Source organism: Neovison vison, chromosome 6 (assembly GCF_020171115.1).
Source record: "Neovison vison isolate M4711 chromosome 6, ASM_NN_V1, whole genome shotgun sequence".
Taxonomy (NCBI): domain Eukaryota; kingdom Metazoa; phylum Chordata; class Mammalia; order Carnivora; family Mustelidae; genus Neogale; species Neogale vison.
Genome location: NC_058096.1, coordinates 214371917 through 214444005, shown reverse-complemented (window position 1 = coordinate 214444005; position 72089 = coordinate 214371917). Strand labels below are relative to the sequence as shown.

At 44.0% G+C, this 72089-nt stretch overlaps 5 protein-coding genes and 3 pseudogenes across 5 annotated transcripts; 2 read left to right on the top strand and 6 right to left on the bottom strand.

The window, feature by feature from the left end:
- Window positions 1-216: 216 nt before the first annotated feature.
- Window positions 217-1155, bottom strand: LOC122910746 (olfactory receptor 10H4-like). The gene has a single exon (XM_044255368.1). The coding sequence runs from the start codon at window positions 1144-1146 to the stop codon at window positions 217-219; it is 930 nt and encodes a 309-aa protein (XP_044111303.1). The 5' UTR covers window positions 1147-1155.
- Window positions 1156-9167: 8012 nt separating this feature from the next.
- LOC122910745 (olfactory receptor 10H4-like) lies at window positions 9168-10118 on the bottom strand. Its single transcript, XM_044255367.1, has one exon. The coding sequence runs from the start codon at window positions 10095-10097 to the stop codon at window positions 9168-9170; it is 930 nt and encodes a 309-aa protein (XP_044111302.1). The 5' UTR covers window positions 10098-10118.
- A 13121-nt stretch (window positions 10119-23239) lies between these two features.
- LOC122910239 lies at window positions 23240-24044 on the bottom strand (annotated as a pseudogene).
- A 7856-nt stretch (window positions 24045-31900) lies between these two features.
- Window positions 31901-32854, top strand: LOC122910744 (olfactory receptor 10H3-like). Its single transcript, XM_044255366.1, has one exon. The coding sequence runs from the start codon at window positions 31925-31927 to the stop codon at window positions 32852-32854; it is 930 nt and encodes a 309-aa protein (XP_044111301.1). The 5' UTR covers window positions 31901-31924.
- Window positions 32855-40971: 8117 nt separating this feature from the next.
- LOC122910743 (olfactory receptor 10H2-like) lies at window positions 40972-42185 on the bottom strand. Its single transcript, XM_044255365.1, is given in 2 exon segments — window positions 40972-41995; window positions 41997-42185. Coding segments are annotated over 2 exon segments (1170 nt in total). The 5' UTR covers window positions 42143-42185.
- A 13063-nt stretch (window positions 42186-55248) lies between these two features.
- Window positions 55249-55894, bottom strand: LOC122910237 (annotated as a pseudogene).
- A 7279-nt stretch (window positions 55895-63173) lies between these two features.
- Window positions 63174-64338, top strand: LOC122910742 (annotated as a pseudogene).
- A 6525-nt stretch (window positions 64339-70863) lies between these two features.
- On the bottom strand, window positions 70864-71838 carry LOC122910741 (olfactory receptor 10H2-like). The gene has a single exon (XM_044255364.1). The coding sequence runs from the start codon at window positions 71821-71823 to the stop codon at window positions 70864-70866; it is 960 nt and encodes a 319-aa protein (XP_044111299.1). The 5' UTR covers window positions 71824-71838.
- Between the last annotated feature and the right edge of the window lie 251 nt (window positions 71839-72089).

Here is a 72089-nt window from a genome sequence, read left to right as displayed (position 1 = left end):
AGAGATGGTAATCACTAGAGGCTATGCAAGAGGGAACAAATTGAAAACAAATTGAAGGGGGAAAAAAGAACACCTACCGTGCATCCAGCATCTATGGATGCATCCCACAATACCTATTTAGTATTCTCAAATACTAAATCTCTACGACAGTCCTATGGAGATAGTCATTACTATTCCCAGCTCTGCTATCATATTTCCTCTTGACCAAACTGGCCATCAGGAGCTTAGGGGACTGAATTTTCTCTGGAAGCTTTTCTTTATGGCATTCTTGAGCTCCTTATTCCTGAGGCTGAAAATGATTGGGCTGAGAAAGGGGGTGAAGACTGTATAGGTGGTGGCCATCAGAGTATTACTGTCCATAGAATGGGATCCCTTGGGCTTGAGGTAGATTATGGAGGCAAAACCATAGTGCACAATGACCACAGTGAGGTGGGACACACATGTGGAGAAGGTCTTGTGCCTGCCTTCAGCTGAAGGGATCCTCAATATGGCAGCCACAATGAAGACATAGGAGAGCATGATGAGGAATAAACATCCCATCAGAGCTGTGACACACACCAGGATCACACCCAGGGTGACAGAAGATGTCTCCTTCCCACAGGCCAACTTTAGGAGGGAAAACACGTGGCAGCCAAAATGATGGATCACATTAGACCCACAGAAGGTGAGGTGAAAAACTATCAGGGTCACCATCATCCCCATGACTGAGCCACCAGCCCAGGTCCAGGACACCAGACGGGCACAGGTGCGGGTGCTCATGAGCACGTTGTAGCGCAGGGGGTGGCAGATGGCCACGTAGCGGTCATAGCCCATGATCATAAGCAGGAAGGAGTGGGTGAAGCCAAATGTGAAAGAGAAGAACATCTGACTGGCACAGGCCACAAAGCTAATGGAATGGTGGCTGGAGAGCATGTCAACCAGCATGCGAGGTGTGACAGCAACAGTGAACAGAATCTCGGAGGTAGACAGGGCACATAAGAAGAGGTACATGGGTGTGTGCAGGCTCTGCTCATTCCAGACAGTGACCATGATGAGCATGTTCCCCAACAGGGTGAACAGGTACATCAGCAGGTACAGCAAGAAGAGGACGGGCAGGAGATGCTGTGGGAGGTTGGAGAAACCCAGAAGGATGAATTCAGACACCATGCTATAGTTCTGACCAGCCTCGGATGCTGCATCTGCTCAGATCATGGAGGAAATGAAGGCGACCAGAATAAAAATCATAAAGATAATGAATCTGTATAACAATAACCTTAAAAAAATCTACAAAATGGAGGAACTTTAGATACGGTGTGTTAGGATTGGGAAAATGACAAGGATACTCACTGTTTCTGCTGTTCTTTAGCATGGAACTGAAAGCCGTGAGTGGTGCTCTAAGGAAGGAAAAGAAAGAAGATATGTAAGAATTGGAAAAGAAGAGACCTGCTTGTCTGACAGAAAAAGCAAAAGAATGAAATCAGAACATACCCAGTGTGAGAGAGCACTGAGCTGTAGAAGACAAGATTTGCTTCTAAAAACCAGTATTTCTCATAGAATTACACCAGTAGTCATCATTAAAAGTATGAATTTGAAGTAAAAAGTAAGATACCATTCCCACGAGTGACACGAAGTATAAAGAAACATCTCTCTAGCATTTTGGTCTGGCAATTCGATTTCTTTACACTTAAGAAAAGTTGAGCCTCTAATGGGCTTTTGTTTGGGGGCATTATCACTCTCCATGTTCACCAGATTAGAAAGAAACACAGATTTTCTGACAATATCCAATTATGGATACATTCTAAGGAAGAATCAACCTGTTCAATGTCAATGTAAGTAACAATTATTTAGGAAAGTAGCTACTTTTACAAAATTAACATTTAGTGACAAGAGGGGTTTCTCCTTCTTCTTCCTCCTCCTCCTCCTGCTCTTCTTTTTCTTCTCCTTCTCCTTCTCCTCCTATTCCTCCTCCTCCTCCTCCTCCTCCTCCTCCTCCCCCTCTTCCTCCTTCTTTTGCTCCTCCTCCTCCTCATTCTTCTTCTCACATTTTAGCAAATTTGTCCCAGGCTGGCTGGGTGGGAGACAAGATGATGCTTGTATCTACTTCTTCATTCAGGTTGTGGTAATATGTGGCTGTAGTTGAAGCATATGATGAAAATACATCCTCACCTTCATTGGAAAACTGAGAACCTGATGGTCCCCCCAAAATGGTCTCTGGGACCCCAGGGTCCTCATATCACACTTTGGAAGCCTCTGTTGTAAAATATCTAGGAATCAATCAAGCACATGAATGCCTCCAAATTCAGAAATTTTTAACATTAATAAAATGCAGGTGATTTGAATACATAGAGAAAGATCTACACTCTCAGATGAGGTCAGCGAGTACAGAAATGATAACACTTCTTCCTCAAATCAGAGCACCAGAGCAACTACACTTTCAGTGAGTCAGCTGTACATCTCATAACAGTTTCCTCAAATCCCTTCTGAAAACTAAGGTCAGTGCAAAACCATACTAATCTTCTAAAAGTGGAGTCAATAGGAAAGAAATACTCTGGCAGGTGTGAAGACTCATCATAGACATTATACACATCATAGTCATTTTTAAGTGTGAACCTGGAACAGACACAGACACTGATCAAATTGATCGGATACCTCAGAAAATATCCCCACATGAGTCCCAGCTTAACATGTGCTAAAGGTGGGAGCACAAGTCAAAGGGAAAAGCTGGATTGTTTAGGAGTTTGTGGTGGGAAAACTGGTCCTTTCATGAAGCAAATCAATCTGAATTTCTGCCCAAGACCATATGCAAAGGTGGATTCCAGGATTCAAGACATAAATATGAAATATGACCATAAGAAGTTAATAGGAGAAGGTATAGGAGAAGAATTTTGTTGATCTAGGGTTGGAGAAGGACTTCTTAAACAAACTTCAGAAACACAAACATTAGGTGTTTTTGAAAGAAGGAAAACATCAACAGGAAGAGTATTTGTTCAACAAATGATGTTCTGGATCCAGCTAAGAGTAGACGGAAAGGTGAGGAAAGATCACTGTCATTGTCCACAGCTGACCAGGGAACATGATGTAGAATAAACAAAAAACCAGTTCCAGCTACAAGAAGTAGAAATCTGAACACAGAAATGAGCAAAGGTGTGAGGAGAGAGCTCACATTGGGTATAGCACAAGCATATGAAAACATGCTAAAAAGAAAGAGAGAGAGAGAGGAAGGGAGAGAAAGGAAGAGAAATGCAATGGAAATTCAGTGTCTACGTATTTAAGGTCCCGAACTAGAAAGTGCCCAGTGCTATCAGGTATGGGGAGAAAGCAATATTAGTGCACTGCCTGTGAGAACTAGAGGGTTAAAATTAATAGTTCCTGTGCTCTGTGCACTAGCACATGTGCTCCTGAGTATCTATCTCCATTGCTGACAGGTATTTGTAAGGGAACATGTCAGGGAATGTTTTGTAGCATTGCTTGTAGTGGGGAATGTGGAAAGTGCTTGTCCATAAGTGGAAAGAGGGCAGGTCACATGGGCTGGATGCAACTACTAGAGCTCCAGACAAGAGTTTGATGCATACACAGCAGCATAAATGAACCTGTAAAATGATCTTGAGTGAATGAAGCATAAGCACATGAACACTCTAGCATAATTCCATTTGGGTACATGAAATTTAAAGCACCTGAAATATTCTGGATGATGCCATAATGGTGTGTACAAATCACTGTACATTTGCCCAAACCCAAGAATGTGAAATGTAGACAGTGAACCCTAATGTAACCTGTGGGTTGAGTTAATAATAATTTATCCATATTGGTTCACCAACTGGAACAATTGCACCACAAGAATACCAGATTGTACAATCTTTATCAGCAAACCTGGCCTCCACTCACCAGATGCCAGTAGCATCCCTTACCTCCTCCGGAGCAGGGACAACCAAAAGGTCCTTCATGCATGTACAAACATTTGAGGGGGGGGGTAGGAGCCCCAAACAAGAATGCAGACTTACAAGCTGCAATGGGCCCTAGGCTGAGAAAGAACTTAAGACCCAGAATGGGCAACCTAAGAAGACCCCTAGCAGTTGCCCAAGGCTAAGAGCCTATTTTATGACCCTTCTCCCAGACCCTGTTCCCATCACCAGTCTGGGCCTTGCTTCCCACAACTGTATGAGTATTGCCACCTACCTGTCCCTCCTGGTCTTTCTCAGCCTGGGCTGCCTCTTCCAGGAAGTAGGAAGTTCTGCCTGAGGCTATCAGCAGCACACAGGGGCAGGTGTGGGGCCAGACCTCAGGGCTCCTGGAACTGATGCTGTGTGCTTTACCCCTACTGTAGCTTCCCAGCTGGCTGCTCCCCAGGACTTCCCTAGGATACCAACCTGCAAGTTCTGCTCTCAGGTTCTTGAGAGGCTAGGAGGATCATCAGGGGACCTCCAGGGACTAGCAGCTACTATTCCTTCCTCCAACACTCCAAGATGATCAAGGCTCCCTTCTGTCTCTCTCTGCCCAGAGAGACCCAGTCCCTGCTGAGGACTAGGAGCTACCATTGTTGATGGAGACGGGGCAAGAATAGATGCCTTCAACCACTTGGGGTCAGGACAGGGGCAGAGGGAATGCAGGAGCTGAAGCAGCCCAGAGTGGGAATCCAGGGCTCTTTCCCAGGGCCAAGGCTTTCCAGAATAAGGGTAATTTAGAGGTTGGTCTTGGAGACTGTTTTCCCTTGGTCTTTGGAAGTGTTCAGAGTCTTCTGACCAAATGGGATAGCTCCACTTCTTCCTTGGTTGACTTACCTTTTCTCTGTTGTCACGGTGATCCAAGCCAGTGAATCTATTTAGCATGTGTATTCTTGGGCTCTAATAACACATTTGCTTTTTGTCCAGTTCCTGAGATAGGCCCCCTATGCTCTTGTCTCAAGAGTAATATAGTGGCTTCTGTATGCTACTGAGATGAGTGGTGGCTGAGGGCACCTGGATAGTTTTAGGAAGGGGGCTGCTCACCAGAACAACCAAGGGATGATTAGTGAATTGGAACCTCCAGGGAGGGGAGGGGATACAGATTGGTATTCAATACTGATGATGAATGATTTAATCAATCGTGTCTTTGTCATCAAACCCCCATAAAGCTCACTAAACCCTGGGATTCAGGGTGTTCCCTGTGTTCCCAGCTCATGAACACATAGCAGTGCTAGAGGGGGGCGTGTGCAGCGAGGGCATGGAAGTTCCTCGCTCTTTCCTCCATACATCTCTTTTATTTTTCTGTTCTTGAGTTGTTTATTCATAATAAAGTGGGAAGAGTAAGTGTTGCATTTTCCTGATTTCTGAGAGCCATTCTAGCAAAGTATTCTAACTGAGGAGTGTGGAAACCCCCACCTTTGTAGCCACATCAGAAAGAAGTGCAGGTTCCCTGGGCAGTAAATATGTGTGACTGACATCTCCAGGTTGTTAGTGTCTGAACTGAACACAATTATCAGACAACAAGGTGGTGTCTGGGTAGTTGGAGAATTAGTCATTAGTGTGGAAAGAATTTACACATTTGATGTCTTGAGTATTAGAAGCAGAAATAGTTCACTTTCTCTCCCCTTGTCCTGTCAGAAACATTGTCCCTTCTACATCTGAAATCAGCCTCAATTTGCCACCCCACCCCATCCAAGATGCCCGCATGCACCTCTCCTCATCTTTTCCTGCATCTGCTCACTCTGCCTGCCCTCAGCAGGCTGCTTCCCTCACACCAGCCAGAAGAGGGCTCTACAAACAGGAATCTGATCACTTTGGAAAACTGTTTCACAGCATCTATTCAAGCTGAACATAGGTATTCCCTATGAGTCAGTATTTACACACCTAACTCTAGACCCAACACAACATATAAGTATTAATCTGCCAAAGGACATGTACTAGATGTCATAAGAACACCCTCATAGGAAGCCCCAACTGGAAATATCCATGAGAATGTTCACATAATGGAATATAGCTCTTCCCTTTATGAATTTAAAAGACATTTATTAGTCCCCATTCCCCTTAAAACAAACTCCTCAATTGGACACCATTGTCTTGCATGCCCATGACCTTCCCACCTGCATGCCTTCAATTCCAGAAACACACTAGCGACCTCCAGCTCTCTCTGGTGCACTGAACATACCACTGTCCCAAATGCACTATGCCTTTTTCACCCTGAGACTTTGTACTTGCTGACCTCTCTGTCTGGAAACCCCTCTTCCACCTGTCTGGTCAGCTGAATCATACCTACTCACCCTTCAGGTTTCCCTGTAGACATCACCAATTTCAAAGCCTCTAAATCCCAGGTTGGGTCTGAGACCCACACTTAGCTTCTCCAGATCCCTAGGCTGTCTCGAACACTCCTCTGATTACTCTGTGCTGTCTTCTTTGGTTATATGACAGCTTCCCTTGGTGGACCATGAAAAGGACAGAGAAGAGCCCTCGCCCTTGGTTATTGCTGGATTTGAGCACCTAGAATATTTCCATATAGAATAAGCCTTCAATAATATTTCTTGACTATATGAATGAATAAATGAGGGCAAAGAGCTGTGAGAACATACAGCACTCTTTTCTGTTCATGAACATGGGCAATGACAGCTATGTGGCCATCTGCCACTCCCTGAGGTACAATGTGTTCATGAGTCCACATGGCTATGCCATGTCATGTCCCGGTCCTGGGCTGGTCTCTTGGTCATAGGGATGATGGTGACCCTGATAGTTTTTCACCTCACCTTCTGTGGGTCTAAAGTAATCCATGATTTTTTCTACAACATGCTTTCCCTCCTAAAGTTGACTGTGGGAATAAGACATCCTCTGTTACCTTGGTTGTGGTCCTAATAAGTCCATACAGCATGGACTACTGAATGTTATATGCAAACAATGAATCATGGAACACTACATCAAAACCTAAGGATGTACCGTATGGTGACTTGCAAAGCATGATCATTGCCATAGTCGTCGTCGTCATCATCATCATCATCATCATCATCAAAGAATGCCATAAAGAAAAACTTCCAGAGAAAATTTATTCCCCTAAGCTCTTGATGGCCAGTTTGATAGTAAGGAGAGACTTTCATCAGATGGTCAGTAAACAAAGACACACAAGAGACCAAATATTAGTTTGATTATATCACAGAGAGGCAGATGTTAATGTGGATTCTTTGGCTTGGACCACCAAGAGGGCTGGGAATAATAACATCTGTCTCTACATGACTGTTGTAGGGTTTCAAGGATATGAAAATACAACATCCATAGGTGATGGATGCATGCTTGGTATTGTATTTTGGTTATTGTGCACTATGGTTTCTCTCTGGCTGTGTGAAAGGGATGTGTGCCTAGGGCTGCACCTGCTCTCTTCCCTGAAAGCTGTCTATTCCTTCTAAAGACAGCTTTGCCCTCACAGTCATGACCACACTTCTTTCTGCAGGCACCTGAGAGAGATGCATTCCTGATCACCAACAGCACACACATGCAGATTGTAATGGATTCCTGCCTCACCACTTCAGGGCAGTGTGGCTGGGGAGAAATCATCTCTCAGATTTGCATTTTCTGCATTTCTTTTTTTCTTTTTAAATTTAGTTTTATTTTGTTTAAAGATTTTATTTATTTATTTGACAGAGAAAGAGATCACAAGTAGGCAAAGAGGCAGGCAGAACAAGAGGAGGAAGCAGATTCCTTGCTGAGCAGAGAGCCCCAGACAATGCAGAGCTCTCTGCTCAGCGGGGAGCCTGCTTTGATCCCAGTACCCTGAGATCATGACCTGATCCGAAGGAAGAGGCTTAACCCACTGAGCCACCCAGTGGGTCCCCTTCTTAAATTTTTTTGTTGTGTTTTGTTAGTCACCTTAAAATACACTGTTAGGTTTTTTTTTTCCAATTTATTTATTTTCAGAAAAACAGTATTCATTATTTTTTCACCACACCCAGTGCTCCATGCAAGCTGTGCCCTCTATAATACCCATCACCTGGTACCCCAACCTCCCACCACCCCCCGCCACTTCAAACCCCTCAGATTGTTTTTCAGAGTCCATAGTCTTTTGATGCCGTGTTCCAAGTTCATTGTTTATGTACAACACCCAGTGCTCCATGCAATGCATTTTCTGCATTTCAAAAATGTGAATAGTAACGAATGTGGGTCATACAAACCATAAGAGTCTCTGTCTCTTTCTCTCCCCTCTGCTGCTTGCAGCTCATATATCTGGCCATAGCTTTGAGTAAGAATTTAAACAAACAGAAGGCCCCCTTTCTGGATGCTGAGATATATGGTTTCCCAAACCCAACATGGGAGTCTGATAAACTTTCATGTGACTCTTTCATTCAGGTTTTGGTATAACCTCCACCTACATTTCTCCTCTGCACTCAGGGTATGACCTCTCTCTGTGCCATTTTGACACAGCACTGTGCCTTCCAACATATCCAACCATAGAGGTTCAAGTAAAACACAGGAAGGAGAAATTAATGTTTTACTGAAAGTAATGTGGGCAAATAGGGACAAGAATTTCCATGAGATATCAGAATACAACACCTTTTTAACATTGTATATGCTTTTACTTAAGCACTGAACCTTCTCCCCCTCACCTCTCTCTGTCTGTCTGTCTCTCTCTACTTTGCCTTTGGACATCAGCCACTCAACTGTTATCCACATTGAAACCTCCTTAGGATTGATCGTCTTCATAGACAGTGAGGAACTATGAACAGTCAACTATTTCCTTGAAGACAAACATTTTATGGTCTTTCGTGCATTTGTTATAATTAAAAGATAATAATTATACAACACTGGACACAGTACCTGATAAGAAAAGACGCAGTGCTCGTGGTATTTATTATTATGCTTATTTTGTTTATCTTTATGGTGGGGGAGGGAAGGTCCTCCTTTGCTTTTTCATTCAAGAAGAACCGTTGGCATCAGTGCCCAGACACATCCACGGGATGCCCCCACCAGCCCATAGGTACATAATGTGTTCTTAGACAGTGGTAATGGGTTGGAGTTTATCACATGGGGTCAAAAACAAGAGATGATGATTGCTAGAGCTTATGTAAAATTGGAGAAAAACAAATACATAGCATGCATCCAACACATATTGATGCATCCAGCAATAGCTATTCAGTATTTTCATATACTGAATACTTACAAAAGTTCAATGGAAAGAGTCCTAATTCTTCCCAGCCCTTCTGTCATATTTCATTACCACCATATTTCCTCTAGCCATCAGGAATGTAGGGAACTGAATTTTCTCTGGAAACTTTTCTTTATGGCATTCTTGAGATCCTTATTCCTGAGGCTGAAAATAATTGGGCTGAGAAAGGGAGTGAAGACTATATAGGTGGTGGCCATCAGAGTATTACTGTCCAAAGAATGGGAACCCTTGGGCTTGAGGTAGATAGTAGAGGCAAAACCATAGTGTACAATGACAACAGTGAGGTGGGACACACATGTGGAGAAGGTCTTGTGCCTGCCTTCAGCTGAGGGGATCCTCAATATGGTGGCCACAATGAAGACATAGGAGAGAACAATGAGGAATAAACATCCCATCAGAGCTGTGACACACACCAGGATCACACCCAGGGTAACAGAAGATATCTCCTTCCCACAGGCCAGCTTTAGGAGGGAAAGCACATGGCAGGCAAAATGGTGTATCACATTAGACCCACAGAAGGTGAGATGAAAAACTATCAGGGTCACCATCATCCCCATGACTGAGCCACCAGCCCAGGTCCAGGACACCAGACGGGCACAGGTGCGGGTGCTCATGAGCACGTTGTAGTGCAGGGGATGGCAGATGGCCACATAGCGGTCATAGCCCATGATCATGAGCAGGAAGGAGTGGGTGAAGCCAAATGTGAAAGAGAAGAACATCTGGCTGGCACAGGCCACAAAGGAGATGGTGTGGCGGGTTGAGAGCATGTCAATCAGCATGCGAGGGGTAAGAGTAACAGTGAACAGAATCTCTGAGGTGGACAGGGCACACAGAAAGAGGTACATGGGTGTGTGCAGGCTGTGATCACTCCAGACAGTGGCCATGATGATCAGGTTCCCCAGCAAGGTGAATAGGTACATCAGCAGGTACAGCAGGAAGAAGGCAGGCAGAAGATGCAGTGGGAAGGTGGAGAAGCCCACAAGGATGAATTCATACACCATGCTATGGTTCTGACCAACCACAGATGCTGCATCTGGTGAGACCAAAAAGATATGAAGTTATATGGTTTATCCCATGAAGAACAAGGAGGAATCAGCATCAGAAAACCCTAACGAATTGTTGAACACTACATCAAAATCTAATGATAATATGTTGGCTAACTGAACATAAAAAGAAAAAAAAAGAAAACCTACCATGTGATTAGTCACATGAATATACTGAAAAGGAAATGTCATATAATTTTATCAATGGGCAGCAATACTGGCTTACTAAATTTAAGTTCCTATTTATGATTTTAAAAATTGATATACAATTGACATATAATTGTATTATTTTGGATATACAGCATAATGATTAACATATGCACATATCATAAAGATTTTTTAGGAGAAGGGAGTTGGGGGAAATTGGAAGGGGAGGTGAACCATGGGAGACTATGGACTCTGAAAAACAATCTGGGGGTTTTGAAGGGGCAGGGAGTGGGAGGTTGGGGTACCAGGTGGTGGGTATTATAGAGGGCACGGATTGCATGGAGCACTGGATGTAGTGCAAAAATAATGAATACTGTTATGCTGGGAAAAAAAAGCATACTTAGTAATAAAAGTACGATGGAAGTTTCTCTGAAACTCAAAAAGTGAAATAAATTGCTGAATGAAACAAACAAAAAAAGTTATTTCTCCTGAAAAGTTATTTCCTGAAACCAAAAGAGTCTTTTTTAAGTAACCAGGAATATATACTGCAAAACTAGCAAATAGTACATGAAGTAGGAAACTACTAATTCATTATTTTAGAATCAGAAAAAAGCCATGGTTACTCACTGCTTCTGCTGGTCATTAGCTGGGCACGGAAAGTCTGGAGTGGTACTTTGAAGAAAGATACAAAAAGAAGGAATATCAAGATTGGAAGGGAGGAGATATGATCATCTACCTAGAAATGTAAAAGAATGAAGGCAGAATATATTAGAGCAAAGAAAGAACACATGCTGTGCAGGATTAGATAAACGTTCCAAATTCACAGCATTTCCCATAGAATTACTCCCATAATAATCATGCAAAACATAGACTATAACAAAAAAGGAAGATAACATTACCATTAGTGACAGAAACTATAATGAGACAGCCTCAAACATTTTGGTTTCAGCATTACTTTTTTTTCTCTTAAGATTTTATTTATTTACTTGAGAGAGAGCAAGAAAGACAGCATGAGTGGTGGAAGGACAGAGGGGCAGAGGGAGAAGCAGACTCCCCACTGAGCAGGGAGCTTGATGTGGGGCTCAATCCTGGGACTCTGGGATCATGACCTGAGCCAAAGGCAGACACTTATTCAACTGAGCCACCCAGATGTCCCTGGCCTCTAGATTTCTTTATGCCTAAAAACTATTGAGTCCCCTGAGGGCTTTTGTTTGGTGGAGTTATAGCTTTCCATTATTACCATATTAATAATTAAAACTGAGATTCTTTGAAAATATTTAGTTATTAACACATTAAAAGAACAGTAATGAACCTTTGATTCAGCCTAAAGGAACAATCAATATTATGTTATTATAAGTAATGTTTTAGGAAAGTAACTGCATTTTAAAAACTCATTTAGTGATAAGTTTGGCTTTGTTTTACAATTTAGCAAATTTGTCCAGTTTTGGCTGGATGGAAGGCAAAATGATGCTTGTATCTGCTTCTTCATTCAGCTTGTGGCTATATACAGTTTTAGGTGAAGGATTTGACAGAAATACATCCTCTTCTTCATTGAAAAAGTGAGGACATCATGGCCCCCCAGGACTCTAGGACTCCAGGGTCCTCATATCACACACTATGGTAGCCTCTGTTACAAAACTTCTAGGAACAAAAATGAACTCTTGGGACTTCATCAAGATAAGAAGCTTCTACACAGCAAAGGAAACAGTCAACAAAACAAAAAGGCAACCCATGGAGTGGGAGAAGATATTTGCAAATGATACTGCAGACAAAGGGCTGATATCCAAGATCTATAAAGAACTCCTCAAACTCAACACCCAAAAACATATGACCAAGTCAAAATATAGGCAGAAGACATGAACAGACACTTCTCTGGTGAAGACATACGAATGGCTAAGAGACAAGTGAAAAAATGTTTATCATAATTAACCATCAGTGAAATTCAAATCAAGGCCACATTGAGATACCACCACACACAAGTTAGAATGGTGGTAGGTATCAAGGAGGGCACATATTGCATGGAACACTGAGCATGGTGTATGAACAATGAATCTTGGAATACTGAAAAAAAAATGAATGGCAAAGATTAACAAGGCAAGAAACAACAAATGTTGGAGAGGTTGTGGAGAAAGGGGAACCCTCATAAACTATTGGTGAGAATGCAAGTTCGTGCAACCACTTTGGAAAACAGTGTAAAGATTCCTCAAAAAATTAAAGATAGAGCTACCTTATGACCCAGCAATTGCACTACTGGGTATTTACCCCAAAGATACAAATGAAGGGCCATACGTACCCCAATGTTCATAGCAATATCCACAATAAATAAACTGTCGAAAGAGCTGAGATCCTCTTCAACAGACTAATGGATAAGGAAGATGTATTCTATATATACAGTGGAACTCAGCCATCAGAAAGGGTGAATACCCAACTTTTGCAGCACTGTGGATGGGAATGGAGCAGATTATGCTGAGTGAAATAAGTCAAGCAGAGAAAGCCAATTATATGGTTTCTTTTACTTGTGGAACATAAGGGTTAATAGCATGGGAGACATTAGGAGAAGGAAGGGGAAAATGAAGTGGGGAAACTGGAGGGGGAGATGAACCATGAGAGACTATGGACTCTGAGAAACAAACTGAGGGTTCTAGAGAGGAGGCGGGTGAGGGGGATGGGTTGGCCTGGTGATGGGTATTAAGGAAAGCATATATTGCAGGGAGCGCTGGGTGATATACATAAACAATGAAACTTGGAACACTACATCAAAAAGTAATGATGTACTGTACTGTATGGTGACTAACATAACATAAAAAATAAAAAAGAAAACATCTAGGAATTAAGTAAACACCAGCAATATCTTCAAGGGAAGACTTTTTAACCACTGATAGATATGAAGACGACGATCAGGATACAGGAAGACATAGAAACCAATGTGCTCTCTTGGATGGGATGAGTTAATATAGCAGTTATGTCAGTTCTTTCTCAAATTACACTCAGTGCAACTGCATTTACAACTTAAGAAGTTAAATTTAAGTACTATCTTAAACCTCCTTCTGAAAAACAAAGTCACTGAAAAGCTACGCAGGTATTCTAAAAATGGAGTATATGTAGGGCGCCTGGATGACTCAGTTGGTTGAGCATCAGACTCTTGATTTCAGCTCAGTCATGATGCCGGGGTTCTGGGATCAAGCCCCAGTCCATCTCCCTGCTCCATGATCATTGGGGGGTGTGCTCTCTCTCTCTTAAATAAGTAAATAAATATAAAATTTTTTGAAGAATATAAAGTAAATAAAAATGGAATACATAAGAGAGATAGATATCTCTCCTGGTATTGAGACTTACATTAGACTTGTAATCATTTACAAAATTGTCAGCCTGGAACAGATATATATCACAGGTATGATACACAGATCACACTGGTTGGATACCTCAGAAATATCCCTGCTCAATTCAAAACCCAATAGGTGTTTAAGGTGGGAGCACAAAATCAAATGGAAAAAATGGGTTGCTTGCTGGTTTGTGGTGGGAAAATTGTGATTTTATGAAGCGGTGCACATCTGAATTCCTGCCGAACACTGCAGGCAAAGGTGGGTTCAGATGGATTTCACCCATCGAAGGAAATACGAAGTCAGCAAGAGAAGGTGCAGGAGAATGACTTTGTGATCTAAGAGTGAAGAAGGAGTTATTAAACAAACCTCAGAAGCACAAATGTTAAAGTGATTTTAGAAAGACAAGAAATGTTTAGATCCATGTTTTCTATATAAGGGAGCATTTGAATTTTATAAGCATATCTTCTGTAAAGTGTTGATGCCATTCTCAGGAAATAAATGTTAACTGCTTAGAAAAAGAAACAGACATGAAAGCTTCCCCAAGGAATTTGTTCAACAAAAGATATCCGGGATCCATGAACAGGCAGGTGGAAATTGGGAAAAGAATCTTTACATTATTGAAAATTGACCAGGAAATGCTATCTAGAATAAATAAGAAACCAGTGACATTCAGAAGGAGAGAACTCATTGCAGAATGAGTCAAGGATATGAGCAGAGAACTCACAGGAGTTTCACAGACACAGGAAAAGATGGTTTTAAAGATTTTCTTTATTTATTTGTCAGAGAGAGAGGGAGAGAGAGCGAGCACAGGCAGACAGAGAGGCAGGCAGAGGCAGAGGGAGAAGCAGGCTCCCTGCCGAGCAAGGAGCCCAATGTGGGACTCGATCCCAGGACGCTGAGATCATGACCTGAGCCGAAGGCAGCTGCTTAACCAACTGAGCCACCCAGGTGTCCCCAGGAAAAGATGGTTTTAAGACAAGAAAAGGACAGAGGAAAGTGACCATGGACATTCACTGTATATCTATTCATTTGCTCAGATTAGAAAGTACCCAATGTCAATCGATATTGATTATTTTAAATTTATGGGGAGAAAGCAGTCTTCATGGCTTGCTGGTGAGAACTGAGAATTGAGAAGCACAGACTTGCTCTGTGTACCAGCACATGTATCCCTGAGAATCTATCTCAATTGTCACACCTGTTCTGAAGGAGGCATGTCAGAAGATGTTTCAGTAGCATTGCTTGAAGTTGGGAAATGGACCAGGCTGCTTGGGAACCATAAAGTGGAAGAGGGAAGGTCGCTTGGGCTAGATGCAACAACTGGAGGCCCAGGTAGAAGTTCAATGCACACACAGCAGTGTAAAGGATCCTGTGAAATGATCCTGAGTAAATGAAGCTAAAGCAGATGAACATTCAAGCATAATTCCATCAGGCACATGAAAATTAGAGCACCTGAAACTATTCTGGATGATGTTGTAATGGTGTGTACAAGTCACTATACATTTGCCAAAACACAAGAATTGTGTAACACAGACAGTGAACCCTAATGATCTGTGGGCTGAGTTAATAATGTAACCATATTTGTTCACCAACTGGAACAAATGGACCACAAGAATACCAGATTGTACAAGGCTTAGCAAAAACCCTGACCTCCACTCACCATGCCAGTAGCATCCCTTTCCTCCCCATGAACTCTGACAACTAAAGGGGCCTCCAGACATGTACAAACATTTCCTGTGTGTGTGTACGCATGCACGTGTGCAGAATATCCCCCAAACAAGACTGCAGAGCCAGAAGCTGCAGAGGTCACTATGTTGGGTAAGGAACACAGGATCCAGAATGGGTAGCCCAAGAGGACTCCTAGCAGCTACCCAAGGCTAAGAGTCTGTCTTATGTGATATAAGACCCTTCTCCCAGGCCCTGTCCCCATCCAGAGTCTGGGCCTTACTTCCCACAACTGTATGAGTATTGTCACCTACCCTGTCCCTCCTAGTTCCCCTCAGCCTGGGCTGCCTCTTCCAGGAAGCAGCCAGCCAGGGAGGATAGAAGAATCTCTCCTGCCTTCTGTCTGCAGCACACACGGGTAAGTGTGGTGCCAGACCTCGGGGTTCCTGGAACCGATGCTGTGTGCTTTACCCCTGCTGCAGCTTCCCAGGAGGCTGCTCCCCAGGGCCTGCCTGGGACACCAACCTGTAAGGCTTCCCTCAGGGTATGGAGTGGCCAGGAGGATCATCAGAAGGCCTCCAGGGACTTGTGTCCTCTACTTCTTCCTCCAACAACTTGACATAATCAAGGCTCACTGCTGTCTTTATCTGTCTAGTCAGCCCCAACCCCTGCTGAGGACTAGGAGCTCCAAGTTTTGGGAGAGACAGGACTGGATTAGATGCCCTCAACCATTTGGGGTCAGGGCAGGGTCAGAGGGAAGGCAGGAGCTGGAGTAGCCCAGAGTGGGAATCCAGGGCTCTGCCCTGGGGTTGAGGCAGCTGGAAGACTTCTGAGAATAAGGGTAATTTAGAGCTGGGTCTTGGAAAGTCACTTCTCTTGGTCAGTAGAAATGTTTAGTATCTTCTGGCCAAACTGGATAGCCCCACTTCATCTTGTGGTCAAGTTCTTCCCTATCCTTGTTTTCCTGGTGGTCCAAGTCAAAGAGGCTACATTAACATCAGCCTCTCTGTGATATACTCAAACTAATATTTGATCTCTTGTGTGTCTTTGTTCACTGACCCTCTGATGAGAGTCTTTGTATGCTCATAAGATGACTGGAGGCTGTGGGTTTAATGTTACAACACACCTTCTGCCTCCAACTCTAATATCTGGCCTCACCTTTGAGTAATAGTTTAGATTCACAGAAGGCCCCTTTCCTTGATCTTCAGACATATGCTTTCCTAAACCCCAGCATGGGAGTCAGACGGACTTAAACTTCCATGGGACCCCTTCACTCATGTGTTGTGTGACCTCCACCAACATTTCTCATCCACATAAAAGGGGTACATACATCCTTGATCTCGTTTTGCACCATCTTGAGATATCATCATGACTACAGCACATCCCCCAGATAGATTCAAATAAAACACAGGAATGAGAAATTGATTTTTTTTAAAGTAATGTGGGGAAAGGGAAAAGAATTTCCCTTTATGGTAATAACATTGCCATCCTTTATGTTCTAACCCAGGCATGAATGCTCTCCCCCTTCTAGTCCTCATTTCTCTCTGTCTCCATCCTTCTACCTCTGGTCCCTTCCTTTATCATTCTTCCCTCTCCCTCTCTGATGAACATTGCTCTGTTACAAACCTCCTCCTTCTTCTTCATTCCTTTCCCAGATTCTGTACCATATCCAATTTTTTGCAAATTTCTGTTCAGATTAGTTTAAAGGACTCCCATCCCACTAGTTCATCTGTTTTTTTTTTTTTTTTTAATCTCTCACTCTTTCTCTCCCCCCCGCCGCTTCTTCACATAAGATAGAAAATCTTCCTTAGGGTCTATCCTTTCTAAAGAAGGGAGCAATTATAAATAGTAAACCATCTTCCAGGAGACAAATAGTTTATTTTCCTTAGTGCATTTGTTATAATTTAAAAGACAGTACTATATATTCAGAATGTAAATGAGCTAAATGACCCAATGAAAAGACGCAAGTTATCAGATTGGATAAAAAAAACCAAGACCCATCAATATGCTGTCTACAGGAGACTCATTTTAGACCCAAAGACACCTCCAGGTTGAAAGTGAAGGGGTGGAAAGTGATTTATCGTGCTAATGGGCATCAAAAGAAAGCTGGGTGGCAATCCTTATATCAGACAAATCAGATTTTAAACCAAAGGCTGTAATAAGAGATGAAGAAGGACACTATATCATAATTAAAGGGTCTATCCAATAAGAAGATCTAGCATTTATAAATATTTACATCCCTTGGGATGCCTGGGGGACTCAGTCAATTAAATATCTGCCTTTGGCTCAGGTCATGATCCCGAGGTCCTGAAATCGAGTCCTGAATCGCACTCCCTGCTCAGCAGGGAGCCTGCTTCTCCCTCTGCCTGCTGCTCACGATGCTTATGTTCTCTCTCTTTATCTACTTATCTCTGACAAATAATTAATATAATAATTAAAAAAATAAATACTTATACCCCAACATGGGAGCGGCCAATTATATAAGCCAATTAATAACAAAATCAATGAAATATATTGATAATAATATAAGAATAGTGGGGGACTTTAATACACCTTCACTGCAGTGGACAGATCATCTAAGCAAAAGATCAACAAGGTGGGGCGCCTGGGTGGCTCAGTTGGTTGGGCAGCTGCCTTCGGCTCGGGTCATGATCCCAGTGTCCTGGGATTGGGTCCCACATTGGGCTCCTTGCTCGGCAGGGAGCCTGCTTCTCCCTCTGCCTCTGCCTGCCTCTCTGTCTGCCTGTGCTCGCTCTCTCTCCCTCTCTCTCTGACAAATAAATAAATAAAATCTTTAAAAAAAAAAAAAAAGATCAACAAGGAAGTAAAGGCTTTGAATAACACACTGGGCCAGATGGACTTCACAGTTATATTCAGAACATTCTATCCTAAAGAAACAGAATACCCATTCTTCTCTAGTGCACATGAAACATTCTCCAAGAAACAAACTGAAGATTTTAGAGGGGAGGAGGGTAGGGGGAATGGGCGAGCCTGCTGGTGGGTATTAAGGAGGGCATGTATTGCATGGAGCACTGGGTGTTGTACATAAACAGCGAATCTTGGAACACTGCATCAAAAACAAATGATGTATTTTTTTTTTTGCCAGTGGCTTAACATTACAAAAGTTTCTTTCTTTCTTTCTTTATTTCAATTTATTTATTTTCAGAAAAACGGTATTCATTATTTTTTCACCACACCCAGTGCTCCATGCAATCCATGCCCTCTATAATACCCACCACTTGGTACCCCAACCTCCCACCCCCCACCACTTCCAACCCCTCAGATTGTTTTTCAGAGTCCATAGTCTCTCGTGGTTCACCTCCCCTTCCAATTTACCCCAACTCCCTTCTCCTCTCTAACACCCCTTGTCCTGTATTTTATGATGACTAACATAACACAATTTAAAAAAAAAAAGGAGAAGCATTCTCCAGAATAGATCACATCCTGGGTCACAAACCAGGTCTCAACCTGTACAAAGACTGGGGTCATTCCCTGTATATTTTTGGACCACAGTGCTTTGAAACTGGAACTCAATCACAAGAGGAAATTTGTAAAGAACTTAAATACATGGAGGCTAAAGAGCATCCTACTAAAGAATGAATGGGAGCACCTGGGTGGCTCAGTTGGTTAAGCAACTGCCTTTGGCTCAGGTCATGATTCTAGAGTCCTGGAATAAAGTCCTGCATCAGGCTACCTGCTTGGCAGGGAGTCTGCTTCTCCCTCTCACCCTCACCCTTCTCATGCTCTCTCTCTCTCTCAAATAAAATAAATAAAATCTTTTTTAAAAAAAGAATGAATGGGTCAACCAGGAAATTAAAGAAGAATTTAAAAATTCATGAAAACAAATGAAAATGAAACCACAACTGTTCAAAATTTTTGAGATGCAGCAAAAATGGTCCTGGGGGAAGTATATAGCAATACACGGATTTTCAAGAAACAAGAAAGGTCTTAAACACACAAGCTAAACTTACACTCAACGGAGGTAGAGAATAAAAAACAAATAAAGCCTAAACCAGACAGGAGGAGAGAAATAATAAAGATTAGAGCATAAAACAATGAAATAGAAACCAAAAGAACAGTAGAACAGATCAACAAAACTAGGAGTTGTAAGACAATGGTTCAGTTTCATTCCTCTATACATAGCTGTCCAATTTTCCCAGCACCATAAACTCAAAATGGATGAAAGACCTCAATGTGAGGCAGGGATCTATCAAAATCCTAGAGAACATAGGCAGTAACCTCGTCAACATTGGCCACAGCAACTTCTTTCAAAACATATCTCCAAAGGCAAAGGAAACAAAAGCGAAAATGAACTTTTGGGACTTCATCAAAATAAAAATCTTCTGCACAGCAAAGGAAACAGTCAACAAAACAAAGAGGAAACCCCCTTAAATGGGAGAAAATATTCACAAATGACACTACAAATGACAAATGACAAATGACAAAGGGCTGGTATCCAAGATCTATAAAGAACTCTTCAAAGTCAACACCCAAAATAGATAAGCACATCAAAAAAAATGGGCAGAATCCATCAGAAAGGATGAATACCCAACTTCTGTATCAACATGATGTAACTGGAAGAGATTATGCTGAGTGAAATAAGTCAAGCAGAGAGAGTCAATTATCGTATGGTTTCACTTATTTGTGGAGCATATGGAATAACACAGAGGACATGGGGAGATGGAGAGGAGAAGGGAGTTGAGAGAAATTGGAAGGGGAGATGAACCATGAGAGACTGTGGACTCTGAAAAACAATCTGAGGGTTTTGAAGGGGCTGGGGATGGGGGGTTGGGGGGAGCCTGGTGGTGGGTATGATGAAGGGCATGTATTGCATGGAGCACTGGGTGTGGTGCATAAGCAATGAATTCTGTTACACTGAAAAGAAATTAAATAAAAAAATGGGCAGAAGACATGAACAGACACTTCTCTAATGAAGACATACAAATGACTAACAGACACATGAAAATATGTTCATCATTATTAGCCATCAGGAAAATTCAATTCAAGTCAAAACCACAATAAGATACCACCTAACACCAATTAGAATGGCCAACATTAACAAGACAGTAAACAACGAGTGTTGGAGAGGATGTGGAGAAAGAGGAACCCTCCTACATTGTTGGTGGGAATGCAAGTTGGTGAGGCCGCTTTGGAAAATAGTGTGGAGATGCCTTAAGAAATTAAAAATAGAGCCAACCTCTGACCCTGCAATTGCACTACTGAGTATTTACCTCAAAGATACAGATGTAGTGAAAAGAAGGGCCCTCTGTACCCCAATGTTCATAGCAGCAATGGCCTCAACTGGCAACCTGTGGAAAGAGCTGAGATGCCCTTCAACAGATGAATGGATAAAGAAGATGTGATCCATATATACAATGAAATATTACACCTCCATCAGAAAGGATGAATACCCAACTTTTCTATCAACATGGATGGGACTGGAGGGCATTATGCTGACATGGAGGACAAAAAGCTTCTGCACAGCAAAGAAGTGAAATAAGTCAAGCAGAGAGAGTCAATTATCACGTGGTTTCACTTACTTGTGGAGCACAAGAAATAACATGGAGAACGTCAGGAGAAGGAAAGGAAAAGCGAATTGGGGGAAATCAGAGGAGGAGATGAAGCATAAGAGACTATGGATTCTGAGAAACAAGCTGAGGGTTTTGGAAGGGAGTAGGTGGGGGGATGGATGAGCCTTTTGGTGTGTATTAAAAAGGGCACATATTGCATGGAGTATTGGATGTGGTGCATAAACAATGAATCTTGGAAAACTGAAAAAAATTAAATTAAATTAAAAAAACAAACTAAGAGCTGGCTCTTTGAACAAGTTAATAAGGTTGGTAAACCTCTGGTCAGACTTATCAAAAAGAAAGCAGAAAGGATCCAAATTGAAAAAATCATGAAATCATAACCAACACTATAGAAATACAAACCATTATAAGATTATATTATGAACAAGTATATGCCAACAGAGTAGGCAATCTGGAAGAAATGGATGCATTCCTAGAGACATTATAATCCACCAAAACTGAACCAGGAAGAAATAGAAAACCTGAATATACCCATAGCCAGTAAGGAAATTGAAGCAGTCATCAAAAATCTCCCAAGAAACATGAGCTCAGGGCCAGATGGCTTCCCAGGGGGAATTCTACAAAAAATTTGAAGAAATAATACCTACTCTTCTGAAACTGTTTCAAAAATCGAAATGGAAGGAAAACTTCCAAGCTCTTTCTATGAGGCCAGCATTACCTTCATCCCAAAACCAGACCGAGACCCCACCAAAAAGGAGAATTACAGACTAATATCTCTGATGAACATGGATGCAAAAATTCTTACCAAAATACTAGCCAACAGGATCCAACAATATGTTAAAAGGATTATTCACCATGACCAAGTGGGATTTATTCCTGGGCTGCAAGGAAATTCAGTATCTGCAAATCAATCAGTGTGATACACTAAATAAATAAAAGAAAGTTGGGTATTCATCCTTTCTGATGGAGGCATAATACTCCATAGTGTATATGGACCACATCTTCCTTATCCATTCATCCATTGAAGGGCATCTTGGTTCTTTCCACAGTCTGGTGACCATGGCCATTGCTGCTATAAACATTGGGGTACAGATGGCCCTTCTTTTCACTCCATCTATATCTTTGGGGTAAATACCCAGTAGTGCAGTTGCAGGGTCATAGGGAAGCTCTATTTTTAATTTCTTGAGGAATCTCCACACTGTTCTCCAAAGTGGCTGCACCAACATGCATTCCCACCAACAGTGTAAGAGGGCTGGGAAAACTGGACAGCTATATGTAGAAGAATGAAACTCGACCATTCTCTTACACTGTACACAAAGATAAACTCAAAATGGATAAAAGACCTCAACGTGAGACAGGAATCCATCAGAATCCTAGAGGAGAACGTAGGCAATAATCTCTTCGATATCAGCCACAGCAACTTCTTTCAAGATACATCTCCAAAGGCAAAGGAAACAAAAGCAAAAATAAACTTTTGGGACTTCCTCAAAATCAAAAGCTTCTGCACAGCAAAGGAAACAGTCAAGAAAACAAAGAGACAACCCACGGAATGGGAGAAGATATTTGCAAATGACAGTACAGACAAAAGGTTGATATCCAGGATCTATAAGGAACTCCTTAAACTCAACACACACAAAACAGATAATCATATCAAAAAATGGGCAGAAGATATGAACAGACACTTCTCCAATGAAGACATACAAATGGCTATCAGACACATGAAAAAATGTTCATCATCACTAACCATCAGGGAGATTCAAATTAAAACCACATTGAGATACCACCTTACACTGGTTAGAATGGCCCAAATTAGAAAGACAGGAAACAACATGCATTGGAGAGGATGTGGAGAAAGGGGAACCCTCTTACACATCATTAGTTTTTGACATAGTGTTCCAAGATTCATCATTTATGTGTAATACTCAGTGCTCCATGCAATATGTTTTCTCCTTATTACCCACCACCAGGTTCATCCATCCTCCTATCCCCCCTCCCTTCTAAAACCCTCAGTTTGTTTTTTTAATAGTCTCTCATTAAATAAAATCCTTTTTAGAAAAAGAGAAGGGTCAACACTTTTGGTATTTTTATAAGGCTTATTTTTGTTTATCCTTATGGTGCTTATCCAATGCTTGTCCATTCAAGAAGAACCCTGTGCATCAGTGCCCAGACACACCTCCATGATGCCACCCTCCTGGCCCTTAGGCAGATAACACATTCTCTGATGGAGGTAATGGGATAGACTTCACCACACAGGGTTAAGAACAGGAGATCCTGATCACTAGATCCCATGCAAGGGGGGTAAACAAATACTGAGCATGCATCTATTAACTCTGGATGTATGTATCTTCATATGCTTGAAACCCTACAAGGGTCCTATGGAGACAGATGTTATTATTCCCAGCCCTCCTGTCATATTTCCTTACCACGAAACTGACCATCAGGAGCTTAGGGGACTCAGTTTTCTCTGGAAGCTTTTCTTTATGGTATTCCTGAGCTCCTTATTCCTGAGGCTGAAAATGATCAGGCTGAAAAAGGGAGTGAAGACTGTATAGGCGGTGGCCATCAGAGTGTTACTGTCTATAGAAGGGGGGTCCTTGGACTTGAGGTAGATCATGGAGACAAAACATAGTGCACAATGACCACAGTGAGGTGGGACACACATGTGGAGAAGATCTTGTGCCTGCCCTGAGCTGAAGGGATCCTTGATATGACAGCCACAATGAAGACATAGGAGAGAATGATGAGGAATAAATATCTCATCAGTGCTATGACACACACCAGCATAACACTCAAGATGACAGAGGATATCTCCTTCCCACAGGCCAACTTTAGGATGGAAAGAACATGGTAGACAAAATCATGGATTACTTAAGACTCATAGAAAGTGAGGTGAAAAACTATCAGAGTCATCATCATCCCCATGATGGAGATGCCAGCCCAGCACCTGGACATGAGATAGCATAGTCATGTGGACTCATGAGCACATTGTATCTCAGAGGGTGGCAGATGGCCACACAGCAGACATTGCCAATGATCATGAACAGAAAGGAGTGCTATATGTCCTTTATTCATTCATATAGTGAAGAAATGTTATCCAAGGCTTATTTTATGTGGAAATATTCTAGGTGGTTGAATCCAGCAATGACCAAGGGCGAGGGCTCTGCTTTGTCCTTTTCATTGTCCACCAAGGGAAGCTGCCATATAACCAAAGATGACAGCACAGAGTGGTTGGAGGACAGCATAGGGATCTGCAGAAGCTAAGTGTGGGTCACACATCCAGCCTGGGATTTAGAGACTTTGAAACTGGTGGGAGTCCTGCAGGTGAGTAGGTATGATTCAGCTGAGCCAAACAGGTGGGAGAGGGGTTTCCAGACAGAGGGGACAGCAAATACAAAGGCTCAAGGTGACAAAGGCATAGTGTATTTGGGACAATGGTATGTTCAGTGCACCCGGGAGAGCTGAAGGTCACTAGTGTATTTCTGGAATTGAAGGCATGCTGGTGGGAAGGGCATGGGCATGCAAGACAATGGTGTCCACTTGTGGAGTTTGTTTTAAGGGGAATGGGGACCAATAAATGTGTTTTTTGGGTAAATTTTATTTTTTTATTATGTTTTATTAGTCATCGCACAGTACATCATTAGATGTAGTGTTCCATGATTCATTGTTTGCATGTAACACCCAGTGCTCCATGAAATATGCAAGAGGAAAGAGCTGTATTCCATTATATGAACATTATCATGGATGTTTCCAGTTGGGGCTTCCTATGAGGGTGTTCTTATGACATCTAGTATGTGTCCTTTGGTGGATTAATACTTATGTGTTGTGTTGGGTCTATAGTTAGGTGTGTAAATACCGACTCATAGGGAACACCTGTGTTCAGCTAGAATAGATACTGCCAAACAGTTTTGCAAACTGATGATACCAACAGGTACATTTTAAGCACAAGTAGCGTGGTCAGAATCCTGTTTGTAGAGACCCCCTTCTGGCTGGTGTGAGGGAAGCAGGCTGCTGAGGGCAGGCAGGGTGGGCAGATGCAGGAAGAGATGGGGAGAGGTGCATGAGGGCATCCTGGCTGGGGTGGAGTGGCAAATTGAGGTTGATTTCAGATGTAGAAAGGACAGTGCTGTTGATTGGACAGAAGGAGAGAGGAAGTGAACAGTTTCTACTTCTAACACTCAAGACACCAAATGTGTGAATTCTTTCCATACCAATGACCAGTTCTCCAACTACCCAGATACCACGTTGGTGTCCATAATTCTATTCAGTTCTGACACTAACTACCTGGAGATGCCAGTCACAAGTACTGGGTGCCCAGGACACCTGTGCTTCTGCCTGATGTGGCTACAAAGATGAGGGTTTCTACATTTCTCCCTTTCAGTTTGAATACTTTGCTAGAATAACTCACAGAAATCAGGAAAATGCAACACTTACTCTTCCCAGTTTATTATGAACAAAAAACTCAGAACAGCCAAATGAAAGAGATGTATCCTGCAAGGTATGGAGGAAGGAGCAAGGAACTTCCATGCCCTCTCTGCACACACCACCCTCTAGCACCTCTGTGTATTCACCAGCGGGAAAGTTTTCTGGAATCCCATTTTTAGGGAGTTTTTATGGGGGTTTGATTACACATACATCATTGATTAAGTCATTCATCCCTAATTGAGCATCAATCTCTACCCCTGTCCCCTCCCTGGAGGTTCCAGTTCTCTAATTACCCCTTGGTTGTTCTGGGGAGCAGCCCCCTTCCTAAAACTATTCAGGCTGAGGGCTCAGCCACCATTCATCTCAGTAGCATAAGGAAGCCACTGTATCACTCCTGAGACAAGGGCATAGGGGATCTGTCTCAGGAACTGGACAAGACCAAGTGAGTTATTATAGCCCAAGAATTCACATACTAATTTAAATTCTTTGACTGAATCACCATGAAAACAGAGATAGGCTAAGTCAACCAAGGGGAGAAGCAGGGTTATCCAGTTTGGCCAGAAGACACTGAACACTTTTATTGACCAAAATAAAGCATTCTCCAAGACCTAGCTCTAAATTACCCTTATTCTGGGAAGCCTTCTAGCTACCTTGATCGCACTGCAGAGCTCTGGATTTCCACTCTGCACTGCTCCAGTTCCTGCCTTCCCTCTGAACCTTGCCCTGATCCCAACTCATTGAGGGCATCTAATCCTGTCCTGCTTCCCCCAAGACTGGGAGTTCCTAGGCCTGAGCAGGGACTGGGGCTCTGGACAGAGTTAGACAGTAGGGAGTCTTGATTGTGTTGGAGTGTTGGAGGAAGTGTTGGAGTGTTGCAGGTCCCCAGAGGCCCTCTGATGGTGCTTCTGGCCTCTCAAGACTCTGAGGGCTGACCTTGCAGGTTGGTGTCCCAGGGAGGCCCTGGGGAGCAGCCTCCTGGGAAGTTGCAGCAGGGATAAAGCACATAACCTCAGTTCCAGGAGCCCTGAGGTCTGGCCCCACACCAGCCCCTGTGTGCTGCTGACAGCCTCAGGCTGGAGAGCTTCTTCTACCCTCCCCTGCTGGCTGCTTCCTGGAAAAGGCAGCCCAGGCTGAGGGTAGGAGCCCAGGAGGAACAGGGTAGGTGGCAATACTCAGGCAGCTGTGGGGAGAGAGACCCAGACTCGGAATTGGGACAGGGTCTGGGACAAAGGTCAGAAGACAGGCTCTTAGCCTTGGGCAGCTGCTGGGGGTCTTCTCAGGTTGCCCATTTTGGGTCTAGTGTTCTTCACCCAACCTAGTGCCCTTTGCAACTTCTAGGTCAGTAGTTCTCAATCTAGGGTGATTCTACCCCACAGGGGACATGAGCACATGTCTGGAGACAGATGTCATGACTCAGGAAGGCAAGAGAGGTTACTGCCACTGGGGATATGAGGCCAGGGATGTTGAAAATAATAAAATGCAGAAGACAGCCACCATCCCAGAGAATGATATGGCCCCAAATGCGAGGAGTATTGAGGATCAGAAACCTTGCTCCAGGTGTGTATCTTGTCTGTGCTGTCGTGTCCTGATTTGGGTGACAGTGGTTTTGCTACCCTGGAGGGTAGCCTTTTGGGGGAGGCAGAAGGTTGAGCTGGTTGTTCTCCTGTGGTGTGTGACATGGACTCCACACCTGTGTGTGAGCCATCCTCTGTGAGACCAGAGTAGACAGAATTCTCTCCTGCACCTGTCAGAGGAGATTGGAGAACCCAGCCCAGAGAACTGATGCCACTCCACCCAGCAGGATGTGGGAAGGCAGACTATAATGGTGAGACAGGTGGAAGGAGGAGATTGGATCAGACACTCACAGAACTGGATTGTCAGGTTACCAGAGGGACTAAGGGTCCCCGTAAGGGCAGAGACCATGAATTTAGAATGGGGCCAATTGGTTCCATGTGGTATAGACTGAGGACAGCAAAGCAGCTTAGAAGACAAAAAAAAAAGATGTCAAATTCAGTGATAACTACCCACTTTAGGTAAACATGGGACCCTTTTTGTGAATGTTTATGGACCTTCTCCAGATGGTTCTCTGCTTACTCCCACCTTTCATTTGGGGGAGAGGAGGCTCAGAGATGGAACTTTCTTTCTCAGAAGCACACAGCAAAAGCTGGGACTTGAAGACTGGCTCTGATGACTACACTGGGTGTGTGTTTCGGGCAATGCTCTCTGGGATCCCGAATGGAGTGGAAGCAGAGAAGGAGCCTGGGGCTGTGAGCAGTGCAGGGGAGAGGAGTGGAGTCACATAGATGGAGAGGAGCTGAGCATGGGGGCAGCTATTTTGTAGACGGTGAGGATGCTGAGTGAAGGGGAATGAGGCACAGAAGGGAGCTGACACCGTTGTCTGGGTTTCTGAGAGGGACACCTGCATGGCCACCAGACTATTTCCTGGTCATCAGCACAGCCTTCCTCACTCCAGGAAGTCCCCCCCCCATCCTGCTGCTTCTGTGTCCTCTAGGCTCCATTCTGACCCCTATTGTGGGGGATCCTTGGGAACAAGACCCCAGGGAGACCGTGGGGTACAATTATGGCTGGGTCCTGTCCCAGAGCCCAGGATTTTGGGAGCTCTAGGCAGCAAATGAGGCTCTTATTATTTATAAAAACATATTTTTGTTTTATTTTATGGCAGACGACAGGTGCAAAGGTTTGAGTCAATGATATTTCTGGTTCACTGCTTTTGATAATCTTGGTTTTCTTAATGTCCTTTCTATTTTTGTTCATATTCTCTTTCTGCCACCCTGTTTCCCTCCAGTTTTAACAACCATTCTAAGACACTGAAGTCATGCTCTTTGATTTGTGTATGCTCTTGTAGATAGGTATTGTTTCTCTGCGCGTACCTATGTTGTAAATTATCTTTTTCCTTTTTTTAAATTTCATAGAAAATTGGTCACTTTTAGATTTATAGAGAAGTATTTAGTTTACAGAAAAAGGCATACCTCCTCTCTCCTGCATACCATTTCCTCTTCTACCTCTTGTGTTAGTGTAGTACATTTGTTCCAGTTGGTGAACCAATATGGATACATTATTATTAAATCAGCCCATGGGTTACATTAGAGTTCACTGTCTGTGTTGCACATTGTGTGAGTTTGACAAATGTATAGTGATATGCATCATTCAGAAGAGTTTCAAGGGCTCTGTATTTCATGTACCCAAATGGGATTATACTGGAGCATTCATCTCATTTTTGTGTCATTCACTCAATATTATTTTAAAGCATTTTTATTTACATTGAATTAATTGACCCATAATGTACTATGGTTTTATAGGTACAAGCCTGTGACTCATTAGTCTTATATAATACCCAGTACTCATTACATCACCTGCCCTCCTTAATGTCCATCACCCAGTTATCCCATCCCCTACTCCCTTCCCCTCCAGCAATCTTCAGTATTTTCCCTATGATTAAGAGTCTCTAAGGGTCCTTTAGTCTGCTGAGTGTGCATCCAACTGCTGCCTGGGACTCCAGTGTTTGCATCCAGCCCATGTGACCTGCCCTCTTTCCACTCATGGACAAGCACTTTCCACATTCCCCACTACAAGCAATGTTACAAAACATTCCCTGACATGTTCCCTTACAAATACCTGTCAGCAATGGAGATAGATACTCAGGAGCACATGTGCTAGTGCACAGAGCATAGGAACTATTAATTTTAACCCTCTATTTCTCACAGGCAGTGCACTAATGTTGCTTTCTCCCCATACCTGATCAGCACTGGGTACTTTCTAATTTGTGACCTTAAATACGTAGACACTGAATTTCCACTGCATTTCTCTTCCTTTCTTTCCCTTCCTCTCTCTCTCTCTCTCTTTCTTTTTAGCATGTTTTCATTTGCTTGTGCTATACCCAATGTGAGCTTTCTCCTCACACCTTTGCTCATTTCTGCATTGAAATTTCTACTCTTTGTAGATGGAACTGGTTTTTTGTTTATTCTACATCATGTTCTCTGCTCAGTCGTGGACAATGACAGTGATCTTTCCTCACCTTTCCATCTACTCTTAGCTGGATCCAGAACATCATTTGTTGAACAAATTGTTGATGTTTTCATTCTTTCAAAAACACCTAATATTTGTGTTTCTGAAGTTTGTTTAAGAAGTCCTTCTCCAAAGGGAGTTGGGGGAAATTGGAAGGGGAGGTGAACCATGAGAGACTATGGACTCTGAAAAACAATCTGAGGGTTTTGAACGGGCGGGGGTGGGAGTTTGGGGTACCAGGTGGTGGGTATTATAGAGGGCACGGCTTGCATGGAGCACTGGGTGTGGTGCAAAAATAATGAATACTGTTATGCTGAAAATAAAAAATAAATTAAAAAAAAAAAAGAGAAGTCCTTCTCCAACTCTAGACCAACAAAATTCTTCTCCTATACCTTTTCCTATTAACTTCCCATGGTCATATTTCGTATTTATGTCTTGAATCCTGGAATCCACCTTTGCATATGGTCTTGGGCAGAAATTCAGATTGATTTGCTTCATGAAAGGACCAGTTTTCCCACCACAAACTCCTAAACAATCCAGCTTTTCCCTTTGACTTGTGCTCCCACCTTTAGCACATGTTAAGCTGGGACTCATGTGGGGATATTTTCTGAGGTATCCGATCAATTTGATCAGTGTCTGTGTCTGTTCCAGGTTCACACTTGAAAATGACTATGATGTGTATAATGTCTATGATGAGACTTCACACCTGCCAGAGCATTCCTTTCCTATTGACTCCACTTTTAGAGATTAGTATGGTTTTGCACTGACCTTAGTTTTCAGAAGGGATTTGAGGAAACTGTTATGAGATGTACAGCTGACTCACTGAAAGTGTAGTTGCTCTGGTGCTCTGATTTGAGGAAGAAGTGTTATCATTTCCATACTCGCTGACCTCATCTGAGAGTATAGGTTTTTCTTTATGCAAATCACCTTCTACATTTTTAAAAATTTATTTATTTGACAGAGAGACAGAGAGATCACAAGTAGGCAGAGAGGCAGCCAGAGAGAGAAGGGGAAGCAAGCTCCCCGCTGAGCAGAGAGCCGGATGCGGGGCTCGATCCCAGGACCCCGAGATCATGACCCAGAGTCTTAACCCACTGAGCCACCCAGGCAGCCCATCACCTTCTACATTTTATTAATGTTAAAAATTTCTGAATTTGGAGGCATTCTTATGTTTGATTGATTCCTAGATATTTTACAACAGAGGCTTCCAAACTGTGATATGAGGACCCTGGGGTCCCAGAGACCATGTTGGGGGGACCATCAGGTTCTCAGTTTTCCAGTGAAGGTGAGGATGTATTTTCATCATATGTTTCAACTACAACCACATATTGCCACAGCCTGAATGAAGAAGTAGATACAAGCATCATCTTGTCTCCCACCCAGCCAGCATGGGACGAATTTGCTAAAATGTAAGAAGGAGGAGGAGGAAGAGGAGGAGGAGAAAGAAGAAGAAGAAGAAGGAGAAGGAGGAGGAGGAGGGGAAAGAAACCGCTCTTGTCATTAAATGTTAATTTTGTAAAAGTAGTTACTTTCCTAAATAATTGTTACTTACATTGACATTGAACAGGTTGATTTTTCTTTAAAATGTATCCATAATTGAATATGGTCAGAAAAATCTGTGTTTCTTTCTAAGCTGGTGAACAAGGGAAGTGATAATGCCCCCAAACAAAAGCCCATTAAAGGCTCAACTTTTCTTGAATGTAAAGAAGTCGCCAGACTAAAATGCTAGAGAACTGTTTTTTTATACTTTGTGTCACTCGTGGGAATGGTATCTTACTTTTTTTTTAAATTTTTTATTGTTTATAAACATATATTTTTATCCCCAGGGGTACAGGTCTGTGAATCGCCAGTTTACACACTTCACAGCACTCACCAAAGCACATACCCTCCCCAATGTCCATAACCCTACCCCCCTTCTCCTAACCCCCCTCTCCCCAGCAACCCTCAGTTTGTTTCATGAGATTAAGAGTCACTTATGGTTTGTCTCCCTCCCTATCCCATCTTGTTTCATGGATTCTTCTCCTACCCACTTAAGCCCCCATGTTGCATCACCACTTCCTCATATCAGGGAGATCATATGATAGTTGTCTTTCTCCGCTTGACTTATTTCGCTAAGCATGATACGCTCTAGTTCCATCCATGTTGTCGCAAATGGCAAGATTTCATTTCTTTTGATGGCTGCATAGTATTCCACTGTGTATATATACCACATCTTCTTTATCCATTCATCTGTATCTTACTTTTTAATTCAAATTCATACTTTGAATGATGACTACTGGTGTAATTCTATGAGAAATACTGGTTTTTTTTTTTTTGGAAGCAGATCTTGTCTTCTACAGCTCAGTGCTCTCTCACGCTGTGATATGTTCTTCCTTCATTCTTTTGCTTTTTCTGGATGGACAAGCCAGTCTCTTCCTTTCCAATCCTTATATACCTTCTTTCTTTTTCTTTCCTCAGAGCACCACTCACAGCTTTCAGTTCCATGCTAAAGAACAGCAGAAACAGTGAGTATCATTGTCATTTTCCCAATCCTAAGACACTGCATCTGTGTTCCTCCATTTTGTATATTTTCTAGGATATATTGTTATATAGATTCATGATCTTTATTCTGATCGCCTTCATTCCCTCTGTGATCTGAGCAGATGCAGCATCCGGGGCTGGTCAGAACTATAGCATGGTGTCTGAATTCATCCTCGTGGGCTTCTCCAACTTTCCACAGCATCTCCTACCTATCTTCTTCCTGCTGTACCTGCTGATGTACCTTTTCACGCTGCTGGGGAACCTGCTCATCATGGCCACTGTCTGGAGTGAGCGCAGCCTACGTACACCCATGTACCTCTTTCTGTGTGCTCTGTCGACCTCCGAGATTCTGTTCACTGTTGCCGTCACGCCTCGCATGCTGGTTGACATGCTCTCCAGCCACCGTTCCATCACCTTCGTGGCCTGTGCCAGCCAGATGTTCTTCTCTTTCACATTTGGCTTCACCCACTCCTTCCTGCTTATGATCATGGGCTATGACCGCTACGTGGCCATCTGCCACCCCCTGCGCTACAACGTGCTCATGAGCACCCGCACTTGTGCCCGTCTGGTGTCCTGGACCTGGGCTGGTGGCTCAGTCATGGGGATGATGGTGACCCTGATAGTTTTTCATCTCACCTTCTGTGGGTCTAACGTCATCCACCATTTTCTCTGCCACGTGTTTTCTCTCTTGAAGTTGGCCTGTGGGAATGAGAATTCTTCTGTCACCTTGGGTGTGATCCTGGTGTGTGTCACAGCTCTGATGGGATGTTTATTTCTCATCATGCTCTCCTATGTCTTCATCGTAGCTGCCATATTGAGGATCCCCTCAGCTGAAGGCAGGCACAAGACCTTCTCCACATGTGTGTCCCACCTCACTGTGGTCATTGTGCACTACAGTTTTGCATCCATTATCTACCTCAAGCCCAAGGGCCCCCATTCTATGGACAGTAACACTCTGATGGCCACCACCTATACAGTCTTCACTCCCTTTCTTAGCCCAATCATTTTCAGCCTCAGGAATAAGGAGCTCAAGAATGCCATAAGGAGAAGTTTTCAGAGAAAATTCAGTCCCCTAAGCTCTTGATAGCTAGTTTGTTGGTGAGGAAATAGGATAGCTGGGCTGGGGATAATGATGAATCTCTCCGCAGGACTTTTGTAGAGATTTAATATATGAAAATACTAAAAGGTATGGTTGGACGCATGCATAGGTATTGGAGCATGCTACATATTTGTTTTTCTTCAATTTGTTTGCCCCCTTTTGCATAGGAACTAGCGATCATCATCTCTTGTTCTTTCCTCTGTGAGATGAAGTTTTTAACATTTTTTAAACATTTTTAACATCCATACCATTGCTTATGTCTAAGAATGTGTTTTCTGCCTATGAGCCAGAGCCAAGCATCTTACGGATGTTTTTGGTACTGAAGCCAATGGTTCTTCTTGAATGGAGAAACCAGGAAAGACTTTGTTTCCTCCAACATAAGTGTAAACAAAAATTAGCATAATAATGAATGCCACCAACATTGCAGCTTTTGGGGGGTAGGGCATTGTGTCCAGTGCTTTATAGTCACCCTTTAATATAAAAATGTACAAAAAAGTAAATAAACTATTTGTCTCCATGAAGGTATTTGACTCTGTCCAGTCCCTTCAGTCTGTAGGTGATAGATCCAAGGGGAATTTTTCTATACTAATCTGAATTGTGTGAAGGATGTCAGAATATGAAGTGAAGAGTAGAAGGGACTATGGACTCTGAAAAACAATCTGAGGGTTTTGAAGGGGCGGAGGGTGGGAGGTTGGGGGAACCAGGTGGTGGGTACTAGAGAGGGCACGGATTGCATGGAGCACTGGGTGTGGTGCAAAAACAATGAATAATGTTACGCTGAAAAGAAAAAAAAAGAGTAGGAGGGAGAAAGCGAGGGACTAGAGAGGGGGTCAGAGAGGAAGAGGAGAGAGCTCAGTATATGAAAACACACAGAATGTTAAAAGTGTATTGCTATCTGACATCTTATAGAAATCCTTTTCCCTTCTTCCCCACCTTACTTTCAGTGAAACATCAATTTCTCATTCTTGATTTTACTTGAATCTATCTGGGAGATGTGTTGGAGGGCACAGCAGTATCTCAGGATGGCACAAAGAGAGATGAGGGTATGGGTACCTTCTTTACAGATTAGAAATGTTGCGGGACGTCACCCATGAATGAAAGAGTCACATGAAATTTTACATCTGTCTGAGTTCCATGCTGGGGTTTGGGAATACCATATATCTAAATATCCAAGAAGAGGATCTTTTCTTGGTATAAGTTCATGCTCAAAGCCGTGGCCAGATATTTAGGCTGTGGATAGAAAGTGTTTTATAATAATAAATGTAAGAATGGCTACCACATATGAGCACTTGCAGTTTGCCAAATGTTATGGGAAGGGTTTCCTGTGCATTCGCTCTTCTATGTCTCAAAATAATTATTTCTAAACATTTAGATATGACTCAAATCTATTCCTATTTACATTTTTGTAAAGCAGTAAATGCAAATCTGAGAGATGATTTGTCCCCAGACACAGTGCCCTGGAGTGCTGAAGCAGGAATTCATTACAATCTGCATACGTGTGCCCTTGGTGATCAGGAATGCACCTCTGTCAGGTGCCTGCAGAGGGAAGTGTGGTCCTGACTGGGAGAGGAAGACCATCATTAGAAGGAACAGACACCCTTCAGGGTGGGAGGGCAGGTGCAGCCCTAAACACACACCCCTTCACACAGCCAGAGAGAAACACTGACTCCAGAGGAGTTACAGAGACACTTTGTGACACTTGTCACATTGACACTGACATGAGACCCTGGGGTTCCATTTCATTATTTTACAATTATTGATGTTAACGACTAATGCCGACCCACCACCCCTAAGAGGTCCTTTTCCAGAGCCTGTGACTGTGTTCCCTTCCCCAGCATAAGGGACTGCATGTGATGAGATGCAGTTAATCCTCTGAGGCAGAGGGATTGCCCTGGATCATCCAGATGGGCTTGCTATAACTGCAAGTGTCCTTCTAGAAGGGGGCAGGAGGGGTCAGACACAGAGAGAAGTCGGTGATGTGACACTGGAAGGAAGGATTGGAGTAGCTGAGCCAGGAACCTTGAGCCAAGAAATGCCTGCTGCCTCTGGCAGCTGGGAAAGCAGGAGACAGAACCTCCCCTGGATCCCCTGAAGGCCGCAGCCCTGTTCACACCTTGACACACAGCTGGTGACCTTGATTTTGGCTTCTGGCCTCCAGCATAGAGGGTGATAGATGTGTGTGGTTTTAAGTCACTAGGTTTATGTGCTTTGTTACAGCAGCCCTAGAAAACTGACTCATGGAATGGCATCCTGTCATTTTATGTGATTTGTTTCATGAAACAAATGTTTCATGGAACAAATTAGTTTCAAGCCAGATTCGTAGGCCATTTTCTACGGAGAAGACTTAGGGCATTGCTATCACTCATGAGAAGGGCAGAGTATCCTTGGAAGTCCATCAGCAAAGGTGAAGGAGTCCTGATAGCCTGGCTGCAGGATTTGGTCATTGGCAGCAAGGCCCTTGGGGAGTGTCATGAGGACACATATCACCGTGCAGCTGTAGAGTACCCAGGCCAGGACCTAGAACCCAGCATCTGTCTGTACTTAAGACTCTTCTATTTGTTGAGTCCTTCACGTCCATAGAATGTGCGGAAATTCACACTGTTTGCCAGTAGGGGAATAAAGGTAAAACCACAGTTTTTGACACTCTTAGAACATTTTGCAGGCTTCACATGGATCAGAGACCTTACTATCTGCACTTCACTGTAGTCCATATGAATTATTTTTTGAATAACATGATTGCTGTGCAGTACACATGGGTACTTTATTCCCCCCGTGAATCCCCCCATTAGATTGTAAGCTTCTTGGGGTCAGGGTCTCTATCTTGCTTACCATTGTAGCCCTACTATGCTTGACTCATAGTAGATACTTAATATTTGTTAATTGCCTGAAAAACTCAACTTAGTGAGTAAATAATGATCTAGTGCAATTAGAATATATTTTGTAGTATGCTATAATTGTATTGTTCCATTATATAAAATAATATATATTAAGTTATATATAGCATATATTATATACTATGATACTCTATATGATAGTATATGTAACAAAACAAAACTGGGGACATCACGTTGCCTGATTTCAAGCTTTACTACAAAGCTGTGATCACCAAGACAGCATGATACTGGCATAAAAGCAGACACATAGACCTGTGGAACAGAGTAGAGAGTCCAGATATGGACCCTCAACTCTATGGTCAAATCATCTTCAACAAAGCAGGAAAAAACATCCAGGGGGAAAAAAGACAGTCTCTTCAATAAATGGTGCTGGGAAAATTGGACAGCTATATGTAGAAGAATGAAACTTGACCATTCTCTTACACCATACATAAAGATAAACTCAAAATGGATAAAAGACCTCCATGTGAGGGAGGAATCGATCAGAATCATAGAGGAGAACATAGGAAGTAACCTCTTTGATATTAGTCATGCAACTTCTTTCAAGATATGTCTCCAAAGGCAGAGGAAACAAAAGCAAAAATGAATTTTTGGGACTTTATCAAGATCACAAGCTTCTGAGGGGCACCTGGGTGGCTCAGGGGTTAAGTCTCTGCCTTTGGTTCAGGTCATGATCTCAGGGTCCTGGGATCGAGCCCCGCATCAAGCTCTCTGCTCAGTGGGGAGCCTCCTCCCCCCCCTTCTCTCTCTCTGCCTGCTTCTCTGCCTATTTGTGATCTCTATCTCTGCCAAATAAATAAATAAAATCTTCAAAAAAAAAAAAAGATCACAAGCTTCTGCACAGCAAAGGAAACAGTCAAGAAAACAAAGAGGCAACCCACGGAATGGGAGAAGATATTTGCAAATGACGGTGCAGACAAAAGGCTGATACCCGGGATCTATAAAGAACTTCTCAAACTTAACACACACAACACAGATAATCATGTCAAAAAATGGGCAGAAGACATGAACAGACACTTCTCTAATGAAGACATACAAATGGCTATCAGATGCATGAAAAAATGTTCATCACTAGCCAACAGGGAGATTCAAATCAAAACCACATTGAGATACCACATTATACCAGTTAGAATGCCCAAAATTAACAAAACGGTAAACAACATGTGTTGGAGAGGATGTAGAGAAAGGGGAACCCTCTTCCACTGTTGGTGGGAATGCAAGCTGGTGCAGCCACTTTGGAGAACAGTGTGGAGATTCCTCAAGAAATTAAAAATAGAGCTTCCCTATGACCCTGCAATTGCACTACTGGTATTTACCCCAAAGATACAGATGCAGTGAAAAGAAGGGCCATCTGTACCCCAATGTTCATAGCAGCAATGGCCAAACTGTGAAAAGAACCAAGATGCCCTTCAATGGACAAATGGATAGGGAAGATGTGGTCCATATACACTATGGAGTATTATGCCTCCATCAGAAAGGATGAATACCCAACTTTTGTATCAACATGGATGGGACTGGAAGAGATTATGCTGAGTGAAATAAGTCAAGCAGAGAGAGTCAATTATCATATGTTTCACTTATTTGTGGAGCATAACAAATAACACGGAGGACATGGGGAGATGGAGAGAAGGGAGTTGAGGGAAATTGGAGGGGGAGATGAACCATGAGAGACTATGGACTATGGAAAACAATCTGAGGGTTTTGAAGGGGCAGGGGGTGGGAAGTTGGGTGAGCCTGGTGGTGGGTATTGTGGAGGGCATGTGCTGCATGGAGCACTGGGTGTGGTGCATAAACAATGAATTCTGGTACACTGAAAAATTTAAAAAATAAAAAATTATTTTAAAAATGATATATAGTATATATTATATACTATGATACTCTATATGATAGTATATATGACATAATATACTATAGTAATATGGTATATATATTAATATGATAATATATAGTATATATTTTATATGATATATATTATATAGCAATATATAAACATAATTTATATAATTTCATAAAATAATTATATTGATAAATATATAACTTATTAATATATTGTACTATATATTATATATTATGCATATATTATTACATGCAATGTATATTATTGCATATTATTATTGATAATTATTTATTAATTATGCATTTTATATAACATATGGTTGTTACAAATAATATATAATCTAATTTAATTATTATCAAATGCAATAATTATTCACATAACATAACACAGTATATGTTTTTATAATGTATATGATTATATATTAATGTTATTATACATGTAATATAACAATAATTTAATGAAATTTAATACTACATAACATATAATATTACATTATAATATGAATAGATATTTAGAGACTTATTATAGGAAGAGGTAAGGAACCAGCCCAGGCTTGGGGTTTTTGAGCAGTGGTTTAAAGCTCAAATTTTTTAAACAGATTTTCATGCAGGTAACATGGTAGAGTTTTGTATAAAAGGAAAAAGCACCATGTAATTCTTACTAAGGCTTGCACACAGCTCAGAGTTGATGCAAGCATACTGGGATGTGCATTATTCTTTCAAAGATAGAATGCCAACCAGCACCAGATTGTTCCAATTCAAATTTTTTATTAGAGATCCCAGAATAAATTTTTTAAGGAAAGACTAGACTTGTTTTTTCTTGAATTTACCCTTCCTACTTAGAAAAATGGCTGGAGGCCCTGACGAGCTCTGAAGTAGGACTCAACCGGGGTGTGGCTGAATATAGACCCTGAGCTCCTTTCACTGGTATTTTAGAATAGTAGTCATAATAATTATTAATATTATTTTGAATCCTTACTATGCACCAGGACCCATGCTGAGCATTTGAGGTGCATTATCTTATATAAACCCCAAATAGCTCTTTGAAGCACAGACCAATACCATGAACACCATGTTGCAAAAGGAGGGGCTACAGTTGGAAGGTGTAAGGGACATGTCCAGGAAGTCCTCCCAGGCAGGGACACAGTGGATAACCTGAGTCATGTCCACTGGGCCTTCTTACCTCCTTCCCCAGCAGAGATGGTCACATGTGGGGCCTACACCACAACTCCATGTCTGAAGTCATCCTTAAGGGTTTCCCAGCCAATGGTAATGGAAAAACCTAAAGGGAATCAATATAAAGAGGGTGAGCTGTCAAGGAGATCACATGCTGCTAACTTTTGTCAAATTACCAACCCTCATAGACAATTCACCAGTAAAATTTGGGTAATTAGGCATTGAACATTACATCAAAAACCAATGATGTACTATACCTTGGCTAATTGAATTCAATCTTTTAAAAAATTGAGTAATGGGGAGAACTGGGTACTATGCATGAAAGGAGAATACAACTTTAAAAATACAGATAAAAAACAGAATTTTGAGGAGAGATTCATTCCAGGACAGGGGAACCAAGGAGCTAGATATTGCTTTGCTGCTTTATGAAGATTCCTGAGTTAGAGTGGTTGATGTCAGAAGTAATGGTAACTGCTTATTGGAAATACCACCTACATCTCTTCTCTCATGGTTGGTTTGATTGCCTGCCCCAAAGAGCTGGTTGTTTGAGGGAATTCCACTTGTAGCATGGATGATGCCCCCTTTTGCATTTGTCTTCTTCCCTGCACTTCAGGGTAAGACAGTGTGAAGAGGAATAGACTCCCAAGGAATAGAGACTTTCCTCCTATGTCCACTTTCAAGTGAGATCCAGTAAAGAGGCATTCACCAAATGGATTCAGTTCCACAAGGTCATGACAATGATACATAACTAGAGGTTTCTTAAGTGGATAAGGAGGAGGCTTTACAATTGATGTCACATGTAAACTCCTTCTAAAAATATCTATAAAAAACTCCTCAAATTCAACACTCAAAAAACATAATCACGCCAAAAAGGGGCAGAAGACATGAACAGACACTTCTCCAAAGAAGACATACAAATGGCTACCAGATGCATGAAAAAATGTTCATCATCATTAGCCACCAGGGAGATTCAAATCAAAACAACATTGAGATACCACCTTACACCGTTAGAATGTCAAAAATTGACAAGGCAAGAAACAACAAATGTTGGAGAGGATATGGAGAAAAAGGAACCTTCTTTCACTCTTGGTGGGAATGTAAGTTGGTGCAGCCACTTTGGAAAACAATGTGGAGATTCCTTAAGAGTTAAAAATAGAGCTACCCCCTGACCCTGCAATTGCACTACTGGGTATTTACCCCAAAGATACAGATGTAGTGAAAAGAAGGGCCACATGAACCCCATTGTTGTAGCAACAATATCCACAATAGCTACACCATGGAAGGAGCCAGGATGTCCTTCAACAGATGAATGGATAAAGAAGATGTGGTCAATCTATACAATGGAATATCACTCAGCCATCAGAAAGGATGAATACCCAACATTTGCATCAGCATGGATGGAACTGGAGAAGATTATGCTAGGTGAAATAACTCAAGAAGAGAAGTTAATGAGAAAGTCATATGGTTTCACTTGTTTGTGTTGTATAAGGAACAGCATGGAGGACATTATGAGAAGGAAGGGAAAAATGAAGGGGCTTGAAATCAGAGGGGGAGATAAACCATGACAGACTATGGGCTCCAGAAAACAAACTGAGGGTTTTAGATGGGGGGGGGGATGGGTTAGACCGTGATGTGTATTGAGGAGGGAACGTATTTCATGGAGAACTGGGTGCGATATGCAAACAATGAACTATGGAACACTACATCAAAAACTAATGGTGTACTGTATGGTGACTAACATAAAATAATATAAAAGAATTTTAAACAAAATTTTCTGAAAAAAAAAAAAAGTGGTTTCCCAGGTCTCGGAGTTATGGAAGCTGGGGAAGAAATGGGGAACAAATGGGTAGGGGTTACCTTTTTGGGTGACAAAAATGTTTCAAATTGATAGTGGTGATGATCACATAACTTTGAATATACTAAAGACCAACTGAATTGTGCACTTTAAATGGGTGAATTTCATGGCATGTGGATTATATCTCAAGAAAGCTGTTTGATTACAAATAAAACTAATGTCTGAACACAAACCAATGGAGGAAGAAGAAGAAAAGTTCACATTTATTGAGCACCTGCCATGTTATGGGTGTTGTCACACATCTTTACCAATCATACTCAGTAGTCACTGTTAACCCATTTTACAGATGAGGCTATGGTCATCCTTCTACCTTTTTCTAAAACCACCTTCACACTGGCCACTTAAATGTTGGAGGGATAAAGTTTGCTGAGGAAGGTCTTCTTCATGGCAGTCTTCAGCTCCTTGTTCCTGAGACTGAAGATGATGGGACTGAGGAAGGGCGTGAGGACTGTATAGGTGATGGCCATGAGGGTATTGCTTTCCTGGGAGTGAAGACCCTTGGGCTTGAGGTAGATAATTGAGGCAAAGCCATAGTGAACAATGACCACAATAAGGTGGGAAGCACAGGTGGAGAAGGCTTTGTGCCTGCCCTCAGCAGAGGGGATCTTCAAGATGGCGGCCACAATTAAGGTGTAGGAGAGGAGGATGAGGAGAAAACAGCCCAACAAGTTGGTGATGCACACCAGCCCCACACCTAGGGCCACTATTGGTACATCTGTTCCACAGGCTAACTTCAAGAGAGGGGGCACATGACATAAAAAATGGTGGATCTCATTGGGTCCACAGAAGGTGAGGTGGAAAATGGCGGTGGCAACCACCAGCCCTATGACCGAACCACCAGCCCAGGACCAGGCCACCAGGCAGGCGCAACCACGAGGGCTCATGAGCACATTGTACCTCAATGGGTGGCAGATGGCCACATAGCGATCATAGCCCATGACGGTGAGCAAGAAGGAGTGGGTGAAGCCAAATGTGAAGGAGAAGAACATCTGGCTGGCACAGGCTGCAAAGGCGATGGTGCGATGGGTGGAGAGCAGGTCGGCCAGCAGGCGCGGGGTGATGGCCAAGGTGTAGAGGATCTCAGAGATGGACAGTGCACACAGGAAGAGGTACATGGGTGTGTGCAGGCTGCGCTCGCTCCAGACAGTGGCCATGACGAGCAGGTTCCCCAGCAGTGTGAACAGGTACATGAGCAGGAACAGCAGAAAGAAGATGGGCAGGAGATGAGGTGGGAAGGTGGAGAAGCCCACGAGGATGAATTCAGACACGGAGCTGTGGTTTAGACCCAGAGTGGCAGCCATCCCTGGTTGGAGAGAGAGCGAAGGCGGCCTGGTGGGCAGGAGCTCTGGGTCCAAGCTGAGCCCAGGCCAGAGGACTTCCCGGGGGAAGAGTGAACCCTCACCCTGAAGACCATACCATGGCCATTCCCTCCACCACCCAATGCTCATAATGACTGTCACTGCACCTGGGAGTTGCATGGGGTTCATGGAACATCATGAGCCTCAAGTGCATAGGGTGGGCCCTAGAGCATAGTAAGAATGCAGTAAAAATAATACTACTAATAATAACTACAACTACTGTTATTACTATTATTGACTCCACGCACAACCTCCTGGCTTTCCTGCCTTGGAGCATGTTGGCCATTTCATGCTTATCTCCAACTCTGTGATTCAAAATCCGTCCTGAACTGTAAGTGCAAACTACTCCCTAATTGCTTTCTTCAGCTGGAGGGTACCTCTCCTGCGTGGCATGGAGAGGATGTAGGCTCTCTTTAATTGTCAACATTGCCCCTTACTGGCTCACTGGGAACATGGAATAATACTCCTTATTCCACAGGGCTGTAGTGACACTAAGGTGAGGTGTGCACATTCAGATCTTAGGTACTGTTGTTGTTGTGTGGTCCTACTTGTGTGAGTCCCCCACAGGGATGTGGCACTGACCAGCATACCATCACATTCTCCGACCCCTGCTGGGCACTCTATCTCTGGTCAGGTACCAGTGCAATTCACTGAATCTCCTTCCATCTCCTCAAGCCCTACCCACTCTCCTGTCCCCAACTGCCTGCTTCGTGGAACAACCAAGGCTCACAGCTGTGGGATCTCTCATACCCTTCTCCAAGAGTCAACAGACTCACATCTGCCCCAGCTCCCTGTGAGGACAGCTCTCCTTCCAACCATCTGCTCCATCCAGGGTTACTTCTCTGTCTTTCTGTCTCTCTGTCTTCCTCTCTCTGCCACCAACAGACGTGATGCAAAAATGCAACGCCTTTTTAACAACGCAGGATGGATCAACCGATGAATGGATAAACAAAAAGTGGTATATCCATATGATGAAGTATCTTTGAGGCATACAAAAGCATGAAGTACTGACACACATTACAACATGCTGAGACAATATGCTGAATGAAAGAAGCCAGCCGCAAAGACCACGTATTGTATGAGTTCATTTATTTGAAATATACAGAATAGGCAAATGCATTAAGACAGAAACCAGATTAGCGGTTGCCAGGGAACGGGAGGAGGATGGAATGGGGGATGAACTTTTTTATTTTTATTTTATTTATTTATCAGAGAGAGAGAGAGAGGGAGAGAGAGCGAGCACAGGCAGACAGAATGACAGGCAGAGGCAGAGGGAGAAGCAGGCTCCCTGCCAAGCAAGGAGCCGGATGTGGGACTCGATCCCAGAACGCTGGGATCATGACCTGAGCCGAAGGCAGCTGCTTAACCAACTGAGCCACCCAGGCGTCCCTGGGGGATGAACTTTTAATGGGTTATAGATTTCCTTCAGGGGTGGGGAAATGCTTTGGACCTAAATAGAGGTGTTGGTGGCAAAACACTGGGAATGTTTAAATGGCACTCAGTTGTGCCATTTAAATTGGGAAGGAGGTGGGGAAATTGGAAATCTGCATTGTTGATGGGATAGCACAGTCGTTCAAGAGCTATGGAAAACAGTATGAATGGTTTTCCATTCATAAATTAAAAATTAAAAATAGAACTACCTATGCCTCAGGCATCCCACTTCTAGATGGATATGGAAGAGTGGCAAAAGCAGGGTCTGGAAGACATATTTTCATACTCCTGGTCAGAGCAACACTAGCTACAATAAACCTGAGATGGAAACAGCCCTAATGTTCATTGGTGGATGGATGGATAAACAAGGTGTGATATATCCGTACAAAGGAATATCATTCTACCTTAAAGGAAGGAAATCCTGTCTTCTGTTATAACACCAATGAAGCTTTATGCTATGTGGAATAAGCCAGTCCCCAGAAAGGAGAAATCCTGTATGATTGCACCTATCCGAGGTACCTAAAGCAGTCAAATTCATAGAAACAAAGTAGAATGGAGGTTGCCAAGGGCTACAGAGAGTGGGAAATGGAAAGCTTTGTTTAATGGGTGTAGAGTTTCTGTTTTGCAGGATGAAAAGAGCTCTGCAGATTTATTACATAAAAACAGGAATATACGTAACACCACTGAACTGCATACTTAACAATGGTTAAGATAATAAATTTTCTGTTGTGTGCTTTTTACACAACCAAGTATGAACACTTGCTACATCATAAATGAACCTTGAAAACATTATGCTATGTGAAAAAAAGCCAGGCATGAAAGACTTTCTGAAGAAAAGGTCGTCTGATTCCTTTAACATGAAATACCTAAGATATACAAATTCATAGACACAACAGGCAAATTAGGGGCCTAGAGCCCTTGCTGAAGGGCCTGGGGAATGGGTAAGTGATTACTAATGAAGACAGTGTTTCCTTTTGGAGTAATGAAAATATTAGACAACTACAAAGGGGTGGTGATTGCACAATATCATGAATGTGCCAAATGCCAATAATCTGTTCAATTCAAAATGGTTAATTCTATATTACGTGAATTTTGCCCCATTTTTTTTTTAAGAAAGCAAAACGGCCTTTTTCGGCCCTCCTTTAATCTGAGTTGTCTCTCCCTTGATTCACAGCCCAGCCCATCCCCAGAAAGACAGAGAGTGAGTGTCTAGGGCCAGAGAGGAGATGAGGGAGGAAGAACCCATCACCTGCCCTTAAGCCTACCTGTGCCTTCCAGGGCAGCCAGTGAGCCTCTGCCCAGGTGTGTGTGAGAACAGACGGAGAAGCACCTCAGAACAGCTCTTCTCAGGGGTGGGTGGCCTCCTGTCTCACAGACTGGGATCTGGGTGCCCCCTGTGTCTCACAAACACCTCCTTGTGGGCGGGCCCCACACCTCCACATACCTGCATTCCCCTTGCCACCCATCCCCACAGGTGCAGCGGCCTTAAGCTCTCACACCAGATAGGCACCCAGCAGGCCCACAGGCACCTGAGCCCTGCCATCAGCCCTGCACACTCACACAGATGCGGAGACCCAGCTGCGCGGATGGACCCACACAACAGCAGAGTCAGGGCCACAGGCACACCTGCAGGTGCACACAGACCTACACTCTCACAGTAGGACACAGCACAAGCAGGAAGATGGTGACTAACGCTGGTGTCCCGACACACAACCTTCCCGCTAAGATCTGCAGAGACAGCCGGGAAGTGCACAGGACTCAGGGACTCCCGCGCGCACACAGCCCAGCCTGGATGCGCGATTCCGGATTAGAGGTCTCCGCCCAGGTACTATTTGCTTCAGACTTCGTTGGGCCGGGTTCGGGTCCCAAGATCCACCCCAATTCTTATTACCCAGAGTCTTTCCCTGCATCCCGCGCTTGCATCACCTCCTTCTCAAAGACACCCAGGGGCACACACTCGCCTCTGTTGTTGGCGGCGGGGAGCGGTCTGTGGGCGTCGCCGAGGAAGCCCTGGGTCCCCTCACTGGCACTCGACACCAAGAGCTCAGAAGTGGGGTGGGCAGGGCGGGAGGCTGCACCTGCACTTTATCTAGCTGGACTCCAGTGGCATTCCAAAGGCTTCCCAGGGGGAGGCGCGCTGCTGACTCAGCTTGTGGGCGGGGCCACCATCATAGCCACAGAGGGAAGGGGTGGAGAGAAGCAACAGGACTCCAAAGACTTCCAGAATCTTTCCTGAGATTCACCTAGAGCTGTACATGCAGCCTCCAAACTTTCCCTAAGGCCTCCCACCTGGGCTGCACAGAAGAAGGTTACGTCTGTAGATGGAGGTGACAAGACAGAGGAAGAAATACAACAGGAGGCTGGCGTCCCTCCCATACCCTCTGAGAATACTCCTTTGTTCTCATACATTATGGACTAGGCACACTCCATTCCTAATGCTCAGGCTCCATCCACAACCCACAAACAGGCACCCCGGGGCTATCCCAGAGAGGATAGCACAGGTTCTCAGAGCTTTGGTGGAGAAACCCTGGGTCCCAGGCCCTGGGACTGGTCCAGAAGAGAGCTGCGGTCTGGCTTCTGCAGAAGCAGAGGTGTTGGGCCAGAGATGGGATCTCTAAGGCATGTCCTTGCTCTGGGCCCAGGCTGCTCCAGGCTGAGGTCTGATGGAGGGGAGGAGGCAGTGCCACACCAACACAGTTACCAGCACCCGACTTGCCTTGCACTTGGGCCACAGTGCAGCTCAGTGTCCACTCACCTGCCACTCCCCATGTTCTCACATCCGGGCCCCCTGCATGGTGTGAACACATCTGACCTAGAAGACAGCACCCGTCCTTGTATTAGTTTCCTGGGGCTCAGGGACAAATTGCCACACACTGGGGTGCTCCAAACTCCAGAAATGTGCTCTCTCACAGTTCCGGGGGGTCAGGGGTCAGCAGTGTCGTTCCTTCTACAGGCTCTGAGGGAGGATCAGCCTTGTGCCTCTCTCCTGGCTTCTGGTGGCTGCCAGCAGACTTGACTGCATCATTTCAATCTCTACCTGCCCTCATATGAACTTGTCTTTGTGTCTGTATGTCTTCTCCTCTCCTTATAAGTACACTAGTCATTAGACACCAGCATTTAGGGGCCCAGCACGCAGCATGATTTCACCTTGAGGTCCTTCTCTAATTACATGTGTGAAGACCCTATTTCAAACAAGGTCACATTCTGAGGTTCCAAGTGGGCATGCATTTCTGAGCGACACTATCTTGACCCACTACAGCATCTCTCCTGATTCAGTTCTCTGCTTCAGGTCTGACCTCTGCACCTGCTTCCTGCACAGCATCAGAGGGATCCTGCTGAACAAACCACATTCCATCTTCCCCTCTTCTTGGAACCAGCCATGGCTCCCTAGTCCCAGATGCTTCACTGCAGCTGACACAGTCTGGTCCTTGTTGGCCTTTCCAGTTTCCTCTCTCAGCTCCCTCTCCATCTTCCAACACAGACCCCCACTTTGTATCTGTAGGCTGAAATGAGATGGGAGCATTTTCAATTTCTTGAGTGTAGCAGACTCTCTCATCCCCAGATCACACTGCATCCCTCATGCCGCACTCCTATCTGCTTCAGTCAACGGGTCTCAGGTCACATGCCACCCTGTTCAGGAATCTTATCCTGTGTCCTTGCACCACTGACTTGGCCAGGGTCCTGTCTGACTCCTAGCTTGCCTTGAAGTCCCCCATCACATGGTGCTGTCATCACCAGTTATGGGTCTGTGTCTCTCACTAGACTTTGCCAGACTTCCCAAAGGCAGAGATGGCATCTCATTGGGAGCATCCTGTGTTCCCTGCACCCAGAATGGTAAAAATTAAATGGAACGATACATGCACAGTACAAATGCATTAATTGAAGCAGTGAAGGAAGCACATGCACAGTGCTGTGAGACCCTACAGCGCCAGTGGGAAAGGAGGGAGGTGGCATGAGCTGAACTCTGAAGGATGAACAGTCCCTGGCACATGGAGTCAGGGAGTGAATGGCCGGCAAAGGAACCAACTTAAGAAAAGGCATGGAGAAATGCCCAGAGTGGGGCTGGGGGAGTCTGGGAAATCATTCAGGGTCAAAATATAAAGGGCCTTTAGGTACCTTGGATCCACCCTTGTAGGGTCCAGGGGAGAGAGGTGGAAGGAGGTGTCAGCCTGGACTGAGGGTTCCATCAACACTGTACTCTAAGTTCTAGCCCACCGGCACAGCAGAAGATTCAGAATGTGAGGGCAGTCTGGGAAATTCCTGGCAAGACTCAAGTCCAGAAAGGACACGAAGGAAACATATGTTCAACCAAGAAATGAATTCAGGTCTAAGGAGAAAGATCTTTGTTGTTGCTTCTGGATACGCAGAGAGGATAGGATATAAGGCTAAGGTCACAGAAGGGGGTCAGGAGGAAGCCCAGAGATGGAATATTTGCTCAGCTGGGTCTTGCAATCCTGCCTCGAGGAGGGCACTGTGACCCTGGACAAGTGGCTTGGCCTCTCTGGGACTCACTTTCTCTTTTATGAAATGGGAGTGAATGATAAGGAGAAGCGACACTTTTGTATATAGAGCCTGGCACAGAGTAGGTGTGCGGCCGAGGTGCACTCCACCCACCTCAGCACCAATTTCAACATTTTTCTTGAACTGTGGGCACCGTGCTTTCATTTTTCTCACAGGTGTTTCTTGTGCACCTACTGTGTGCCAAGCAGTCTGTGGTCACTGGAAATAAAATGACCAAAACCAATGTTCCTTTGAAGCACAGCCTTGTAGCTTTGCTCAGCTCTTCTGCCAGGCAGGATTTGTGCATTTCTGGGTCTCTGCACTGGGTCTGATGCAGGGGTGACCAAGAAATATTGTCCTAGTCATTTCCTACCCGAGGCATTCATCCACCCCCACTGGGTGCTGGAATCTGTATTCACAGCTGCAGACAGAGAGATGGGTCAGACTCAGCCCATCTCCAAGACTAATGTCCTGCGCCTACTTCTCTACACGACATGGCACTCCTGGTCCCAGGAATGTGGGGGCAGTTTCCTATGAGTCTTCCATCTGATCCCAGGCTCATGGACATGGCAGGACTCATTAACTGTCAGTAGATTTCCTTTTCAGATCCTTTTACCTCTGTGAATTTCAGGGAAGTCACCGGGGCTGTAGCATCCCGAGAGTCTACAGCACCTTCATGATATTTATCTCCAAGGATATGAATGATTTCAGCATTTGCCTGTCTCTCCCCCCTTGCCTGGTAGCCTTAAGTGTTAGCACTTAGGTCAAGTCACTTTCCATCTCTAGCACAAACTAGAACACCACAAATGTGTATGGCACAATATTCAACTACAGACTGGACAGTTAAGTCAGCTGAAAAACTCTTCAAATCCTTGGTCATCGTCTTGCTTAAGAAGTCCCACTGGGTGTGGTGAAAAAATAATGAATACTGTTTTTCTGAAAATAAAGAAATTGGAAAAAAAAAAAAGTCCCTGCTCATTTTGCTAGGCGGCAGTGTGTGGGTACATGGAGAGAGGAAGCGTCATGTTTGATCTGCTCTTTGATAGCTGGGTAAAGTTGGAAGAGGCCACGCTAGCTGGTTGGTTTGATAAGCGTGACTGGCCTCAGTTCCTAAACACTGTGGGCCAGATAACTCTTATCTCTGGCTCAGAGGACATCTAGCCCTAGCTAGCATGTATCCAATAGTTGTGTATGCAACGCCTGAGCCCTTCTCTGGGGAGCCTACAGTGACCAGGACTGACATGCCTGCCCCTGTGCACATGACAGTAGAGGGGAGATAGTGGAAGAGAGATAACTGAATTTAGACAAGAATATGAGATAAGTGAGGAAGGGAAGGTGGTGGGCTGTGAAAGCAGGGCAAATTGCAGGGTTTTATGGAAAAGGGGGCATTTCAGCTGAGACTTTCTCCTCTACAGGTAGAGTGTGAGGAAAGGGTGCATCAGGCAGAGAGAACAGCATGTTTTGGGGATGCGAGGTGGGAAGATGGCTGTCCATTTCAGGAATGGAAGAAAGCCAAAGTGACAGCTTGCACAGGAGAGGAGGAGTAAGTGGCTCAAGATGGTTTAAAGCCAAACAGGGATGAAAACAAAAGAACCCTACTCCATAACCCTACTGCCATGGGATGGAACTCATCTACAGGAAATACTGGCTATGATACACACAAGAGGGTAGATGGGTTCCTGTGACACAGTCACTCCTGAAAAGTCAATTTCAGATAAATTAGGGATGAACCATTTGTATTTCAGAATGATTTTACCACTCACATACTTCCTGGAATGTTGTAATGAGAGATGGGTTTGTTTTCTCAGCCAGTTTTATTGACCACCTATTAGGTACCCAGCTATGGGCTCACAATATTAAGCTAGTTCAGACTGGTCCTGCCCTCTCAGGTTGCTAGTCTAGTGGGGAAAGACGGAAGGTGTTAATCAGGTAATACTATAATGCAACGTAGTGACCTTTACTGTGGAAGTAGAAGCCTCAGCTGCTCTCAGAGCTCTGGAGACCTTTGTCCCTGTCTGTGTCCAGCAGCATGCTGTGTTCACAAAAGCCACTTGGCACCATGTGGTTTGTGGGCAACGGTTCTGCCATGGTGCATGTTGTAGAACTTGACCTCTTTGAGCTCCAGGAAACTGGTGCATGAGACAAAAAAGGTCACCTCCATTTCCCACATACGTCTCTTGGTGCTAGTGAAACACCATGTCTGAGCTTGAAATTAAGTGGGACAACTCTCTGGGACCATCCTCTGGAGTGAGCCAAACTTACCTAGCCTTGAGGTGTGTACTGAAACTCATCTTCCTGCAGGTCTGGGGCCAATCCTTAGGGACTCCTTAAATTCCACGAAGGAAGTGGAGATGGGGAATTGTGTGCCAACTTTTAATGAGTTTCCAGCTGTCACTTAAAATCCCGTGACTTGTTCAGTAATGACCATGGACTTGGCTTTTAAGGATTGGTATGCCAGCTGGGCTTGGCAGGCTGTGCACAAAAGGGGTCCCATTGTGCTCTTTCATGCCTTTGACTGACTCCTGATGAGCCTAACTCAGTTCACCTCTCTGTGTCCTCCAGGAAGGGAGCCCAGGGGCCCTGGCAGATGGGCTGTGAGAGCATAGGGGCAGAGATGGAGGTGTGGATTCAGACAATTCTCCTAATCTCCTGCTACCCCAAGACATCATCTCCATTGAATTATCTGGGGGCTTTTTGTTTGCTTCTTTAAACAAAGACTAGCTAGCCACCAGTGTGAACTGTTCAGCTCTCTTTAAGTTCTTTAACACAGACTGATAGGCAAAGAGAGACTTTGTAGTAACTTGGGTATAGTAACTTGGGTGTAGTAGCTTGGGTGGCTCTGTGCCTCAGGGCACTGACTCACATCAGACAGACTCAGGTGGAAATCCTGGCGAGCCACTTCCTGGTTGTGGGACCTTGGTGCAATGACTGGATCTCTCTAATTCTCTGTCTGAAAACGGGGACACCCATAGTAATACAACCTGCCTAATGTATAAGCTGACTGGTACCTAGAAAATGTTCAGGAAGTGCTCGGTATTTCATCACTGAGGAGAGTCCTATAGCAGCCTGGGTCCAATGAATAAAATCAGCTCACTGTCTACCTACCTTATCCCATGCCTTTGGAACTCCTCCATCCATTCATCCATCAAACACTATTGAGTGATTTCTGTGTTCCAGGCCCCTGAAATTTAAACACAGGGCAAGGAGATGAGGTTCCTTCTGGTTTTTACCTTCATATGGGGAGGGACTCATTTATAAAAATATGAGTTAGTATGATTCACACAAAGAAATGTTAATTTTAAGGAAATGGATTTGTGGTTTCCATTCTTGGGCCAGATGTAACAGCAAAGCAAACATTAAATGGATATTATATCAGAGTCAGTGTGGATTGTGAAGAAATCATTTTCCTGGATTTGGACCCTTCCCCAGTGAGGATCAGGTCACCTGGTTGTTTGTTCAAACTTACCATTGTGAGCATTCTATGAAGGTACATACACATGTTGTGTCTTTCCATAATTTCAGCTTTATTCAGTCTTAAAGACTGGTGGGTATTATAGAGGGCATGGATTGCATGGAGCACTGGGTGTGGTGAAAAAATAATGAATACTGTTATGCTGAAAATAAATAAATAATTGTTAAAAAATTTTAAAAAGATTAACCTAATTATAAAGCAAACTCAGGATTCCAAATTTACTGACATTTTACTACATTTTTATCTTGGCTTCATAGATGTCACACAAAGCAAGCACAAGACAAAGTCATACAACAAGCAAGATACAGCAAGGGGTAAGAGGTTAACAAACCAAATACAAAGTCAGTCCGTGAGCGTGCAGTTGGGAGGAGACCTTGGTCTGAAAGGATCAGCTCTCTCTGCTGCCTCTTATTATGTTCAAGCAGTGGAGGATCTCTGTTGAGTTTGGTGATCAGTTGGGCAGACCTTTTGCAGGAACTGTCTTTTTTAGATGTGGTCAGATGTGAAAGGGGCAGCGTTTGGAAAGTCTGACATTTTGATGCAAAAATGGTCCTTTTTAAAAGGAGTTTAATCAGAGGCGCCTGGGTGGCTCAGTTGGTTGAGTGTCTGTCTTCAGCTTGGGTCAAGATCCCAGGGTCCTGGGTTCGAGCCCCATATTGGGCTCCCTGCTCAGTGGGGAGCTTGCTTTTCCCTTTCCTTCTCTCCCTTTGCTTGTGAGCCCTCGCTCATTATCTCTCTGTTGTAAATAAATAAAATCCTTTAAAAAGGGGGAGTTTAATCAGTCTAGGGCCTTTGAAGACCTCCTTGGGTTCAGTTGGTTACCAGTTCTGGAAGCCATCAGTTTGTGCTGGTTTCAGTGATATCAGGTCTGAGCAGCAATGCCCTTGGCTGCTTATGTCAATGCTTGACATAAGTTATTTCTTGACCTGAGTGATTTCATCTTACTCTGTACACCTGTTCTATCAGCTCCCCTTTGCCATAAACTACAAAGTCCCAGGAAGGCATCCTGGGGACAGATATTTGTATCCTGCTCTTAATCTCTGTGTCTGAAATGTTATAAGTACTCATGAGTTTTTGCTGAATACATCAACTACAAAATACATCCTGAGAAAGCACATGGTTTGATCCACTTCACCAAATCATCATGAGACACCTGTTCTTCTTGTATTTTCACAATAGCTGAGTTTCAGCTAAACTTTCTGAACAAACTGACAACCCGAATAAATAAATAACCAGTAACAAGATGGAAATAGTGATTAAAAAAAAAACCCTCCCAAAAAACAAGAGTCCAAGGCCTGACAGATTTCCTGGGAAATTCTGCCAAACATTCAAAGAAACAATAATACCTATTCTTCTGAAGATGTTTCAAAAAATAGGAACAGAAGGAAAACATCTAACCTCACTCTATGAAGCCAGCATTACCTTGATCCCAAAACCAGGCAAAGACCACACCAAAAAGGAGAATTTCAGATCAATATCCCTGTTGAATATGGATGCCAAAATTCTCAACAAGATCCTCCTAATAGGATTCAACAGAACATTAAAAGGATTATCCATTACGACCAGTTGGGATTTATCCCTGAGATACAAGAGTGGTTCAACATTCGCAAATCAATCAGTGGGATGGAAACATGAACAAGGGAAGAGACAAGAACCATATGGTCTTCTCAACAGAGGCAGAAAAAACATTTGACAAAATACAGCATCCTTTCCTGATTAAAACTTGTCAGAGTGTAGGGATAGAGGGAACATTCCTCAATTTCCTAAATGTCATCTATGAAAAGCCCACAGCAAATATCATTCCCAATGGGGAAAAGCTGAGAACCTTCCCCTTAATATCATGAACGTGACAAGGATGCCCACTCTTGCCACCGTTGTTCAACATAGTACCTGAAGTCCTAGCAACAGCAATAGGAAAACAAAAAGAAACAAAATGTATTCAAATTTGCAAAGAAGAAGTCAAACTGTGTCTCCTTACGGATGACATGATACTTTATGTGGAAAACCCAAATTTCTAGAATTCATAGAAATTCAACCATGTGGCAGGATACATAGTCAATGCCCAGGAATCAGTTGCATTTCCATACACTAGCAATGTGACTGAAGAAAGAGAAATTAAAGAATTGATTCTATTTACAATAGCACCAGAAACCATAAGATCCTTAGGGATAAACCTAAGCAAAGAGTTAACGGATCTATACTCTAGAAACTACAGAACACTCATGAAAGAAATCAAAGAAGACACAAAAAGATGGAAAACATTCCGTGCTCATGTGAAAATGTCTATGCTGCAAGGACAGTCTACACTTGCAATGCCATTCCTGTCAAACTACCATCATCATTTTTCACAGAGCTGGAACAATCCTCACATTTGTATGGAACCAGAAAAGACCCTGGAATCAATAGGGGATTTTTGAAGAAGAAAACCAAACCTGCGGCATCACAATGTCTGCTTCAAACTATATTACAAAGCCGTGATCATCAAGACAGCAACACATAGATCAAGGGAACAGAATAGAGAACCCAGAAATGGACCCTGACCTCTATGGTCAACTAATCTTCAACAAAGCAGGAAAGACTACCCAATGGAAAAAAAGACAGTCTCTTCAATGAATGGTGCTAGGAAAACTGGATAGCCAATGCAGAAAAATGAAACTGGAACATTTTCTTATACCATACACAAAGATGAACTCAAAATGGATGAAAGACATAAATGTGAGACAGGAATCCATCAAAACCTAGAGAAGAACATAGAAAGTAACCTCTTGGACATCAACCATAGAGACCTCTTTCAAGACATATCTCTAAGGCAAGGGGAAACAAAAGCAAATATGAAATATGAAAGTTTAGCTGAAGCACAGCTATTGTAAAAATGCAGGACTTCAACATTAAAAAAAAAAAAACCCCACCTCTGCACAGCAAAGGATACAGTCAACAAAACAAAGAGGCAATCCACATCTTGGGAGAAGATATTTGCAAATGACTTTAGAGATAAAGGGCTGGTATCCAAGATCTCCAAAGAACTTCTCATACTCAACACCCAAAAAAACCCAAAGAATCCTGTCAAGAAATGGAGAGAAGACATACAAGTGCCTAAAAGACGCATGAAAAAATGTTCAAAATCACTAGCCATCAGGGAAATACAAATCAAAACCACAATGAGATACCAGCTTCCACCAGTTAGAATGGCAAAAATTAACAAGGCAGGAAGCAACAAATGTTGGAGAGGAAGTGGAGAAAGGAGAACCCTCTTACACTGTTGGTAGTAATGCAAGCTGGTACAGCCACTCTGGAAAACAGTATGAAGGTTCCTCAAGATGTTCATAATAGAGCTATCCTACAACCAACAATCGCAAAACTGGGTATTTACCGCACAGATACAGATGTAGTGAAGAGAAGGGGCACATGAACCCCAGCGTTCATAGCAGCAATGTGCCCAGTAGGCAAACTGTGTTAGGAGCCAAGATGTCCTTCAACAGGGGAATGGATAAAGAAGATATGGTTCCTATGTACAATGGAATATTACTCAGCCATCACAAAGGATGAATAAGTGTATCAGAATCCAGACACACCTACATGATGCTGCCCTCATGGCCCTTAGGTACATAACATTTTCTCTGATGGAGGACATAGGATGAACTTCATCACACAGGGTCAAGAACAGGAGATCATCATCACTAGATTCCATGCAAGGGAGGTAAACAAACTGGAGAAAAACAAATATTGAACATGTATCCATCACCTATGAAAGTGTGTATTTTCATATCCTTGAAACCCTACAACAGTCCTATGGAGGTCGAAATTATTATTCCCTTCCATTCTGTCATATTTCCTTACCACCAAACTGGACATCAGGATTAGGAGCTTAGGGAACTGAATTTTCTCTGGAAGCTCCCCCTTATGCCATTCTTGATTTCCTTATTCTTGAGGCTGAAAATGATCAGGCTAAGAAAAGAGGCAAAGGCTGTGTAGGTGGTGGCCATCAGAGGGTTACTGTCCATAGACTGGAGACCCTTGGACTTGAGGTGAATAATGGAGACAGAATCATAGTTCAAAATGATGACAGTGAGATGGGACACACATGAGATGGAGGACTTGTGCTTGCCCTCAGCAGAGGGGATCCTCAGTATGGAGGCCACTATGAAGATGCAGGAGAGGATGGTGAGGAATAAACAGCTCTTAAGAGCAGTGTCACATGTCAGGACAACACCCAAAGTGACAGAGGATGTCTCCTTCCCATAGGCCAACTTTAGGAGGGAAAGCACGTAGTAGACCCAATGGTGGAACACGTTCGACCCAAAGAAGGTGAGGTGAAAAATTATCAGGATCGCCATCAATTCCATGACCGAGACACCAGCCCAGCACCAGGACATGAGACAGCACAACTCTGAGGACTCATGAGCACACTGTACCGCAAGGGTGGCAGATTGTCACATAGCAGTCATTGCCCATGATCATGAACAGAGAAGAGTGCTGTATGTCCTCATAGCACTTTGCTCTCATTTATTCATTCATATAGTCAAGAAGTGTTACTGAAGGCTTATTTTATATGGAAACATTCTAGGTGCTTGAATCCAGCAATGACCAAGGGCTAAGACTCTGAGGTCTTTTTCATGGTACACAGAGGGAAGTTGTCATAACCAAAAATAACAGCACAGACAGTCAGAGGTGTGTTAGAGACAGCCGAGGGAGCTGCAGAAGCTAAGTGTGGGTCTCAGACCCAGACTGCAATTTAGAGAGCTTGTTTGGAGGTTCTAGCAGGGGAGCGCAGCTACTCGTATACTCTTGACCGAAGAATGGTCCTCTCCTCTATCGGGGAAGGTCGTCCTCTTCGACCGAGTGCGCAGCTTCGGGAGGGACGCACACGGAGCGGTGAGGGAGGAAGGGAACACCCGCCTAGCCAGCCAGATCAGCCAAATCAACCCTGGCGATCAATGGGGTGACAAATGTTGCAGCCAGATCGCCCTCACACCCCAGACTGCAATTTAGAGACTTTGAAATTGGTGATGTCTACAGGGAGACATGCAGGGTGAGTAGGTATGATTCAGGTGAACCAGGCAGTTGGAAGAGGGGTTTCCAGATAGAGGGGACAGCAGGTACGAAGGCTCAGGGTGACAGAGGCATAGTGCATTTGGGACAATGGTATGTTCAGTGCTCCAGGGAGAGTTAGAAGTCATTGGTGCGGTTCTGGAATTGAAGGCATGAAGGTGGGAAGGGCATGAGCATACAAGACAATGGTGTCCACATGAGGAGTTTGTTCTGAGGGTAATAGGGACCTTTTCCATGTTTTCTAAATACATAGAGGAATGAGCTATATTCTATTGTGTGAACATTTTCATGGATGTTTCTATTTGGGTTTCCCTATGAGGGTATTCTTTTAAGATGTAGTACCTATCTTTTGGTGGATGAATACCTATGTGTTGTGTTGGGTCTATATTAGGCTTGTAAATGCTGACTCATAGGGAATACCTAGGTTCAGCTAGAATAGATACTGCCAAACAGTTTTGCAAACTGATGATACCAATAGGTACATTTTAAGCAGAAGTAGCATGTAGAGACCCCCTCTGGCTGGTGTGAGGGAAGCAGGCTGCTGAGGGCAGGCAGGGTGGGCAGATGCAGGAAGAGATGGGGAGAGGTGCATGAGGGCATCCTGGATGGGGTGGAGTGGCAAACTGAAGCTGATTTCAGAGGTAGAACGGACAGTGCTGTTGATTGGACAGAGGGAGAGAAGAAGTGAACGTTTTCTACTTCTAACACTCAAGACACCAAATGTGTGAATTCTTTCCACACCAATGACCAGTTCTCCAACTACCCAGACACCTTGTTGGTGTCCTATAATTCTGTTCAATTCTGAACTAACAACCTGAAGATGTCCGTCACACGTATTAGGTATTGAGAGTATCTTCGCATCTGTCTGATTCAAGGGACTTTGGTTATTGGTTATTTTATCTCCAGGGGCCACACACTGCTTGGCACACAGTAGGTGCACAAGAAATAACTGTGAGAAAAATGGAAGTATGGTACCCACACTCAAGAAAAAAGATTGAGGGGCGCCTGTGTGGCTCAGTGGGTAAAGACTCTGCATTCAGCTCAGGTCATGGTCTCAGGGTCCTGGGATGGAGCCCTGGATTGGGCTCTCTGCTCAGCAGGGAGCTGGCTTCCCCCTCTCTCCATCTTGTCTCTCTGCCTACTTGTGATCTCTGTCTGTCAAATACATAAATAAAACCTAAAAAAAAAAAAGACTGAAATGGGGGTTGAGGTGGGAAGAGTTCACGTGGTCCAAGCAACTACCTTGTGCCAGGCTTTTTCTACACATGGTGTCTCTTCTCCTTTTCATTCAAGCTCATTTCATAAAAGAGAAAATGAGGCCCAGAGAGGCCATGCCACCTGTCCAGGGTCACAGCGCCCCCTCCAGGCAGGGATAAAGAAGCCACTGAACTGAGACCCTTGGCTCCACTCCATCACCTTGACCCTCTTCTGTGACCTTAGCCTTCTATCCTGACCTCTCTGGGCATCCAGAAGCAACAACAAAGATCTTTCTCCTTAGTCCTGAATTCATTTCTTGGTTGAACATCTGATTCTGTGATTTTCTTTCCCGACTTGAGTACTGCCAGGAAATGCCTCACATTGTCCACACATTCCGGGTCCTCTGTTGTGCCAGGGGGCTAGAGCTTAGAGGAGAGTGTTGATGGGACCCTTAATCCAGGCTGACACCTCCTTCCAACCCACTCTCTCCTGGACCCTACAAGGGTGGATCCAAGGGGCCTAAAGTCCCTTCAACATTTTGACCTCGTCTGACTTCCCAGACTCCCCAGCCCCACTCTGGACATTTCTCCATGCCTTTTCTTAAGTTGGTTCCCTTGCTGGCCATTCCCTCCCTGACTCCATGTGCCAGAGACTGTTCATCCTTCAGAGTTCAGCTCAGATGCCACCTTCCTCCCTTCCCACAGGCGCTGTAGGGTCTCACAGCACTGTGCATGTGCTTCCTTACTGTTTTCTTTAACGCATTTTTATTGTGTATCTATCATTCCATTTAATATTTACCATTCTGGGTGCTGGGAACACAGGATGCTCCCAATGAGATGCCATCTCTGCCCTCAGGAGGTCTGTTGAAGTCCAGTGAGAGACACAGACCCATAACCACTGATGACAGCACCATGTGATGTAGGACTTCAGGGCAAGCTAGGAGTCAGACAGGCCCCTGGTCAAGCCAGTGGTGCAAAGACACAGGATAGGCTTCCTGGAGAGGGTGGCACATGAAATGAGACCAGTTGATTGAAGCAGATAGGAGTGCGGCATGAGGGATGCAGTGGGGTCTGGGGATGAGAGAGTCTGCTACACTCAAGAAGTTGAAAATGCTCCCATCTCATTTTACCCTACAGATACAAAGTGGGGTCTGTGTTGGAAGAAAAATAGGGGGCTGATAGTGAAAACTGGAGAGGCCAAAAAGGACCAGACTGTTGACTGCAGTGAAGCATCTGGGATGAGGGAGCCATGGCTGGTTCCAAGCAGGGGGGAGGATGGAATGTGGTTTGTTCAGCAGGATCCCTCTGATGTTGTACAGGAGGCAGGTGCAGAGGTCAGACCTGAAGCAGAGAACTGAATCAGGAGAGATGCTGTAGTGGGTCAAGATAGTGTCGCTCAGAAGTGCAAGCCCACTTGGAACTTCAGAATGTGACCTTGTTTGAAATAGGGTCTTTACACATGTAATTAGAGAAGGATCTCAAGATGAAATCATCCTGCGTGCTGGGCCCCTAAATGCTGGTGTCTAATGGCTAGTGTCCTTATAAGGAGAGGAGAAGACATACAGACACAAGGACAAATTCATGTGTGGGCAGGTAGAGATTGAAATTATGCAGTCAAGTCTGCTGGCAGCTGCCAGAAGCCAGGAGAGGGGCATAGATCCACCCTCAGAGCCTGTAGAAGGAAAGACACTGCTGACCCCTGACCCCCAGAACTGTGAGAGAGCACATTTCTGGAGTTTGGAGCACCCCAGTTTGTGGGAATTTGTATCTGAGCCCCGGGAAACTAATGCAAGGGCAGGTGCTGTGTTTTAGGTCAGATGTGCTCACACTATGCAGGGGGCCTGGACACGGGGAGTGGGAGGTGAGTGGACACTGAGCTGCACTGTGGCCCAAGCACAAGGCAAGTCTGGCTGTGGGTAACTGTGATGGCTTGGCACCGCCTCCTCCCTCTCTCAGATCTCAGCCTGAGCAGTTGGGTCCAGAGCAGGGCCATATTGTAGAGATCCCACCTCTGGCCCAACACCTCTGCTTCTGCAGAAGTCACACAGCAGCTTTCTTCTGGACCAGTCCCAGGGCCTGGGGCCCAGGGTTTCTCCACCAAAGCTCTGAGAACCTGTGCTGTCCTCTCTAGGATAGCCCGCGGTGCCTGTCTGTAGGGTATGGATGGATCCTGAACATTGAGAACAGAGTGTGCCTAGTCCAGCATGCCTGAGAACAAAGGAGTATTCTCAGAGAGTAGGGGAGGGATGCCAGCTTCCTTTTGTATTCCTTTCCCTTCTCATTAGAAGCAGTCTTGTCACCTCCATCTCCAGACTTAACCATCCTCTGCACAGCCCAGCTGGGAGGCCTCAAGGAAAGTTTGGAGGCTGCAGGTACAGTGGGTCTCAGGGAAGCCTCTGGAAGTCTCCTGACTCCCTCCCCACTTAACTCTGGGGCCTGAGGTTGGCCCCGCCCACAAGCTGAGTCAGCAGCGCGCCTCCCCCTGGGAAGCCTTTGGAATGTCACTGGAGTCCAGCTAGATAAAGTGCAGGTGCAGCCTCCCGCCCTGCCCACCCCACTTCTGAGCTCTTGGTGTCGAGTGAGGGGACCCAGGGCTTCCCCTGCGACGCCCCCAGACCGCTCTCGGCTGCCAACAACAGAGGCGAGTGTGTGCCCCTGGGTGCCTTTGAGGAGGAGGTGATGCAAGCGCGGGATGCAGGGAAAGACTCTGGGTAATAAGAATGTTGGGGTGGATCTTGGGACCCGGAACTGGGCCCAACGAAGTCTGAAGCAAATAGTACCTGGGGGAGACCTCTAATCCGGAATCGCGCATCCAGGCTGGGCTGTGTGCGCGCGGGAGTCCCTGAGTCCTGTGCACTTCCCGGCTGTCTCTGCAGATCTTAGCGGGAAGGTTGTGTGTCGGGACACCAGCGTTAGTCACCATCTTCCTGCTTGTGCTGTGTCCTGCTGTGAGAGTGTAGGTCTGTGTGCACCTGCAGGTGTGCCTGTGGCCCTGACTCTACTGTTGTGTGGGTCCATCCGCGCAGCGAGGTCTCAGCATCTGTGTGAGTGCGCAGGGCTGATGGCGGGGCTCAGGTGCCTGTGGGCCTGCTGGGTGCCTATCTGGTGTGAGAGCTTAAGGCAGCTGTGCCTGTAGAGATGAGTGGCAAGGGGAATGCAGGTATGTGGAGGCGTGGGACCGCCCACAAGGAGGTGTTTGTGAGACACAGGGGGCACCCAGATCCCAGTCTGTGGGACAGGAGGCCACCCACCCCTGAGAAGAGCTGTTCTGAGGTGCTTCTCCTTCTGTTCTCACACACACCTGGGCAGAGGCTCACTGGCTGCCCTGGATGGTACAGGTAGGCTTAAGGGCGGGTGGTGGGTTCTTCCTCCCTCATCTCCCCTCTGGCCCTAGACACTCACTCTCTGTCTCCTTGGGGACAGGCTGGGCTGTGAGTCAAGGGAGAGACAACTCAGAAGTTAAGGAGCACCGAGAAAGTCTCGTTTGCTTTCTAAAAGAAAAAATGGGGCAAAATTCACATAATAAAGAATTAACCTTTTTGAATTGTACAAATCATAGGCATTTGGCATATTGACAGATGTTGTGCAATCACCACCCCTTTCTAACTGTCAAATATTTTCATCACCCAAAAGGAAACAATGCCTTCATTAGTAGTCACTTCCTCATTCCCCCCTGCCCAGGCTCCAGCTTCCCCCCAAACCCTAATCTATTTTTTGTGTCTATGAATTTGCCTATCTTTGGTATTTCATATTAACGGAATCAGACGACCCTTTTTTCAGACAACCTTTCATGCCTGGCTTTATTTCACATAGCAGAATGTTTTCAAGGTTCATTTATGACGCAGCATGTGCTCCTTCTTTGTTGTGTAAAAAACACACAACAAAATTTATGACCTCAACCATTTTAAGTATGCAGTTCAGTGGTGTTATGTGTATTCACGTTGTTGTAATCGATCTGCAGAACTCAGGTCACCCTGCAAATCAGAAACTCTACACTTATTAAACAAAACTCTCCATTTCCCACTCTCTGTAGCCTTGGCAACCTCCATTCTACTTTATTTCTATGAATTTGACTGATTTAGGGACCTCAGATAGGTGGGATCATACTGGATTTGTCCTTTCTGGGGACTGGCTGATTCTACATAGCATAAAGCTTCATTGGTGTTATAACATGAGACAGGATTTCTTCCCTTTCAAGGTTGAATGATGTTCCATTGTACGGATATCTCACAACTTGTTTATCCATCCATCCATCCACCAATGAACATTGGGGCTGTTTCCATCTCAGGGCTCTTGTGGCTAGCGCTGCTCTGACCAGGAATGTGCAAATACATCTTCCAGACGCTGCTTATGCCACTTTTGCATATCCATCCAGATGTGTAATGCCTGTGGAATAGGTAGTTCTATTTCTAATTTTTAATTTATGGGTGGAAAACCATTCATACTGTTTTCCGTAGCTGTTGCATGACTGTGCTAACCCACCAACAATGCACAGATTTCCACTCTCTATACCTCCAGTACAACTGAATGCGATTGAGACATTCCCGGTGTTGGACCACCAACACTTCCATTTAGGTCCAAGATATTTCCCCACCCCTGAAGGAAATCTGCAACCCATTAAAAGTTCACTCCCCATTCCATCCTCCTCCTGGTTCCTGGCAAGTGCTAATCTGCGTTCTGTCTTGATGCATTTACCTATTCTGCATACTTCAAATAAATGAACTCATACAATTTGTGGTCTTTGTGGCTGGCTTCTTTCACTCAGCATATTGTCTCAGTTTGTTGTAATGTGTGTCAGTACTTCATGCTTTTGTATGCCACAAAGATACTCCATCATATGGATATACCACTTTTTGTTTATCCATTCATCTGTTGATCCATCCTGCGTTGTTAAAAAGGTGTTGCATTTTTGCATCACGTCTGTTGGTGGCAGAGAGAGGAAGACATAGAGACAGAAAGACAGAGAAGTAACCCTGGATGGAGCCGATGCTTGGAAGGAGAGCTGTCCTCACAGGGTGCTGGGGCAGATGTGAGTCTGTTGCCTCTTGGAGAAGGGTATGAGAGATCCCACAGCTGTGATCCTTGGTTGTTCCACGGAGCTGGTGACTGGGGACAGGAGAGTGGGTAGGGCTTGAGAAGATAGAAGGAGATTCAGTGAATTGCATTGTTAAGTGACCAGAGATGAGTGCCCAGCAGGGGCTGCAGAATGTGATCTGGTGATTCTGCTCAGTGCCACATCCTTGTGGGGCACTCACACAAGTAGGACCACACAACAACAATAGTAGCTAAGAGTTGAACTTGCACACCTTACCTTAGTGCCACTGCAGCCCTGTGGTTTAAAGTATATTATTCCACATTCCCAGTGAGCCAGTAAGGGCAATGCTGACAATTAAACCGAGCCGACAACTTCTGCATGCCACACGGGAGAGGTGCCCTCCAGCTGACGATAGCAATTAGTCAGGAAAGCCAGGTGGTTGTAATTATTATTATCAGTATTATTTTTTACTGCGTTCTTACTATGCTCCAAGGCCCGTGCTATGCACTTGAAGCTCATGATCTTCTGTAGACCCCATTCAGCTCCCAGGTTCTCTGAAAGTATCATGAGCATCAGGTGGCAGAGGGACTGGCCATGGTCTACAGGGTGAAGACTCTCTGCTCCCTCTGGAAGTCCTCTTGGGCCAGGCTCAGCTTGGACCCAGAGCTCTTGCCGACCAGGCCACCTTCACTCTCTCTCCACCCAGGGATGGCAGCCACTCTAGGTCTAAACCACAGCTCCGTTTCTGAATTCATCCTCGTGGGCTTCTCCACCTTCCCACCTCATCTCCTGCACATCTTCTTCCTGCTGTTCCTGCTCATGTACCTGTTCACACTGCTGGGGAACCTGCTCATCATGGCCACTGTCTGGAGCGAGCGCAGCCTGCACACACCCATGTACCTCTTCCTATGTGCACTGTCCATCTCTGAGATCTTCTACACCTTGGCCGTCACCCCGCGCCTGCTGGCCGACCTGCTCTCCTCCCGCCGCACCATTGCCTTTGCAGCCTGTGCCAGCCAGATGTTCTTCTTCTTCACGTGTGGTTTCACCCACTCCTTCTTGCTCACTGTCATGGGCTACGACCGGTATGTGGCCATCTGCCACCCATTACGATACAATGTGCTCATGAGTCCTGTGGCTGTGCTTGTCTGGTGGCCTTGTCTTGGGCTGGTGGTTCGGTCATAGGGCTGGTGGTGACCACAACTATTTTCCACCTCACCTTCTGTGGACCCAATGAAATCCAGCATTTTGTATGTCATGTGCCCCCTCTCTTGAAGCTGGCCTGTGGAACTGATATACCAGTAGTGGCCCTGGGTGTGGGGCTGGTGTGCATGATTGTCTTGTTGGGCTGTTTTCTCTTCATCCTCCTTTCCTACACCTTAATTGTGGCCGCCATCTTGAAGATCCCTTCTGCTGAGGGCAGGCACAAAGCCTTCTCTACTTGTGCTTCCCACCTTATTGTGGTCGTTGTGCACTATGGCTTTGCCTCTATCATCTACCTCAAGCCCAAGAATCTGCACTCCCAGGAAAGCAACACCCTGATGGCCATCTCCTACACGGTCCTCACACCCTTCCTCAGTCCCATCATCTTCAGTCTCAGGAACAAGGAGCTGAAGACTGCCATGAGGAAGACCTTCCTCAACAAACTCTATTCCTCCAGCATCTAAGTGGCCAGTGTGAAGGTGGTGTTAGAGGAAGGTAGAAGGATGACCATATCCCCATCTGTACAATGGGGTTGACAGTGACTACCGAGTATGATTGGTAAAGATGTGTGACGGCACGCAGGACATAGCAGGTGCTCAGTAAATGTGAGCCTTACTTCTTCTTCCTCCTTTGATTTGTGTCTTGCATATTAGTGTCATTTGTAATCAAACAGTTTTCTTAAGATATAATCCACATGCCATAAAATTTACCCATTTAAGTACACAATTCAGTTGGTCTTCCGTATATTCAGTTATGTGATCATCGCCACCATCAATTTGAAACATTTTTGTCACCCCAAAAGGAAACCCCTATGCATTCAATCCCCATTTCTCCTCCAACTCCCATAACCCCCAGCCCTAGGAAACCATTTTTTCCCTAAAATATGGTTTAGATTCCTAAATTGAAGTATAGTTGCCAGACAATGTTACCTTAGTGTCAATTGTACAACATAGTGATTTGATGCCACACAATGCTATTCGAATACCATTGCCTACATTCCCTATGCTGTATCTTTCATCCCCATGACTTGCTCATTCCGCTTTGCCTATTTGGGACATTCATATAAACGGAATTACATTAGGTGGTCTTTTTGACTGAGTTCTTTCACTTAGTACAATGTGTTCAAGATTCCTTCATGTTGTAGATATATGAGACCTTCTTTCCTTTTTATTGCCAAATACTATTCTATCATATGGACATACAATATTTCCTTTCTTTCCTTTCTTTAATTTAAATTATAGTTAGTTAATTTACAGAGAAATACTAATTTCTAGAGTAGAAGTGGTTCTTCTCTTACATACAATACCCAGTACTCATCACAAGGGCCCTCCTTAATATTCCTCAGCCCCCTAGCCCATCCCTCTCCCACCTCCCTCCATCAGCCCTCAGTTTGTTATCCATCATTAAGAGTCTCTTATGGCTTGTTTCCCTCTCTCCTTATTCTCCCCTTCCCATACTTTCTATTTTTTTTAATTCCCTATATGAGTGAAATCATATGGTATTTGTCCTTCTCTGACTTATTTCACTTAGCATAATACCCTCTAGCTCCATCTATGTTGTTGCAAATGGCAAGATTTCATATTTCTGATGACTGAGTAGTATTCCTGTGTGTATATACATACCACATTCTCCCTATCCAGTCATCATTCAGAGGACATTGGGGTTCTCTGCGTAGTTTGGCTATTGTTTATCATGGGGTTTCTGTATTTCATCTGTCTCTTTATCATTTGTTGACCTTCTCAGTATTTCTACTCTTGGCTATTTTGGATAATGCCACTAGGAAAGCTTGTGTACCCTTTTTTCATGACTATTTGGTTTCATACCGCTGTGTATATACTAAGGAGTAGATTTTTTGATCCAATGGTAGCTCTATGTTTAATTTTTTAATTACTTTTTATTGTGTTATGTTAGTCATCATACAGTATGTCATTAGTTTTTGATGTAATGTTCCAAGATTCATTGTTTACGTATAATACCCAGTGCTCCATTCAATACATGACCTCTTTAAAACCATCACCAGACCAACGCATCTCAATAGCCCACTCCCCTCTAAAACCCTCAGTTTGTTTTTCAGAGTCCACAGTCTCTCATGGTTTGTCTCCCACTCTGACTCCCCTCCCTTCATTTTTCCCTTTCTTCTCCTAATGTCCTCCATTCTACTCCTTATGTTCCACAAGTCAGTGAAACTATATGGTAATTGACTTTCTCTGCTTGATTTATTTCACTCAGCATAATCTCCTCCAGTCCCATTCATATTGATGCAAATGTTGGGAACTCATCATTTTTGATGGCTGAGTAATATTCCATTGTATATATGAACCACACCTTCTTTATCCATTCGTCTGTTGAAGAGCATCTTGGCTCTTTCCACATTTTGACTATTGTGCATTGGTGTTATGAACATTGGGGTGCATGTGGCCCTTCTTTTCAGTACATCTGTACATTTGGGGTAAATACCCAATAGTACAATTGCCAGGTCATACGGTAGCTCTATTTTTAATTTTTTGAGGAACCTCCACACTGTTTTCCAGAGTGATTGCACCAATTTGCATTCCCACTCACAGTGGAAGAGGGTTCCCCTTTCTCCACAACTTCTCCAACATTTGTTGTTTCTTGCCTTGTCGATTTTTGCTATTTTACCTGGTGGAAGGTGATATCTCAGTGTGGTTTTATTTGAGTTTCCCTGATGGCTAATGATGATGGACACTTTTTCATGTGTCTATTAGCCATTGTACGTCTTCTCTGGAGAAATGTCTGCTCACATCTTCTGCCCATTTTTTGACTTGAGTTTTGGATGTTGAGTTTGAGGAGTTCTTTATCAATCTTGGATACCAGCCTTTTATCTATAGTGTCATTGCAAATATCTTCTTCCATTCTGTGGGTTGCCTCTTTGTTTTGTTGACTATTTCCTTTGCTGTGCAGATGCTTTTTTTCTTGATGAAGTCCCAAGAGTTCATTTATGATTTTGTTTCTCTTGCTTTTGGAGACATTTCATGAAAGAGGCTGCTGTGACCACTGTTGAAGAGGTTACTTTAGGTTATCCTAAGTATCCTAGTATCCTAGGATTTTGATGGATTCTTGTCTCACATTGAGGTCATTCATCCATTTTATCTTTGTGTACGGTGTAAGAGAATGGTCGAGTTTCATACTCCTACATATAGCTGTCCAATTTTCCCAGCACCATTTATTGAAGAGACTGCCTTTTTTCCATTGGATATTTTCCCTGCTTTGTCACAGATAATTTGACCACATAGTTGAGGGTCCATATCTGAGCTCTCTACCCTGTTCCATTGGTCTATGTGTCTGTTCTTGTGCCAGCATCATGCTGTCTGGTGATGACAGCTTTGTAATGTAGCTTGAAATCAGGCAACCTGTTGCCCTCAGCTTTTTCTTTTTCAACATTTCCTTGGAGATTCAGGGTCTTTTCTGGTTCCTAAATCTTTACAAATTTTAGGATTGTTTGTTCCAGCACTTTGCAAACTGCCAATAGTATTTGGACCGGGATGACATTGGAAGTATAGATTACTCTGGCAACATAGGCATTTTCATGATCCATATTTTTCGAGTCCGTGGGCATGGAATGTTTTTCCATCTACTTTCTAGTTAGTTCCAGTAGAGAGGCATTCACCAGATGGATTCAGCTCAATGAGGTCATGACAATGACACATTACTAAAGGTTTCATAGGCAAATAAGGAAGAAGCCTTACAATTGATGTCACATGGAAACTCCTCCTAAAATGGATTTTAACGGCTGTGCTCTCTCCATCTCTTTCTTTACCAGGCTCTGAGCTATCAGCTCTCTCTTTCCCTAAAGACACCATCATTACAAGCAATAAGATTTTCACCTCTCTCACACTGTCCCCTTCCCCACACAGCGGAGTCTGCAGCCCTATCAGGTGCAGCCACCACTTCTTTCCTTTTCTTATGTGGATATCTCTCTCTGTTCCACTGCTAACTTATGGAAATCTCTCTCCCCTCCCTTCCATCCATCTTCATACCAAATGTTCCACTTAGAAATAAGTCTCTAGGGCACCTGGGTGGCTCAGTGGGTTAAGCCGCTGCCTTCGGCTCAGGTCATGATCTCAGGGTCCTGGGATCGAGTCCCGCATCGGGCTCTCTGCTCAGCGGGGGGCCTGCTTTCTTACTCTCTCTCTGCCTGCCTCTCTGCCTGCCTCTCTGCCTACTTGTCCTACTTGTGATTTCTCTCTGTCAAATAAAAAAAAAAAAAAGAAAGAAAGAAGTCTCTACTTACAATTTCAAAGGTTGGGAAATTATAAATAACAAGCCATTTTTTTGTTGTTGGAACAAATTGCCTTTTTACCTCCTCTTTACAAGTTTTTAGGAATAAAAAGACACTATGTTAAAAGTGTTGAATGTAGTATGATACCCAACATGTAGTGTATACTCATATGGTAACTATTATTAGTTTTTACCATTGCCGTACCAGCAACCCAAGAGCCAGAAATAATATCCCTGTTTGCTAATTGAGCATGAATAATGTATATGCCCACACACATACGGTGACTCCCTTTTCCCCACAATATTATATAATCACAGGCTGGGAGCATTGACGGAAGTTCACACAGGGTCAGTTTCAAGGAGAATGCAACCACACTGAACCAGTCAAGTCCTAGATTCAGCCCCTACATCATGGTATATACAAAATTAATTCGAAATGGATCAAAGGCCTGAATGTAAGAGCTAAAACTATAATGTTCTTAGAGGACAACATAGCTGTGCATCTACATGATCTTGGATTAACCAACCACTTCTTAGACATGACAGCAAAACCAAAAGCAATGAAGGAAACAAATACATAAATTGGATGTCAACAGAATAAAATGTTCTGTGCTATGAAGATTAACAACAAGAGAGTGAGCAGACAACTTATAGAATGTGAGACAATACTTGAAACTCACATATATGATAAGGGGCTTATAACTAGAAACTATAATGAATTATTACAATTTAACAAAAAGATAAACAAGCCAATTTTAAAGATAGGTGACATATCTCAGCAGCATTTCTCCAAGAACATATAGAAATGGCCAAAAGCATGTGATGAGATGCAGAACACCATTACTTATCTGAGAAATGCAAATAAAAACCAACATGAGATACCACTTTTTACCACTCAGATAGCTATAACTAACAGGACAGGTAATAACAAATGTTGGCAAAGATGTGGGGAAATTTGAATCCTACTACATTGCTGGGGGAAATATAGATGGGTGCAGCCACTTTGGGAAACAGCCTGGAACTTGCTTTGAAAAATTAAACGTAGAGCTACCATTGGATCCAAAAACTCCACTCCTTAGGATACATGCAGCAGTATGAAACCATGTGTTTTAAAAAAGGGTACACAAATGTTCCTAGTGGTATTATTCAAAATGGCAAAAAGTGGAAAAACTGAGAGTTCAGCAAGCGATAAAGAAACAGATGAAATACAGTGTGTCCCATTAACAACAGTAGCAAAACTATGCAGAGAGCCCCAATGTCTACTGAGTGATGAATGGAGAAGGAAGATGTGGTGTGTATATACACACAGGAATATTACTCAGTCATCAGAAATGTGAAATCTTGCCATTTGAAACAACATGGATGGAGCCAGAGAGTATTATGCTAAGCAAAATAAGTCAGAGACAGACAAATACCATATGGTTTCACTCATATAGGGAATTAAAAAAAAACATGAAAGTATGGAAAGGGGTGGGGAGAGAGAGCGAAACAAGCCATAAGAGACTCTTAATGATGGATAACAAACTGAGGGCTGATGGAGGGAGGTGGGTGAGGGATGGGCTAGGTGGCTGAGGAATATTAAAGAGGACCCTTGTGGTGAGCACTGGGTGTTGTACGTAAGAGAAGAACCACTTCCACTCTAGAAACCAAAATTTCTTTGGATCTTAACTAATTAAAATTTAAATTAAAGAAAGGAAATATTGTATGTCCATATAATAGAATAGTATTTGGCAATAAAAAGGAAAGAAGGTCTCATATATCTACAACATGAAGGAATCTTGAACACATTGTACTAAGTGAAAGAACTCAGTCAAAAAGACCACCTAATGTAATTCCGTTTATATGAATGTCCCAAACAGGCAAAGTGGAATGAACAAGTCATGGGGCTGAAGGGTACAGCGTAGGGAATGTAGGCAATGGTATTCTAACAGCATTGTGTGGCATCAAACACTATGTTGTACAATCGAAATTAATGTAACTTAGCATAATCCAGAGAAAGACAATTAATATATGACTTCACTTATATGTGGAAAATAAGGAATAGAATGGAGGACATTAGGAGAAAGAAGGGGAAAATGAAGGGGGAGAAATCAGAGGGAGAGGTGAACCATGAAAGACTATGGACACCAGGAAACTGAGGGGTCTGAGAAGACAGGGGTAGGGCAATGGGTAAGCCAAGTGATGAGTATTAAGGAAGGCACATTTTGCGATGAGCACTGGGTGTTACATGCAAACAAAAAATAATGCAACACTATATTAAGGAAAAAAAAAGAAACTAAGGTAGCATTGTGTGACAACTATACATCATTTAAAAATTTTTAAATAATATTTTCTGAAAAAAAGTGATTTCCTACAGCTAGGGGTTATGGGAATTTAATGAGAATTGGAGACTGAATGTGTGGGGGTTTCCTTTTGGGGTGACAAACATGTTTCAAATTGATGGTAGTGATGATCACATAACTCTGAATATACTAAAGACCAACTGAACTGTGTACTTTAAATGGGTAAATTTAATGGCATGTGCATTATATCTCAAGAAAGCTGTTTGATTACAAATAAAACTAATATCCAAGACACAAATCAAAGGAGGAAGAAGAAGTAAGGCTCACATTTATTGAGCACCTGCTATGTCCTGCGTGCCGTCACACTTCTTTAACAATCATACTAGGTAGTCACTGTTAACCCCATTGTACAGATGGGAATATGGTCATCCTTCTACCTTCCTCTAACACCACCTTCACACTGGCCACTTAGATGCTGGAGGAATAGAGTTTGTTGAGGAAGGTCTTCCTCATGGCAGTCTTCAGCTCCTTGTTCCTGAGACTGAAGATGATGGGACTGAGGAAGGGCGTGAGGACCGTATAGGTGATGGCCATCAGGGTCTTACTTTCCTGGGAGTGAAGACCCTTGGGCTTGAGGTAGATGATAGAGGCAAAGCCATAATGCACAATGACCACAATAAGGTGGGAAGCACAGGTGGAGAAGGCTTTGTGCCTGCCCTCAGCAGAGGGGATCTTCAAGATGGTGGCCACAATTAAGGTGTAGGAGAGGAGGATGAGGAGAAAGCAGCCCAACAAGACAGTGATGCACATCAGCCCCACACACAGGGCCACTATTGGTACATCAGTTCCACAGGCCAGCTTCAAGAGAGGGGGCACATGACATCCAAAATGCTGGATTTTATTGGGTCCACAGAAGGTGAGATGGAAGATTGCTGTGGTTACCACCATTCCTTGGACTAAGCCACCAGCCCAAGACCAGGTCACCAGGCAGGTGCAGCCATGGGGGCTCATGAGCACGCTGTAGCGCAATGGGTGGCAGATGGCCACATACCGGTCGTAGCCCATGACGGTGAGCAGGAAGGAGTGGGCGAAGCCGAATGTGAAGGAGAAGAACATCTGGCTGGCACAGGCTGCAAAGGCGATGGTGCGGCGGGAGGAGAGCAGGTCGGCCAGCAGGCGCGGGGTGATGGTCAAGGTGTAGAAGATCTCAGAGATGGACAGTGCACACAGGAAGAGGTACATGGGTGTGTGCAGGCTGCGCTCGCTCCAGACAGTGGCCATGATGAGCAGGTTCCCTAGCAGTGTGAACAGGTACATGAGCAGGAACAACAGGAAGAAGATGGGCAGGAGATGAGGTGGGAAGGTGGAGAAGCCCACGAAGATGAATTCAGACACGGAGCTGTGGTTTAGGGCCAGAGTGGCAGCCATCCCTGGGTGGGGAGAGAGCGAAGGCGACCTCGTGGGCAGGAACTCTGGGTCCAAACTGAGCCTGGCCCAGGAGGACTTCTGGGGGTGGGGGCAAGGAGCCCTCACCCTGCAGAACATGAGCAGTCCCTCCTCCACCCGATGTTCATGATGACTGTCAGAGCACCTGGGAACTGAGGGGGATTCACAGAAGATCATGAGCCTCAGGTGTGTAAGGCAGGCCCTGGAGCATAGTAAGAATGCAGTAAAAAATAATACTGATAATAATA

Bases quoted from the DNA above. Each gene is read 5' to 3' on its own strand.
- LOC122910745 (XM_044255367.1), bottom strand. From the start codon at position 10,097: ATGGTGTATGAATTCATCCTTGTGGGCTTCTCCACCTTCCCACTGCAT.
- LOC122910741 (XM_044255364.1), bottom strand. From the start codon at position 71,823: ATGGCTGCCACTCTGGCCCTAAACCACAGCTCCGTGTCTGAATTCATC.
- LOC122910744 (XM_044255366.1), top strand. From the start codon at position 31,925: ATGGTGTCTGAATTCATCCTCGTGGGCTTCTCCAACTTTCCACAGCAT.
- LOC122910746 (XM_044255368.1), bottom strand. From the start codon at position 1,146: ATGGTGTCTGAATTCATCCTTCTGGGTTTCTCCAACCTCCCACAGCAT.